General features: G+C 42.4%; 1 protein-coding gene across 1 annotated transcript; it reads right to left on the minus strand.

Moving 5' to 3' along the window:
- Positions 1-8,101: 8,101 nt before the first annotated feature.
- Positions 8,102-46,668, minus strand: LOC126095614 (uncharacterized). The gene is made up of 3 exons (XM_049910382.1): positions 46,531-46,668; positions 34,712-34,926; positions 8,102-8,216 (listed from the first exon to the last, which is right to left on the minus strand). The coding sequence occupies exons 1-3, from the start codon at positions 46,666-46,668 to the stop codon at positions 8,102-8,104; spliced, it is 468 nt and encodes a 155-aa protein (XP_049766339.1).
- Between the last annotated feature and the right edge of the window lie 25,421 nt (positions 46,669-72,089).

Below are 72,089 nucleotides of genomic sequence, written 5' to 3' on the forward strand. Positions count from 1 at the left end.
GCAGTGGGAAGAATACTTCCCACCTTGTTGTGTGACCTCACTTTCACAGCTGGAGCAAATTTCATATTCTGTATGATAAATATACCTACCTGTTAATCACTATCTGCTCTCCATTCATTAAAACAAACTGCTCAATAGTTTTGCCCACGAAAGGGTTAAAAGTTGTGACTGCTTCACATTAGTGTCTCCACAGCTCTAGCAATCCTATGAGGCAAAAATGAACACAACTTTCCATAGTCTGTTGGAGCGGTAAATGTTAACAGGTCACCAGGATTAAATTGATTACATATTTCGTATTCGATGGTATAAAATATAGGTAACTCTTTTACTTCCAAGATGACACTGGTTTGGTGGGTATCAGGATAGGCGTGTGAACATCGCAAACTAATAGGAAAGAAATATCAAGTAATCTAAATATTGATATATTTCAAGAAAAAAATGATATTCAGCAGAGGAAAGCCTTTTCATTTAGTTTTATATCATTTTATTTTTTTTTTTTTTATTTATGATCATCGGTCTTCTGACAGATTTTCTACAGCTCGCCCGGAATTCCTCTCCTGCGCAATCCTTTTCTCCTCGGAGTAGTAATTGCAGCTTACGTCCTCAGTTATTTCCTGGATTTATTCCAGTCTCTGTTTTCCTCTGCAGTTCGTACCCTCTACAGCTCCCTCTAGTACTATGGAAGTCATTTCCTGATGTCTTGACAGATGACCCATCATTCTATCCCTACTTCTTGTCATTGTTTTCCATATACTCCTCTCCTTGCCGATTCTGCGAGAACCTCCTCATTCCTTAACTTATCAGTCCACCTATTTTTCAAAACATCTGTGTAACATCACATCTGAAATGCTACGATTCTCTCCTTTTCCGGTTTACACACAGTCATTGTTTCACTACCATACAATTCTATGCTCCAAACACACATTCATAGGAATTTATTCCTAAGCTTAAGGCCTACGTTTAATGCTAGCAGACTTCTCTGGGCTAGAAATGCTTCCCTTGCCAGTGATAGTAAGCTTTTGATGTCCTCCTTGGTCCGTCCGATTATTTTACTGCCTAGGTAGCAGAATTTCTTAACTTTATCCACTTCGTCAACACCAGTTACGATGTTAAATTCCTCGCTGTTTTCATTACTGCTGCTTCACATTACTTTCAGTCCACATTCGGTACTCATTAGTGATTAGACTGTTCAGTCGGTTTAACAGATACTCTAATTTTTCTTCACTTTAACTGAGTAAGGGAATGTCATCAGTTAAACTTATCACTGATTTCTTTTGACTTTGGATTTTATTCCCACCCTTGAACCTTTCTTTGATTTCCGTCGTTGCTGCTTGGTTGAAATGGCTCTAAGCACTATGGGACTTAACATCTGAGGTCATCAGTCCCCTAGACTAAGAACTACCTAAACCTAACTAACCTAAGGTCACCACACACATCCGCGCCCGAGGCGCGCTACCGTAGCAGCAGAGCGGTTCCGGACTGAAGCGCCTAGAACCGCTCGGCCACAGTGGCCGGCCATTGCTGCTTCATTGTATAGATTGAAGAGAAGGTACGAAAGACTACGGCCCTCTCTTACGTCCATTTTAATCCGAGCACTTCGTTCTTGTTCATCGAATTTAACTGTTCCTTATTAGATCCTCTACATATTGTGTATTACTTGCCTTTCCCCCTAGCTACTCCTATTTTTCTCAGAATTTCGAACATCTTGCCCAATTTCACACCGTCAAATGCTTTTTCTAGGTCGACAAATCGTGTCTTGAATTTTCTTGAGCCTTGCCTCCTTTATCTAGCGCAAGGTCAAATCTGACTCGCTGTTACCTTTTCCTTTCCTGAAGCCAAATTGATCGTCATCTAACAGATCATCAATTTTATTTTCCATTGTACTGTATGTTATTATTGACAGCAGCTTGGATGCATAATCTGTTAGACATATCGTGCGATACTCATCGCACTAATGTGACCTTGCTATCTTCGGAATTCTGTGGATGGTAATTTTCCGAAAGTGTGACGGTGCCTCGCCAGTCTCATATATAATGCACGCCAATTTGAAAAGTCGTCCATATAAACAGAAATTTCTTCTTTGTCACGTCATTTGACAAGTCGCCATCTTCTTAGAGACACCAATGTAATCTTTCCATCTGTTCGCTCTCTCCTCTTTGTTTAACAGTGGATTTCCCGTTGTACCCTTAACGTTACCGCTTTTGCCTTTCATTTCAGCGAGAGTTGTTTCTTGTTTTCTGTATGCTGAATCAGTAGTTCGGCCGATAATTCTTTTCAATTTTTTCATATTTTTCCAGCAGCTTCCGTGTAACTGGCGTTACACATTGATAAACGACACAGGGCACAAGTATTGAAACCGTAGCCAGATATACAGTTCTCCGATGAAGCAGAGAGAGAGAGAGAGAGAGTGAGAGAGAGAGAGTATTAAAACGAGATAGTAGATTTAGGTGATAAATGGGAAGTGCCGGTAATTTTTACCATATGCTTGGTATCGTTGTTTTGCTGTCTCAGCGCGACATACCTGTGTTCGATGCGTTAACATAGTGTGCGGGAGCGATATTGCTACGTACTGTTCAAGGCGATGAGTAGCTAAACTGTTACTACCAGTGAGGGGTGTCTATGACGTTGACGAAAGTGCAGCTACTGATCTGTCGCGAAGCTGAAACTGAATAAGCGTTAACTGATGACGACCAAACCTTCCACAGCTTCACTGGTGGTACACTCCTGTAAGCTTACGACTTCAGAAATTAGAGCCGTTGACGACTATGTCAGAGAGCAGGTGTCAAATTGTACTTTCTGAGACATAGCAGCTGGCCATGTCTTTTTCCCATACAGGTTTCCAGTTCAGCCTGAGACCCAGCAGTCGGAAAGACAGTTCTCACAATATCCATACGCCTTCATCGGGAGAAAAGCGATTATTCAAACCTGGAGTACTTTTTAACATTTGCCGCCAATTTGAGTAAATTATCAACTCCTCTCAAAATGGTGATATGTGAAATCTGTTTCCAAATGTCTGTGTCCTAATTTCTCCGAAATTTAGTTAATGGTTTTCATTACAACTGCTTTTCCAAGGAAAGTAAAATAAGTTAATTTGAAAATTATGGGTACACAAGTGGGTTGTGCATTTCCAAAGTGTCCTTCATTCCTTAATACGTCGCCTGGTTGATTGTTCATTAATTCCTAGTAGACTCCTTCTTTGATTGCGGCGTTGTGAGACAGCTCACTTCTGCATCTTGCCATGTGGCGGCCCAGGGAAGGTTCGTTCAGTTACGCAATGTGCATTTGATATTATGTTTGTTTATTGAATTGAAGTCATTTTATTTGAATTCTCTTGTTCGAGCCTTCCTTTAAAAACTATCGAGACTGGAGAATAACGTCTGTTAGATTGATTTTTATGTCATTAAGAGGAATTTTATAATGAATAACCTCTTGCCAAACTGACGGTATGTGTGCACAGCCCCCCAGCCGGAACCCCATCACCAGAATCCTATGCTACGATCGGTAGCAGAATGTGGTTGTCCGTTGTGTCGGTGTCAGGGAATACCCTGGTGGCGTTAGATTATGGATAAGAGATCATCTCTCGCATTTCAGTGTGCTGTTTCTGCCATGACTGCTACGAACTTGTAGGGCGCGCCCTGTCTTCGTGAGGAGTAGGTCACTTATGAGTTGTCAGTTCACGGCTAGGTTTTTTACGAGTGCAGTGAAGAGCTGTCCCAGGAGTTTCGACCGGCAATGGGTGAACCAGTGCAATTGATGGTGGGAGTGTGCAACGACATTGTTAGACCTATTCTATCAAGTTGGTAATCCTTGATGAGGAGTTAGTGCTGCTATTCCTGGAAGGTAGGGTGCCTTGTTAGGACTTGGTTTGTAAATCAGTGGTTAGAGCTACTCCGTATGCGTTTTGATATAAGTTTTTGTGGGTAGTTGTTGACAGGAGAACGAAGCTGGTATCCTTATTGTGGCTGCTTAGGGTAGGGGTTTTTATTAGTGGGGAGTAAGTGCATCTTCAGTGTTGGCTAGCGAGAAAGATCTTACTAGGTATCGGATTGGTCAGGATTTGTTTCTTACAGTGTGGCACCGTTTCTCAGACCTAGTTTCCTCAGGTATTCCTAATTGTTGCACAGTCACTGGTAAAATCGTTTTAAAGTACTTGTTTGTACACTGGCTGTTGTTGTCATGGCATATTTTGGGTGGGCAGGGTACTGTTGGCGTCTGCATGATGGTTTGGCATTCCTTTGCCATGTGTGTTTGTAATTATTCTTGGTAGGTATGTTATTGTTGTTTTAACTGAAGTCTATATGAGTGTGTTGTCGTGTTGTCCTCCCCTGCTGGAGGGCTGGAGACTGATTTTGCGGCAAGGGAGGGCGGGAGGAGATATAGTCTTGAATTTGTAATATGTAGCAAGTCTTTTTATCCTGCCCCATCCACTTGGCCGCGTTTTGCTGCTATAGTACCAGCGTTTGGTCAGGTGGTACAGCTGGTGGCGTTTGCCGTACTTCTGGCGCCACTCCGGGCCATGGTGGAACAGTGAAAGACGAGAAGAAGCAATCACCTTCTTCCCTTCGAGCGTGATATATCTGCTGGAAGCCAGCATCGTGAGTGTGGTTAAATAGCATCGAGGCAGCCGGTATAGAAATAAAAATTCTAAACGCACCACACACCATCATCTCCGCCTATCACCCCCCGTGCACCACCATACTGCAACAGGACCTTCAGGCTCTGCTGGGTACTGGCGTTCGTGTGATTGTGGGTGGGGACCTAAATTCGAAGCATAGGGCCTTTGGCTGCCGCGCCGAGAACAGAAGTGGTGAGAGATTGCGTAGACTCGTCGAGAGGCGTGACGTCCTCAGCGTCATCGCACCCGACGAGCCTAGCATATCCCTGTGGATCCGACAAAAAATCCGGATATCCTGGATATTTTTGTCGTAAATAACTTTGCTCTCGACGCGACGGTCACTGTGCACTACGAGCTGAACTCTGACCACAACCCGGTCGTTCTGGACATAGCCAGTTTCGAAGACGAAGCCGGGAGGATGGTAAAAACAGAACTAATAAACTGGGACCGATAGAAATACCTGGTGGGTGAGCACGTGGAAGAAATCCCGCAGATGCAAACAAAAGAAGAGATAGGCGAACCAATAGTGAACTTCACAGACGTCCTCCACGCCTGTGCTCGCGCTACAAGCGTCAGGCTCACCACAGAGCCAGGCGCCAGGGACCTGCCCCCTGACATCTGGGACCTCATAGTCGCCAAACGCAGGCTGCGTAAGCAGTGGCAGCGTCATCGCGACCCTGCTGACCGCCGCCAGCTGCGGCGGCTGGAGGACCAGGTGAAACTTCGACTGCAGGAGCACAGGAGCCGCTGCTGGGAGGAGATGTTACAAACCGCCGAAGCAGACAGAAATAAACGCAAGATCTGGCAGATAGCCCGGCAGCGGAAAGCCCCCACCAGAGAGAACAGGCCACTCCACGGCGTGAATGGTCTAGCATATGAATACCAAGAAAAGGCGGGAATAATGACACAGTCACTAGAGTCACAATTCCGAACTAACGTCATCGACGATGACGACATTCAAAGGCAGGAAAGAGTAGTCGTCGGACGAGTGACTCAGATAAGAAATTCGCGCCCATATACAGAATTCCTGCCCGTTAACGAGCCGACAATAAGCACACTTATCAAGTGTCAGGGAAACCACAAGGCTCCTGGCCCTGACCGCATCCGCACCCCACTCTTAAAGCTCCTTCCGCCTCCTGCCACAACATTTCTGGCAAGCGTCTTCAACGCTTGCCTAAAACTCATAGCATGGTTGGATAGCATACAGTCCATCGCCATCAGTTACTGCAGGATGCAGTGTGCTGGGGCCGGTGACCTGGATTTGGGGGCTCAGGCTGCACTTGCTAGTGGGCAGCAGAGTGGGAGTCTCGGGCTTTTATAGCAGCTATAGTCGAAGTGTGATTCACCTGGTGGACGGCTATGCATAAGGATTTAGCTGAAGAACCAAGTATGGGAAGCCTCTATCAGCTGGTGGTACTGTCGATGGGACATCACTACCGTTCACCATGGGGTATAGCTGCTGAGTGGACGCAAAAACCTAGTGGAGCAGTTGGTGTCATTACCTGGGCAGGTGGGCAATGATTCCAGTGGAGGAGGAGAAGGGGGCTTCTGCGTGTCAAGACGAACACTACCTGTGTATTTCAATAACAAATTTTTGCGTCCTGGTTGGCTGAGGTATTCAGTGTACTGTAAAGTGCAGAGAGTGTATTGGTTAGCAAGCAATGTTATGCATGGATGCCAATTGTTAGCATGTTTGAAAGTGTGGTTGTTGTTTAATGGCACACTATGCATCCGGGCGTTTTTTTTTTGTGGAATTAAGAGGCATTTCTATTATGCTAAATTTCACACCGTGACAGCAATTTATACATATTACGCTTTTTAGCATGGCTGTTCCGTTGATGCCTTTCGGACAAAGGAAGTTACCTTGTAATATGTTTTGTGCGACTGATTAATTTGTATCATCTATTTTCCAGGAGTTTATCGTGATATATTTGTGTTCGTAGTCTTGTAGGGGGTTTGATATGTAATTTGTAGCAAGTAGTTGGTGATATCAGTAATTGTTGTCCAGTACTCAGTTATATGCTGCATAGATAATCTTCATAATGTCAGAAATTTATTTCAGTGTGTCATGGATAATTGCAGAAGTTATATGTATTGTATTTCTTGTCTGTGGCCGAGGGCCATAAATAGCAATTGTTACTGTTGTTGCCAGATTCTGTGTCCTGGGGCAAAGGTATAGTGCTAATTCCGTTTATTGCATGGTAGGCTTTTTATTTCTATTCTATCATTTGATTCCTGCTTTTAAAAACTGTGAGAAGCTGCAGATTAAGTTTTGTATCACTGTTGTTCTGTTAGCAGGAATAATTGTATGTTTATTAAATTAATGTTATTAAACTGAGGCTACGCCTGCTCAGCCTCCAGGCTGAGCGCCAGTTAACCCAGATTCTATGCTACAGGGTCGAAGTCGCTATTTCATCTCAGCACTAATCAAACCAACTCCATCTCTATCAACAACATTTTGTATGTTTTTCGGAAATATTTTATGTTTCATCTGCTATTGGGGACCCCTGGCCAGTGGCTTGTTACGTATTATCTGCATTTTATTTTATTGATTTCCCTCATTTATCTTTACGTATGAATTGCACCGAAAGAATCTGCACAACACTGCAAAATTCGACGGTAGGTGATGCCTGCGACACTTTGAAAATAAATTAGTTCCATTCAACTATTACCAAAATAGACGAGGAAGAAAACTCCAGTGCCGTCACAGCCAAGAGCAGGGCAATATAATGGCGAGGCCACGGCGACACGGCAGCCATCTACCGCTAGAAAAATTGGGGGTTTTGACGCGGCGTGGTTGTAAATCCAGGAACATTTTATTAATTTCTTTCACTCACGGTACTTGTAATTGGCAACAGTAAAGCCCACTTCGCTTTTCGCCCACGAGACTGCATTCAGTAATTGTGGTTTATGTCTCCAGTTTCTGTGCGACTTATGTATGGATAGTTTTAATGATGAGCTCTTGTCCGATATGCAGCTCTGGTTTTAGTTAAGTGGATAGAGCTTTGATGCTATGTTGAGCTGTTCTGGTAGTGATGGCAAACAACACTGCAGTACTTTTGGTTCCTTAGCAAAGTGGCGTTACTTTGAGTTTTGTATTGCAAATTTTTATATGTCACAGCCATTACCATTCCTGTGGAGCGGTTTTCAGAGACACAACGGTAACACGAATATAAAACCCGGGAAAACTGTAATTACATTACTACCCCACAAAGAGCCACAAGACACGACAGGTCATTAAAACCACCATATTCTGCAAATATGTACGAGAAAGTTCCTAAATAATGTCGGTTGTGTTGCCCGCTATATAGGGATAGATGGTTGTTAGTCAATGGATGCAGAAGATAAGTAATTGACTACTGAAAATAATATCAATCAGGATCTGAAATTATTACAAACAAAGCAGGTACTTGTCGGACGTTCCAAATGTTTCAAGAGGTACTGACTGGTCTATAAGGCTGAACTGTGTGCAACTGGTTGTGGTACTCACCTAAAAATGGTGCTGACGATCTCCTCGCCAATCGTGTTCTGGCCCGGCACAAACCTCTGAGCGGCCTCACAGACAGCTCGCAGCACGCATGAGTGCCCATCGATACCGGCGCTGAAACCACATGTGTCATGACAGTAGCTCTCAAGGTTGTGTCTATATGAAAGTCTCTCTCACTAACATATAACAACTGGTTACAAACTACGCAATTCATCATTATCATAAACAGTATAGATCTCTTTCGTCGGTTGAATCTTAGTCTACATCTGAGTTTCCGTCTGTTTTCTCTTTGCCTAGGCCCTTTTCTGAAGATATTGTTCTCATCCTTAGTATGGCCGCTTTGTGACCTACATATTTAATAACTTTTTCTCTTTCTCTCTCCTACTACATTAATTATTCCTGTATTATTCCAGTTTTGTCCGGTAGCTGAGTGGTCAGCGTGACAGACTGTCAATCCTAAGGTCCCGGGTTCGACTCCCGGCTGGGTCGGAGATTTTCTCCGCTCAGGGACTGGGTGTTATGTTGTCCTCATCATCATCATTTCATCCCCATCGACACGCAGGTCGCCGAAGTGGCGTCAACTCGAAAGACCTGCACCAGGCGAACGGTCTACCCGACGGGAGGCCCTAGCCACAAGGCATTTCATTCCAGTTTTCATTCAGAGTATTTATCATGGCTGAAGACATGGAAGATCATCGTCTCTCACCTCTCTTGTCAAAAACCTCTTCTGAATGTTCCGTTTGCAATTCACGACCACTCTGTTACCTCGTTAACTATATAATAACAAGTAGAATGTTTTATTGTGAACGATATAAATGAATTTTCTCAGAAACAGGAAATGTTATTATTCACGCAATTGTGATATCTAGGTCACAGCCCAACCACACGCGTCTCTTTTCATGATTGAAGTGCAGGAGGGTTGCCGTACAGTAAATATATTCGTTCAGCATAAGCCTCTCTAAATGATGAAATACGACAAAAACTATGAATAAATTCATTGAAAGGAAAATATATAAACAATGTAAATTATTGGAGAGAGCATATTGATAGAACGCAGAAGAAGAAGGTCCAAAGAATAGTGTTCTACTGTAGCCCTTAGGGAAAAAGTTGTCCGAAAGTTACAAGGATACGAGGATCAGATACGTTTTGAAGCCGGAAGAGGCAAAACTGCATCACCCATGGAGTGCAAAATATGAAGAATGAAGAGAAAAAGCTTGACTCTTACGTCGGCAGTCGGTCCGCGTTGTGTAAATTGCGCAAGATTTCTTCGAGACTACTGCTCGACATCGCCACTGTGGTCACCGCCAGCAAGTAGGTAAGAAGCAGCACCGGGTAGCGGCAGTCAGGAGGTAATCAGCAACCACCACCTGACGAAGTAGAGCAAATGTCCGCGAGAAATATTGTGCAATATGTAAAGCGCGTTCTGGCCGCGCACCCGAGATGTGTTCTACGAACAGGTGTACATCTACATATATACTCCACAAGCTGATGGTAACTTTGCCCCTAACCGTCATTTCCTTTCCTCTTCCACTTACAAATAGAACGAAGGAAAACCGACTGCCTGTATGCCTCTGTAAGAATCTTATTTTCTTTTATCTTCAAGCTCCTTACCCGAAATACACATTGGCGGCGATGGAATCTTTTTACAGGCAGCTTCTAATGCCTCTTCTATAAGGTTTCTCAGTAGTGTTCCTCGGGAAGAAAGTCGCCTTCCCTCCAGGGATTCTCATTGAGCTTCCGAGGCATCCATGTAGTACTTGCTTGTTGTTTGAGGTTACCCCTGTGACAAATCTAGCAGCCCGCCTCAGAACTCCTTCGATGTCTTCCTTCAGTCTTGCCTGATGTGTACCTCAAACACTCGAAAAATAATATCCTATATGCTGTCTACTTTACACATGAATCATATTTTCCTAAAATTTTCCAAATGTACTGAAGTCAGCCATTCATCTTCCCCGCTACAATCCCTACATGCTCGTTCCATTTCACATCTCTTTGCAACGTTTCGCCTAGCTATTTAATCGATGTGACTGTGTCAAGCAGCGCACTAATAATGCTGTATCCGAACATTACGCGATAGTTTTTCTACTCACCCGCATTTAAATAGGGTTTTCTACGTTTAAAGCTAGCTGCCAACATCACATCTACTAGAAATTTTATCTAAGTCGTCTTGTATCCTCCTACAGTCTTCTCAATGATGACATCTTCCAATACATCACAGCATAAGTAGGAAACAGCCACCCCGTCTGCCAGAACGTTCATATATATAAAACATGTAGTTGCTTCGGGAAAGCTATAAGAATCACAACTATACTGATTTCTGAAAACGTCCGACATACAGTAAGTGACAGGATGCAACTCAGGCTTTATCTACGTATTTATCTTTTTTTTTGACCCCTACTAATGGTTACTCGCTTCAACAAGATCTTCTTATCCTTATGCGAGACATCTGTTTTCGCGATCACTTGCCTCCTCCGGATAGATACCAGTGTATTCATATTTTTTCCGATGACGCCCTAAAATTCATATTTATGTCATCCATGTGCCTAGTAGCCATTGATTACCAAGTTATAAGTGGTTTATAGTTAGGGGTGGTGTTCTCAATTCGTGTCCACACTAGCTACGTTCATCGTCCCCTCCCTTCGTGCGCATTAAGCGAAATAGAATAATCTTAATACGCTTGTTTGAAAAGTGATCAAGAAGTAAAATTGCGTAAAGCAGAGGACCTTTCACATTCATGTGGCTTAAGTTAGAGGCCAATACTGAATGTCATCTGTTCCTATGAGAGTCCTGTAAATCTTTGCCTTTACCCTGCCCTTACATTGTTTGTCCTTCTGCAGTATCCATCGTCGCTTGGATTACAGCTCTTCCACCATCAGTCTATACCCGAACTCAATGTATCTGAAAATTTCCATCTCTTCTAGATTTTGTTGGTCGATTTGGAACATTCCAAGCATTGACACTAATTGATAATTGTTTCTACTACATTCACGCCTTGTGTAACTGAACTGTGATATACCCTACCTGAAAAGAGCGTTGCATATTCCGTCTTGTACAAGAAAAATCATAATATTATCAGCGTAGGATAAAGTCGAAGGTAAGGTTTGACAGTTTCGTTTATTTTGCTTAGTGTATGCTGCTGTAAACATTTGTATCATGCTAACGTTTAGCGGTACCCGACACTGCTTACGAAAAACGACATGTCACTATAAACCAAGAGTGTTCTGCTTGCTCGTATTATAACATATGTAGTGTTGGCTGTACACATGTTACATTCAGTACTGAAAAGGAAAGAAAATTACGATCCTTCTACGAAACTAAATCTAGTATTTCTTATTTTTCCCAGTTATAAGCGATAATATGTGTACCCGATAAAAATAAGAACAATAGATGTTGAGGATATGTTGGTGGAGAAAAACGAAAAAAAGTCTAAAAGCAACATTTACTGTGTCTACCGATTGTTCCCATAACCACATATACTCTTTAAAAGAATAACAGTGCACCACTAAGGAATCAAGGAATTGTTCGAGTGGAACCGAAATCAATAGATATGATGTACATGTACAGACAAGCAAATTATTAAAATTTCAGAAAAAATGAATAATTTATTGAAGAGAAAGAGCACAATAAATTAATCAGGCCAATAACAAATTGGTCGACCTCTGGTCCTTATACAAGCAGTTATTCGGCTTGACATTGATTGCTAGAGTTGTTGAATGTACGTCTGATGGATATTGTGCCATATTGTCTTCAATTTGAGCGTTACATTGTGGACATGCCGATATGGTTGGAGGGCGCTGCTCTTAATGCTCCCAAGGTTCTCAGCAGGGAAGAGATCCGGAGACCTTGCTGTCCAAGGTAGGGTGTAGGAAGCTCGAATACAAGCAGCAGAAACTCTAGGCGTGCGTAGAACGTTCATTATCTTGCTGAAATATAAGCCCATAGCATTCCTTGATGAGAAATAGAACGGGGCAAAGGATATCGACGACGTAAAGCTGTACTGTATGGATACCGCTGATGACAACAAAAGGGTTCCTGCGATGTAAAGGAATGGCACCTCAGACCATCACTCATGGTGGTCGCGACTTAAGGTGAGAGACTGTTAGTTTGGTATCCCACGGGATAGCCGAGAGGTCTTGGGCGTCTTGTAACGGTTCACGAGGCTCCACCCGTAGCAGGTTCGAGTCCTCCCTCGAGCATGGCTGTGTGTGTTGTCCGTAGCGTAAGTTAGTTAAAGTTAGATTAGGTAGTGTGTGAGCTTAGGGATCGATAATCTCAACAGTTGGGTCCCCTAAGACCTTACCACAAATTTTCAAATTTGGTATCCCAGTGTTGCGTCGTGCCTGGAATCTCTGAATGGAGTGGTGCTGCCTTCATTGATGAGTCCCACTTAGAACTGGTGACCAGCGAAGACTTGTCTAGAGGCGTCCCAGACAGTGTTTGCATACCAGTCTGTTTTTCACCCACCATAGGACCCGACAACAGGGACCTACGGTCTAGAATGCAATCTCGTTTCGTAGCAGAACCTCTTTGATTGTCATCCACGGAACCCTTACGGCAGAGCGGTACGTCGACGATATTCTACGCCCCGTTTTATTGCCCTTAACAGCAAGCCATCCTGGCCTTACATTTCACTAATATAATGCCCGACCACATATGGCGAGATTTTCTCCTGTTTGTCTTAGTGCTTGCCAAACTGTACCATGTCCAGCAAGGTTGCCGGATCTCTCCCCAATTAGGAACTTTCGGAGCATTATGGGCAGTGCCCTCGAAACGTCTGGGGGTTTTGACGATCGAACGCACAGTTGGACAGTATTCCGCACGATATCCGTCAGGAGTACATACAGCTACTGTGTCAATTAATTCCATCCGAATAACTGCTCGCATAAGAGCCAGAGGTGTACCAACGCGTTACTGACTTGCTCAATTTGTGAAGTTCTCTCTCTCTCTTTCTCCCTTGAATAAATCAACCAATATTTCTGAAACTGTAATCATTTGTTTGCCTTTACATGTAATCACAGGGCGAATTACCGTCTAATTCAGGGGATTTTCTTGAAGTATTTACACTAATATACTCCTAAGGCCACTGCACAAAGCATGATTGATGAAACGTCTTTCCCTTTTTTCACACTGTTCGTTTCATGGAATTACCAAACTGAAATTAATGTAGAGTTATAATTAGGTGACTATGTAGAAACTTGAAAATAATGTAGAAATAGAGCTGCTATTATTTCACAAAATAAGAATTTATGATTCAGTTCCACAGCCATCTGAAATTCCTTTCGCTTTCTGTGTTATACGGAAGTAATGAATAAATATAAGTCACAGACGCAGGGCATAGTTTTAACTGAAGTAATATAACAACCAACAAACTGGGTTTATGTGTGAAAATACGCTTTACATATGGTTTTGATATACAGTGCCATTATTGATCACTGTACCATAAATATAACCCACACACAATTCCATTAAAATCTACACATATTATTGCATAACGTGCTGCATTAATTATAAAATCTAAATGTTATATAGCATAAGAGAGTGATGCATATTGATACGTTTTTCAGACTTCTCACTCTAGCCAGTACTGTTGCAGAAGTTTAATACATTTTCTTATTCCATTGTAAAATTACAGCGTTCGCTTCAGGTGTGCTGCAGTCTTACACAGATTTAGCGAAAATTGCACCGCATTAATAAATTAATAAGTTTTTTACCAAATGTGAAATTTTTTTCCAAAATACATAATGGAAATGTACCAATAAACAAATTATTCTGCTCAAATTTAAAAGTGTAGTGGTCGTAGAAATCTCGCCAATATTGTATTACTTCATTTCTGTGCTACACACCAGTAATCAGGAAGTGAAATAAAATTAAGCAGAAGTATTACCAAAATCAAATTGAATGTTAAAAACATTTTGAAAAAGGACTAACACAGATGTTCATTTTCGATTTAAGGAAAACTGTTACGAGATTAAGGAGTCTCAGTTCATTTGCACAGATCACGGCTTCCAAGGCAGAAAAGTTTTTCCGTTTCAAGGCACAAGATGCTGCACGACTGACGAATTACATACTGTATTTTAATCATCACGAAACTCTGTAACTGAAGAGCAGTATCCTCAAAGCAGCTTTCATAAATTGTAAATCACTTAATAAGCAGAACTCGTAATATTTACAAAGGCTGCACTAAACGTAACCTCACGTCTCACCACCACAATGACAATAGAAAATGTCGTAAACTGCTTATGGTGGTTCTACTGTGCGGTGCTTCATATGATTCTAAAATTAGCCAATGGATTGAAACACCGACCAGGAACACTATCTTTCAGGTACTACACTGTTCCCTAAAATAATACACAATTTAGAACGAACCCTGTCTCAAAGGAAATGTTAGGAAACTTACGGTTTACATTACCCACAAGTGGAAAGTCACTCTGTTAAGGAAAAACAGTTAGTTTGAGTCTGGTCACATTCTTGATGTTTACATCAAATCCGTTTGCAGGACGAACCCAGAGATCAGCACAGTAAGCGATCGTGTTCTTGACAGAGGGGTAATTCAGTTCCAAGCTGATGACAGATCTCAAGGCTTCACTCACAGAGCCATTACAGCAAACTGGGTCTGGGTCCTTGGTCACTTCGTTAAGCAGCTGCTACACACGGTAACCGGTACATCCTTGTTGTTACATGTGGCATACTAAATTGTTTTATCCCTCTGTTTGTTGTTTTCGACCTTGTGAAGTTGATATCAGTCATGTCAGGTGGCTAGTGGAGGTACGAAATATGATATTAGTATTTTGTTGGTTGTCAAGGAAGACTAAAACCTTCAGGACCTAGGTACGGCGTATGAAGCTGCATTTGTGAACGAGCAATTGACTTCTGTGTTCTGCGAGCAGCGATCTCAGAAGTAATCTAACGGCTGTGGTATGGGCAAACATTTCCAATATCCAGTAATGGCACTTGCAGCATAGATCATAATGTCCTAATTTATCTTTGTACTGTATTTACTTGTAACTACTGTTTGGCGTGGAGTACGGTACGTATGAGAAATATTTTAAAGCGGTGAGTAAAATTATACTTCTCTTACCTGACGCCTTTATGATATAGGAATAAGAAAATCCAGAAGAAGAATATAAAATCAATAGTAATCGCAAAATAATAATAGTAATAATGGAGCAAGAAGCTGAAACAGTCGCCAACAACTGCAGGATGTCTTCACTGTTACGTGCGGTACTCAACAGACTGATCTGAGACAGAACAGATAGGTCGACACCCTATTTTGTCGTGTTTCCGGAAATGGTAAGGTTAAGAGAATATTAAGAGAATATTGTGTTCAGGTATTAGAAGAGTTGGAACAAGATGATAAAACAAGAAACACACTTTGGCTGATATTGTGAAGCTAAATTTTTTGGAGAGGTACTCAAAAAGGGCCAAACGGGCGTCTATGTTTTTAATTTACTTTTTGAGAAAGTGACGGGAGACTGGGAAAAAGTGTGGAACTAGATTGCAGCATTGCGTTACAGTTTAACCAAGAGATGAGGAACCGAAGAAATGGGAGAAGAATATCCGGAGAAAAGTTTTTAAAACACTTTAGTGAATCGTAAAGAAGTAATGGTGATCTTATACAGAAACTGAGGGACGAAGCGCAACTGTAAAAGAATTCGGAATGATACATTACAAATACCTGTTTCGGATAAATGAAAATGAGCTGTGCAAGAGATTTTTCGACGATGAGGACAGCCAGAAAAAGATTTCCCACGTGAAAACGGCTACATGAAATCAGAAGCGATGTGAAAGGAATGAAGATCGACCTCATTAAGGAAGTTGAAAGGGGAATAAAAGTCACTTGCAAAGTGATCGGAAGATCGGAATTGCCAGCTGATCTACTGAAAAAGAATTGGGAGAAAATTTAATCAGGAATATTTGTTCAGGTCTTCCACGGGAGCCTCAGATCAAAATCAGGCAATGGTATTGCTGCGAACAGAGTACCTTCAGGTACACAGTATTAAATTTTATGGGAGAGCTTTAACACAAAATGCGGCTTATAATGGACAGGGCGCTAATGTATGAGAGGTATCAGAAACTGGATGAGAGGTACGTATCAGAATCGGATGCATCTGTTAAATTAGCTCCTCGTCTGTAATGTGGAAGGGAGAAGATTCGTATAAAAATTACGAAGATTGCAAATTGATTGATGACCAAGTTATTAAATAATACGTGTCCTAGAAAGCGGACATTTAGATGGTGCTACCTGGGGTTAGACAGATTACGGTAGATGTTCCGTTTGATCGTCCTATGCGTCTGTATATAAATACCACCTGGGTTACAGTGACACACACACTTCGCACCCGTCTCTCATAGGTCTGCGTCAGTGAAATCGTTTCCTGGATCGTTTAGATTTCTAAACACATACACTTCGCACACAGCTATCAGTCGGTCCGCTTCTATCAAACATGGACTTACGCGTTGCCTCTGATGTCACAGTGAGGTTCTTACTAAACGCATGTTTTCGGCAATAACAGGAAGTGAGCTCGCGAGTACTGCACACCGCCCTGGATCGTTTAGATTTTCTGAAATGAAGACACACTTCGCAACGAGCTATCACTTTGTCTGCGTGAGTCAAACGCCAGCTTAAGCGCAAACTCGGGTGACGTCACAGCTTTTCTGCTACTAAACCCATGTTTTCGGAACAAACAGGAAGGGAACTGTACACCGTCCTGGATCGCTCAGACTTGGCGGAAGTGACTGTTTGTGTGCCGCCCGTAATGTTAACGAAGCTGCGCGCCAATGGTGAGATTATTTTCCACTGGGCTAGCAATTAACTTTAATTACTAAAAATCAGGGCAAACTATCATTTCATGGGAACTTACGTTGAGGTCTCTTCTGACTGCTAATAGTGCTGTTTATGATAGAGATATACTTCATCTTCTTCTTATACACTCCTGGAAATGGAAAAAAGAACACATTGACACTGGTGTGTCAGACCCACCATACTTGCTCCGGACACTGCGAGAGGGCTGTACAAGCAATGATCACACGCACGGCACAGCGGACACACCAGGAACCGCGGTGTTGGCCGTCGAATGGCGCTAGCTGCGCAACATTTGTGCACCGCCGCCGTCAGTGTCAGCCAGTTTGCCGTGGCATACGGAGCTCCATCGCAGTCTTTAACACTGGTAGCATGCCGCGACAGCGTGGACGTGAACCGTATGTGCAGCTGACAGACTTTGAGCGAGGGCGTACAGTGGGCATGCGGGAGGTCGGGTGGACGTACCGCCGAATTGCTCAACACGTGGGGCGTAAGGTCTCCACAGTACGTCGATGTTGTCGTCAGTGGTCGGCGGAAGGTGCACGTGCCCGTCGACCTGGGACCGGACCGCAGCGACGCACGGATGCACGCCAAGACCTTAGGATCCTACGCAGTGCCGTAGGGGACCGCACCGCCACTTCTCAGCAAATTAGGGACACTGTTGCTCCTGGGGTATCGGCGAGGACCATTCGCAACCGTCTCCATGAAGCTGGGCTACGGTCCCGCACACCGTTAGGCCGTCTTCCGCTCACGCCCCAACATCGTGCAGCCCGCCTGCAGTGGTGTCGCGACAGGCGTGAATGGGGGGACGAATGGAGACGTGTCGTCTTCAGCGATGAGAGTCGCTTCTGCCTTGGTGCCAATGATGGTCGTATGCGTGTTTGGCGCCGTGCAGGTGAGCGCCACAATTAGGACTGCATACGACCGAGGCACACAGGGCCAACATCCGGTATCATGGTGTGGGGAGCGATCTCCTACACTGGCCGTACACCCCTGGTGATCGTCGAGGGGACACTGAATAGTGCACGGTACATCCAAACCGTCATCGAACCCATCGTTCTACCATTCCTAGACCGGCAAGGGAACTTGTTGTTCCAACAGGACAATGCACGTCCGCATGTATCCCGTGCCACCCAACGTGCTCTAGAAGGTGTAAGTCAACTACCCTGGCCAGCAAGATCTCCGGATCTGTCCCCCATTGAGCATGTTTGGGACTGGATGAAGCGTCGTCTCACGCGGTCTGCACGTCCAGCACGAACGCTGGTCCAACTGAGGCGTCAGGTGGAAATGGCATGGCAAGCCGTTCCACAGGACTACATCCAGCATCTCTACGATCGTCTCCATGGGAGAATAGCAGCCTGCATTGCTGCGAAAGGTGGATATACACTGTACTAGTGCCGACGTTTTGCATGCTCTGTTGCCTGTGTCTATGTGCCTGTGGTTCTGTCAGTATGATCATGTGATGTATCTGACCCCAGGAATGTGTCAATAAAGTTTCCCCTTCCTGGGACAATGAATTCAAGGTGTTCTTATTTCAATTTCCAGGAGTGTAATTATTATCTGGAGTATTACCGTGTAGTGCGTGTGAAATTTTATTAAATATATGAATCAGTTAGAGCTCAAAACTTTAATTTATAATCACAGTTCCTGATTGTGCTGGGTAAATGGAGAGTAGAAACACCTCTTTCAGTGAGAAAAAGAATGATGTTGACTTGCAGACTGGAAACTATGTTTGGCATGTTCTCCATCGCTTCCTGGCTGACCGCAAAAATAGTTTTCAGGCTCTTGTAAAAGACATAGACGAACGAATAAATACAATAATTTATTATTTTCGTTAAAATCAATATTCCACCCCACAAGCTCGGGTGTGTGTTACGCAGAGGAAGCCAGCAGATGCGATTACTCTGTCGGAGAAAGCAAATCTTGACCATTAACGGGGGCGAGACAGATCAGTGATTCCACATTTATCAGGTTTGTGTAGAACGTTTTTCCGCGGTTCACTGCCAACCAACATCTATGATTTGCCATGCCTTGAGGCTGCGGTAAATCTTCACAGCCTGGACGACTCTTATAATTTGTGTAACTTGGTGTTGGGCTTCTTTATCAGACAGGAGTGACGGCGGACAGCATACAGCGTACACAAGACAGCATCTGAGGCTGTGGGGAGACGGCAGCAGCTTGATTTAGAACCAGCACTTGGTGAGTAGCATTAGTTTTAATTATAGCAGTGTGTGACAGTTGTTGAGTCAAGCATTTACATGCATCTTCTTGAAAAGTTTAGTCAAAATAATGTAAATAGTCAAAGATGCTTGTACATCTGATTATCTGTGTCATTGATTTTTAATTTTTTTTTTTTTTTTTTTTTTTGTCATCAGTCTACTGATTGGTTTGATGCGGCCCGCCACGAATTCCTTTCCTGTGCTAACCTCTTCATCTCAGAGTAGTACTTGCAACCTACTCCCTCAATTATTTGCTTGACGTATTCCAGTCTCTGTCTTCCTCTACAGTTTTTGCCTTCTACAGCCCCCTCTAGTACCATGGAAGTCATTCCCTCATGTCTTAGCAGATGTCCTAACATCCTGTCCATTCTCCTTATCAGTGTTTTCCACATATTCCTTTCCTCTCCGATTCTGCGTAGAACCTCCTCATTCCTTACCTTATCAGTCCATCTAATTTTCAACATTCGTCTGTAGCACCACATCTCAAATGCTTCGATTCTCTTCTGTTCCGGTTTTCCCACAGTCCATGTTTCACTACCATACAATGCTGTACTCCAGACGTACATCCTCAGAAATTTCTTCCTCAAATTAAGGCCGGTATTTGATATCAGTAGACTTCTCTTGGCCAGAAATGCCAATATTATGGCGTCATAAATTAATTGTGCGGGGATTACGCAGAGCTGATGCTTAGCAAGTCCGTATTTGTTGTTAATTAAATAATGCACTGCTTGCTGTATTAAGCATTCCAGCTTATTGTGTGGTACCTTGATCGGTATGTTCGACAACAAGACACAGGAACAGTAGATGGACGCTCCCAGGTAAATGCAATGTTCCTAGACTTCCAGAACGGAATCTATGCACTTCTCAGTACCGTCTAATGAACAAATTGTGAGCGTATATTAGACTCGACACTTGGTGAAGGGAGTGGCTGTTGACCCCGGACATAAACGAATATAACGAATTGCGAATATGTAGACGGGAATACCCTTTACTGTACGATTGCAAAATTGCAGAACAGTCACTGGAAACAATTGATTCCTTAAAACATCCGGAAGTATGCAGGTGGAGTGATTTCAAGTGAAAAGGCCACATTTAATTAATCACGAGTAAGGCAGATGAGAGACTGTGATTCAGTGGAAGAGTTCTCAGGAAATGTAGTTCATCGGCAAAGGAAATAACTTACGAAACTGTCGTTCGACCAGTACTTGAATATTGCTCTTCGGTATGGAATCTGTATCAGATAGGAGGAAATAAATAAGTTCCAGTGAATAGTAAAACGTTTCATTACAAGTTCGTTAGGTAGCGTGAATGTGGGAAGGAGATATGCAGCCAATTCAGGTGGCAAACGCTATAAGAAATGCGTTCTACATCGTGATATGCTCTGCTGTTGAAGATCAGCGAGCGCAAGTTCGTACAAGAGTCAAACAATATACTGCTTCCTGCTAAATAAATATGGCGAAAAGACGATCAACGTAAAATTAGAGACATTTAGTATGTAGCAAGAGTTCTTTGTTTAAATATCGTGTTGTGGTAAGTTAATGTGTAGGGGATAGCATGCCTGTCGAAAATTACCGTTGTGAAATGATGAGCCAAGTACCGTGTTGGTCGCGATTCGACTCTAGTCGCCGATCGATGTGTCAGGCAAGCCTCAAATTACGCCACGTTCAGTGGAAGACACACGACAACGCGCCCTATGGTACTGATCTCTCACCATGTGATAATCACGCCTTCGGTCCCTTCAAGACGGCCTTGAATGGTCAATGACTCCTTTCGCAGCAGGTAGTAACGGACCTCATCACAGAGCTGGACACGGTACTTTATCAAACGGTCATCTTTAACGTGGTGAGTCGGTTGGGTCATTTTTTCAATGCTCACGGCAGTTTTGACTGAATGCCTTCCCGATTCTGGACTAAATGGTCTTCGAAAGAAACAGTTTTAATTGCTTCTAATAGTAACATAGCTGAACCTCCACCACACACTGCATTCTCATATGCTCTAACATCATGAATTTTATTAATATTTGCCATAATTTTGCAGATATGTCCTGACAGCAATATATTGCTGTATTTCTGCCTTTAGGACAACTCGCCCTTATTTGACACATGCAGTATGACGTTTCAATACTAATGAAGTTGCGATGACATAGATTTGGTATGTAGCTAGTATGTTTTTATTTTAATATCTAGTTTTGGTACTTGTTTAATATTTAAAGTCTCAACAATAGAGTATTTATTGGTAATTATGCATTGCGGTAAAAACAGTACTTCGACATATTTTGTGGAATATTTAATTCTCACCATGAATGTATTTGTTGTCAAATAATACATTGCGTAAATTGTTTACCCCGGGATATAGCTGTAATTCTTTAAACAGTTAATATTCGCTACAGGTATATTTGCTGTTAAATAATGCACTGTGAAAATTTTGTAACATTCTGTTTACACACATATCTCAGCATGGAGATGCATGTATTTGGAGAACCACTAACGTTGCAAAATATTACGTAAAAGTCATAAACAGCAATTAATAAAGAGAAGAAACGTAAATTGCACTTTTTTGCGTCATCTGTCTTCTGACAGGTTTGATGCGACCCACCAAGAACTTCTATCGTGAGCCAAACTTTTCATCTCAAAGTACACATGCAACCTACATTCTCAATTATTTGTTGGATGTATTCCAATCTCTGTCTTCTGCAATTTTTACGCTGTACAGCTCCCTCTAGCACCATGGATGTTATTCCCCGATATCTTAAATGATGTCCCATCGATCTTTCCCTTCTTCTTGTCGGCGGTTTACATACGTTCCTTTCGTCACCGATTCTGTAGACAATCTGCTCGTTCCTTATCTTCTCTCTCCAACTAATTTTCAACATTCTTCTGTAGCACCTCATCTCAAATTGTTCGATTCTCTTCTGTCCACGTTTTGCCACATACAATTTCTTGCTACTATTCAATACTGTGCTTCAAATACACATCCTCGGAAATTTCTTCCTCAAATTAATACTTATGTTTGATACCTATAAACTTCTCTTGGCTAGTAATGCCCTTTCTGCTATTGCTAGTATACTTTTAATGTCCTTCTTTCACCGTGTTTTATGGGTTACTTTGCTGCCTAGGTAGCAGAATTAGGTAACGTATACTTGTATAACAATTATGATAAATTTCTCGCTGTCGTCATTTCTGATATTCCTCGTTACTATCTTCTTTCTTCGAATTACTTTCAATCCATGATTGGAACTCATTATACTTTTCCTTCCATTCAGTACATTCTGTAACTCTTTTTTATTTTGGCCCAGGCTCACACTGTCATCAGAAAATCCTATCATTGGTTCCCTTTCACCCTGAATTTTAATCCTATTTTTGAATCTTCCTTTTTTCCGTCATTGCTTCTTCGATGTACAGTTTGTGAAGTGTCGGCAAAGGAGTACATCCTTCTTAATCCGAGCACATCGTTCTAGGTCTTCCAGTCTTATGGTTCCCTCCAGAGTCTTGTACATCCGTCTTTCCCCATACCTTACCCCTATTTTTTTCCAAAATTTCGAACATCTTGCAGCATTTCACGTTGTCAGAAGCTTTCTCCAGATCAACAAATCCTAAGAACATGCCTCGATTTTTCTTTCGTCTACTTCCCATTATCAACCGCATGGTCAGAACTGCTTCTCTGGTGCCTTTACGTTTCCTAAACCCAAACTGATTGTCATCTAACAGGTACACAGTTTTCTTTTCCATTCATCTGTATATCATTTTTGTCGTCAACTTGGGTCCAGGAGCTATTAAGCTGATTGTGAGATAATTCTCGCATTTGTCGGCTGTTGCTGTCTTCAGAATCATGAAGATGATGTTGATCTGAATTTATAATGGTAAATCCCCAGTCTCTTGCAATCTATTCATGAACGTGAGTAGTCCACAGCTCTTGGTATAGCGGCTAGCGTTGCTAAATCTGGATAACGGGGTCCTGGTTTTGATTCTCGGCCAGGTTGGGGATTTTCTCTGCCCGGGGACTGGGTGTTTGTGATGACCTCATCATTCATGAAGGTGGCTAGATTGGACTGTTTACAGATTGAGAATGTGTACGGGCGCTGATGACCGCGCAGTTGAGCGCCCCACAAAACAAACATCATCATCATCATCATCATCATCATGAACGAGAGTAGACGTTTTCTTGCCGCTTCCCCAAAATTATTTTCTAAAATCTGATGGACTGATAAGCATCTCTTCTCCCTCGTTTGATTCTAAGTATTCTAAAGTAATTTTAAGTTCTGATTCTGACACTGGAACCTCTATCTCTGCCCTATCCACTGATTTTGATTCTTCCACCAAGTCATAAGAGATATCACCCCTTTCACCGAAGCCATCGGTGTGCTCTTTCTACCTATCTGCTTTCAACTCTGCATTTAATAGCAGACTTACCATTGCCCTCTTAATTTTACCGCCCTTGCTTTTAATTTCACCGAATGTTGTTTTGACTTTCACGTATGATGAGTCAGTCCTTTTGGCAATCATTTCTTTCTCGATTTCTTCACATTTTTCGTGCGGCAATTTCGCCTTTGCTTTCCTGCCCCTGTTATTTATTTGATTCGTGATTGACTTGCATTTCTGTAATTCTGAATATCGCTACACATATTTGTACTTCCCTTTGTCATCGATGAGCTGAAGTGTATCTTCTGTTGTCCATCCTTTCTTCCCAGTTACTTTCTCTGTAGCTTCGCTTCTCTCTCCAATTTTTATGATTGCCCTATACAGAGATTTCTATTCCTTTTTAACTGCACTGCCTACCGAGCTACTCATTATGACACTATCAATAGCCGCAGAGGTCTTTGAGCATTCCTTGCTCAGTGATCCCTCCTGGCTAGCCTCTTGAACTTGAGAATACTCATATATCATTAAGTTGTAGTCTGAGTTTATATCTGTCCTCTGGCAAGCCTTACAATGCAGTATCTGATATAGGAATCTCTGACTGACCGTAGTGTAATAAAAGTTGAGTCTTGCTGTACCTTCCGGGCTACTCCATGTATACCTTCTCTTCTTGTGGTTCTTGAACTGAATAAATACTATTATTAGATGAAATTTATTGCAGAAGTCAATTAGTTTTTCTCCTCTCTCACTCAGATAAACTGACTAAACGAGAGGTTGTACAGAGTTTCAAACAGAGCGTAAGGGAACAAATGGCAGGAATGGGGGAAAGAAATACAGTAGAAGAAGAATGGGTAGCTTTGAGGGATGAAGTAGTGAATGCAGCAGAGGATCAAGTAGGTAAAAAGACGAGGGCTAGTAGAAATCCTTGGGTAACAGAAGAAATATTGAATTTAATTGACGAAAGGAGAAAATATAAAAATGCAGTAAATGAAGCAGGCAAAAAGGAATACAAACGTCTCAAAAATTAGATCGACAGGAAACGCAAAATGGCTAAGCAGGGATGGCTAGAGGATAAATGTAAGGATGTAGAGGTTTATCTCACTAAGGGTAAGATAGACACTGCCTACAAGAAATTTAAAGAGACCTTTGGAGAAAAGAGAGCCACTTGTATGAAGATCAAGAGCTCAGATGGAAACCCAGTTCTAAGCGAAGAAGGGAAAGCAGAAAGATGGGAGGAGTATATGGAGGGTCTATACAAGGGAGATGTACTTGAGGACAATATTATGGAAATGGAAGAGGATGTAGATGAAGATGAAATGGGAGATATGATACTGCGTGAAGAGTTCGACAGAGCACTGAAAGACCTGAGTCGAAAAAAGGCCCCAGGAGTAGACAACATTCCATTAGAACTGCTGACGGCCTTGGGAGAGGCAGTCCTGACAAAACTTTACCATCTGAGCAAGATGTGCAGGTGAGCAATATGTATGAGACAGGCGAAATACCCTCAGACTTCAAGAAGAATATAATAATCCCAATCCCAAAGAAAGCAGGTGTTGACAGATGTGAAAATTACCGAACTATCAGTTTAATAAGTCACGGCTGTAAAATACTAACGCGAATACTTTACAGACGAATGGAAAAACTAGTAGAAGCCGACCTTGGGGAAGATCAGTTTGGATTCCGTAGAAATATTGGAACACTGGAGGCAATACTGACCCTACGACTTATCTTAGAAGCTAGACTAAGGAAAGGCAAACCTACGTTTCTACCATTTGTAGACTTAGAGAAAGCTTTAGACAATGTGGACTGGAATACTCTCTTTCAAATTCTGAAGGTGGCAGGGGTAAAATATAGGGAGCGAAAGGCTATTTACAATTTGTATAGAAACCATATGGCAGTTATAAGAGTCGAGGGGCATGAAAGGGAAGCACTGGTTGAGAAGGGAGTGAGACAGGTTTGTAGCCTCTCCCTGATGTTATTCAATCTGTATATTGAGCAAGCAGTGAAGGAAACAAAAGAAAAATTCGGAGTAGGTATTAAAATCCAGGGAGAAGAAAAAAAAAAAAACTTTGAGGTTCGCCGATAACATTGTAGTTCTGTCAGAGACAGCTAAGGACTTGGAAGAACAGTTGAACGGAATGGATGGTTTCTTGAAAGGAGGATATAAGATGAACATGAACAAAAGGAAAACGAGGATAATGGAATGTAGTATAATTAAGTCGGGTGATGTTGAGGGAATTAGATTAGGAAATGAGACACTTAAAGTAGTAAAGGGAGTTTTGCTATTTGGGGAGCAAAATAACTTAAGATGGTCGATGTTGAGAGGATATAAAATGTAGACTGGTAATGGGAAGGAAAGTGTTGCTGAAGAAGAGAAATTAGTTAACATCGTGTATTGATTTAAGTGTTAGGAAGTCGTTTCTGAAAGTATTTGTATGGAGTGTAGCCATGTATGGAAGTGAAACGTGGACGATAAATAGCTTAGACAAGAAGAGACTAGAAGCTTTCAAAATGTGGTGCTACAGAAGAATGCTGAAGATTAGATGGGTAGATCACATAACTAATGAGGAGGTGTTGAATAGGACTGGGGAGAAGAGAAATTTGTGGCACAACTGAAAAATGAAATGTCGTGTGGCTAGGGCCTCCTGTCGGGTAGACCGTTCGCTTGGCCCAGGTCTTTCGAGTTGACGCCACTTCGGCGACATGCGCGTCGATGGGGATGAAATGATGATGATTAGGACAACACAACACCCAGTCCCTGAGAGAAAATCTCCGACCCAGCCGGGAATCGAACCCGGGACCTTATGATTGACATTCTGTCACGCTGACCACTCAGCTACCGGGGCCGGACTGTGGCACAACTTGACTAGAAGAAGGAATCGGTTGGTAGTACATGTTTTGAGGCATCAAGGGATCACCAATTTAGTATTGGAGTGCAAAAATCGTAGAGAGAGACCAAGAGATGAATAGACCATGCGGATTCAGAAGGATGTAGGATGCAGTAGGTACTGGGAGATGAAGAAGCTTGAACAAGATAGAGTAGCATGGAGAGCTGCATCAAACCAGTCTCAGGACTGAAGACCACAACAATAACAACTCTCTCACTCCTACTGCCAAGCACATATCCTCCCGTAAGTCTTTCTTTTGTTCCATACCCTACAACCTCACTCCATTTCCCATGAATTTTGGTCTAAATGGTTCAAATGGCTCTGAGCACTATGGGACTCAATTGCTGTGGTCATAAGTCCCCTAGAACTTAGAACTACTGAAACCTAACTAACCTAAGGACAGCACACAACACCCAGCCATCACGAGGCAGAGAAAATCCCTGACCCCGCCGGGAATCGAACCCGGGAACCCGGGCGTGGGAAGCGAGAACGCTACCGCACGACCACGAGATGCGGGCAAAAGAATTTTAGTCTCTTGAAGTGCAGAACCACCCGTTCGGTACCTTCATATCTCATCGCCTCATCCTCTGTTCGCGGCGTCGGCTTGTATAACTGAACTATTTTTAGCGGTGTCGGTTTGCTGCCTCTTCTGATGACAACAACTATAACACTGCTCACAGTAACTCACTCTCTGCCCAACCATTGTACTCATAACGAACTCTACTCTGGATATATGATTTTTTTTGCTGCTGTTGATATTACCGTATACCCATGTGTCAAGAAATCTTTGTCTTCATTCCGCATCACTTCATTTATCCCGAACTATGTCGAGACTGAGACGTAGCAGTTTCCTTTTAAGATTTCCTAGCTTCCCTAAAGCGTTGAAACTCCTGATGCTCCACGCTACACTATCTAGACCGTTACGCTTTCGTTAGTTATTCAGTCTTCTTTTTTTGTTCACCTTCCCTTTGGCAGTCCCTTCCTGGAAATTCGAAAGAAGAACTACTGCGGTATCTTTTGCAAGTACAGATATCATCGTGACACTTTATCAGTTACAGGCTACATGTGCTTTTGATATGCATCATGTGTCTTTGGCCATAATTTCTGATAGCATTTATGGCCAAAATTTAAGTAGTAGTGAGATTCAAACCCGTGTCCAAGGTCGTTTGATTATTAGTCAAATACATTACCGCAAGACCATGGGTGTAATTGCACGTACATACTACCTGTGTGTGGTGGCTGGTTGCTGATGCCTCATGATGATCCTTTCACTATATGATGAACAGAACTATTGTAGAATGACACATTTTCTCTAATTATAAAAGATGAGGATGGGGTTGCTAGAAGCTTATCTGTCCGTGGGGACGGGGCTGGGATTAATGTGAGTGGAGAGAATAAGTAACCTGATACTCTAGGTTGAAGCCATCCAGAACTGACAGCGCCTCAAGTGCATGGGCTGGCATTTGGGGAGGCGAGCGCTGGTACCTTCAATGCACTCCATATAAGTCCATAGGTAGACCTCTCAGCCAAACTGTCCACTACGTAACTACTGTTACTCATGTGTCGTTTCCTTCCAGAGTCAAAGTGTTCGGCTCAAACTTTTCCCACACTGTTCTCTTCTTCAAAGCATTCTGAGGAATGTCTTGAATCATTGATTTGGAGGTGTTCCTGGATTGCGATTTGTGACCCAAGAACGGTGACCTACCATGGTTACACTCCCGCTACTTACCTCTGCCTAGTCAGATTGGACTTCCCGTACGCTAGTCTCTAATTCACAGTTATGACACTAATGGCCATTAAAATTGCTACACCATCAAGATGACGTGCTACAGACGCGAAAGTTAACCGACCTGAAGAAGATGCTATGATATGCAAATGATTGGCTTTTCAGAGCATTCACACAAGGTTGGCGCCGAAGGCGACACGTGCAACGTGCTGACATGAGGAAAGTATCTAACCGCTTTCTCATACACAACAGCAGCTGACTGGCGTTGCCTAGTGAAACGTTGTTGTGATGCCTCGTGTAAGGAGGATAACTGCGTACCATCACATTTCCGACTACGATAAAGGTCGGATTGCAGCCTATCGCGATTGCGGTTTATCGTATCGCGACACTGCTGCTCGCGTTGGTCGAGATCCAATGACTGTTAGCAGAATATGGAATCGGTGGGTTGAGGAGGATAATACGGAACTTTGTGTTGGATCCCAACGGCCTCTTGTCACTAGCAGTCGAGATGACAGGCATCTTATCCTCATGGCTGTAACGGATCGTGCAGCCACGTCTCGAACCCTGAGTCAACAGATGGGGACGTTTGCAAGACAACAACCATCTGCACGAACATTTCGACGACGTTTGCAGCAGCATGGACTATCAGCTCGGAGACCATGGCTGCGGTTACCCTTGACGCTGCATCACCGACAGGAGCGCCTCCGATGGTGTACTCAACGACGAACCTGGGCGCACGAATAGCAAAACGTCATTTTTTCGGATGAATTTAGGTTCTGTTTACAACATCATGATGGTCGTATATGTGTTTGGCGACATCGCGGTGAACGCACCTATGAAGCGTCTATTTTTCATCACCATACTGGCGTATCACCCGGATTGATGGTATGGGGTGCCATTGGTTACACGTCTCGGTCACCTCTTGTTCGCATTGACGACACTTTGAACAGTGGACGTTACATTTCAGATGTGTTGCTGCCTATGGCTCTACCCTTCATTCGATTACTGCAAAACCCTACATTTCAGCAGGATAATGCACGATCGCAGGTTGCAGGTCCTGTACGGGCCTTTCTGGATACAGAAAATGTTCAACTGCTGCCCTGGCCAGCTCCTTCTCCAGATCTCTCACGAACTGAAAACGTCTGATCAATGGTGGCCGAGCAAGTGACTCGTCGCAATACGCCAGTCACTAATCTTTATGAACTGTGCTATAGTGTTGAAGCTGCGTGGACAGCTGTACCTGTGCTCGCCATCCAAGCTGTGTTTGACTCAATGCCCAGACGTATCAAGGCCGTTATTACGGCCAGAGGTGGTTGTTCTGGGTACTGATTTCTCAGGATCTATGCACCCAAATTGCGTGAAAATGTAATCACACGTCAGTTCTAGTATAATCTATTTGTCCAATGAATACCCGTTTATCATCTGCATTTCTTCTTGGTGTAGCAATTTTAATGGCCAGTAGTGTACTTCAAGTTGCCATTGCAATTTCTGGGCTGAGGTTGCTTGCACTACAGTCTCGCAAATTTTGGGCAGACAAAGTATGTAATAATTTATTTTTTATTTAACATTATCTAGTACAAATTTCTTATAGTGATTGTTAATTATTTTGAGTAAGTAGATCAAGAGCCCACTCGAGGCGTAAATGGTTCCGAAAGCATACTTGACCTCTTAGCAACAAATAATCCTGGACTAATAGTGAGTATAGTGACGAATACAGGGATTGGCGACCACAAGGCAGTTGCTGCTACGCTGAATACCGTAACACCTATAACCATCTAAAAGCGCAAAGTACGAGGGCTGTCCAGAAAGTAAGTTACGATTGATCGCGAAATGAAAATCACAGTGGAAATCAAAAATGTTTCATTTGTAACAGTTAGCTACACCTTTGAGCTACTTCTCTAAGTAGTCGCCGTTCTGACTCAGACATTCGTCGTAGCGTTGTACCAACTTTCCAATACTCTCATCATAGAATGTAGCCGCCAGTGCGTTCCGCCAATTCTCTACGCTGGCCTAAAGCTCGTTGTCTGTGCCAAAATGTTGTCTTCATAGCCAGCGGTTTCTTTGAGCAGAGATGAAACTCAGTGGGAGACAATTTCGGGCTGTATTGTGGGTAACCAAACATTTCCAATTGAAACAATGCAGGAACATCTTCAATTTCCCTGCAGAATGTGACTGAGAATTGTCTTCATGAAGAAACCGCACGACAGTTATGTAATGTTGGTTGCATAGCTTCAGGTGAAAATTCTCACCAGGCCCTCGTACTTGGCGGGCGACACTATTTTCTATAACATCTTTACGCGCTCACTAAGAGCTCAGGAATGAAAAGGGCGACATAATTCTACCTAGAGTCATACTAGAGACACTGCCCAACACATCCTTGCAAAGCTTTATCGGATATTCATAGTCGTTTCCATTTTCGACCGATCGTAACTTACTTTATGGACAGCCCTCGTATATCTATTTCAAAAAGGTAATAAAAATGCTCTTAACTTCTATTTAAGAGACAGACTCCATTCCCTACGATCTGATCACGGAAGCGTATAAAAGACGTGGAATAATTGAGAGATACATATAGCACATAAATTAATAAATGATGGTACTGATCCCCCATGGTAAACAGAACGGGTCAGATCGCTGTTGCAGAAGCAACGAAAAAAGAATGGCAAATTTTAAAGAATGCAATATCCCTAAGATTGGCAAAGTATTGCAGAAGTTCGAAATATAGGGCGTACATCAATGGGAGATACTTTTGATAATTTACAACACGAAACTCTGCTTCGGAATCTGGCAGGAAACCCAAAGGTTTTCTGGTCATACATAAAGCACACCAGTGGCAAGACGCAATCAATACCTTCACTGCACGATAACAATGGTGAATTCACTGATGACATTGCCACTAAGGCCGACTTAGTAAACACGGTTTTCTGAAACTCCTTCACCAAAGAAGATGAAGTTAACACCCCTGAATTCCAATCAAGAACTACTGCCAAGATGAGAAACATAGAAGTAAATATCCTCGGTGTAGCAAAACAGCTTAATTCACTTAATAAAGGCAAGGCCTCTGGTCCAGATTGTATACCAGTCAGGTTCTTCTCTGAATATACTGATACAATAGCTCCATATATAGCAGTTATATACAATCGCTCGCTCATATGAAGTTCCATACATAAAGACTGGAAAATTGCTCAAGTCATCACGAATACTCGAAAAGGTTCCAATGGTTCAAATGGCTCTGAGCACTATGCGACTATACTACTGAGGTCATTAGTCGCCTATAACTTAGAACTACTTAAACCTAACTAGCCTAAGGACATCACACACATCCGTGCCCGAGGCAGGATTCGAACCTGCGACCGTAGCGGTCGCTCGTCTCCAGAATGTAGCGCCTATAACTGCACGGCCACTCCGGCTGGCACACGAAAATGGAAATAGGAGTAATCTGCTGAATTACAGGCCCATATCACTAACGTCGATTTGCTGTAGAGTTTTGGAACATATAGTGTGTTCCAACATTATGAATCACCTCGAAGAAAACGATTTATTGACATATTGCCAATACTGATTCAGGAAACATCCTTCCTGTGAAACACAACTACCTCTTTATACTCATGAAATAATAAGTGCTATCGACTGAGAAGGTGAATTGTTTCCATATTTTTAGATTTCCATAAGGCTTTCAACACCGTTCCGCACAAGCGTCTTCTAACCAAACTGCGTGCCTATGGAATATCGCCTCCGATGTGTGACTGGATTCGTGATTTCCTGTCACAAAGGTCACAGTTCGTAGTGATAGTCGGAGAGTCATCGAGTAAAACAGAAATCATATCCGGCGTTCCCCAAGGAAGTGTTATAAGCCCTATATTGTCGCTGATCTATATTAACGGTATAAGAGATAATCTTAGTAGCCGTCTTAGATTGTTTGCAGATGATTCTGTCTTTTATCGTTTTATAAAGTCATCCGAAGACCAAAACAAATTGCTAAATGTTTCAGATAAGATATCTGCTTGTTGCGAAAAGTGGCAGTTTACCCTGAATAAAGAAAAGTGTGAAGTATTGACATGCGTACTAAAAGAAATCTGCTAAATTTCGATTACGCGATAAGTTACAGAAATCTGAAAGCTGTAAATTCAACTAAATACATAGGGATTACAATTCCAAGTACCCTAAATTGGAACGATCACATGGATAACGTTGTGCGCAGAGCAAACCAAAAAAGGTCTACGAAAGAGACTGCTTACACCACGCTTGTCCGTCCTATTCTGGAGTATTGCTGTACGGTGTGGGATCCGCATCAGGTGGGACTGAGGGATGAAATCGAAAAAGTACAAAGAACGGCGGATCGTTTTTATTATCGCCACAGACATGATACGTAAAATGGAGTGGCAATCATTAAAACAATGTTTTTTTTTTATGCGATGGGATCTTCTCATGAAATATCCATCACCAGTTTTCTCCTCCGATTGTGAATACTATTGGGACCCACCTACGTTGCGAGAAATGATCATCACGAAAAAATAAGAAAAATCAGGACGAACAGCAAAAAGTTTAAGTGCTCGTTTTTCCTGCGCGCCGTTCGAGAGTGGAAAGGTAAAGAGACAGCTTGAAGGTGGTTCATTGAACCCTCTGCCAGGCACTTTATTGTGAATATCAGAGTAATCACGTAGCCGTAAATGTAGATGTAATTTAATAGAAATTGTGTTATAGAGCTTTAGGTAGTTGTATCACATGTATATCTTTTCTTCAATCAAGGGTACTTGTAGGCTCATGTTTTCTTCATCCTCTTCCACCTCATCTTTGCATGCACTTACTTCCACAAAAACTCACTCATATCTACCCGTCCAAAGACCCATACAAATATGCATACATAAACACAGCGCTTTCTCGATCTTTAGTCTCAAAATTTGCATTTTTTCTTTCCTTTATATTTTTTTCTGATTAACGCTAAGGACTACGTTACTATTGCACTGTCTAGGATAACATTTACCCCATCTTTGCATCTCAGTATTTCTGTGTAATATATTTTAAGGTACCTTTTTCAGAACTGTTAGACCTTACTGAATCTTCTTTGACGACTACAATCAGTTAATGTCTGATGACAGCATTGTAAGCTGAAAAAGAGTTAAAGAAATAAAATAGAGCTGTAGAACATTCTTAATTCATGCTTTAGATTTAAAACTTCCTCCTCACTATCCGCCAAGAATTAAGGTACCAGTATTTCTCATGTTAACGTCCGGTCACTCCAGGGATAAGGAAACAATTTGGAAGAATGATGGCGGTATTATTTGTATTACGTGTAATTTTGCATTCTTCAGTCCCAGTAGATTACATGGGTAGTAATGTTACCCCTCCCAGCACATGATTGGATCAGCAGTTCCTCTTCTGTCGGTGGATTCTTCGTTCCTCTGATTGTCGGGTTCAACCACTGCCTAGCTGTTATGGACCTGGAATTCGGTATTTGTTTCTCTGTCTTAATATTTATTCAGGGTTCTTGTTTGGGCTCATGTTACCTGAAGTCCTAATATTCGATCTCTACATTCTGAGCAATTGGAGTCGAGTTCGGTTTTTGTATACTGACTAGTTCGTGGCTTGGACATGTCCAGTTTAATGTCAGCTCCGATACCAAACTCACTATCAGGATCCCCTTAGAAGCAAAGCAAAAGAGCCAAGACCACCATCATCATAAGATGTGTATCATTTGTGTTAATAATATTTTCATAATTTTAAATGAGAAACAGCAGCAGTCTGTATGTGCTCTACAGCGGAACGGATAAGGAATAAATTTAAAAAGTAAATAAATTAATAGATAGCAGTGCAATCAAGAGCAGTACTACATTTTGGATGGTCTTCCATCGTGTTAGACTAGGTTAAAATAGCAGCGATTTGAAGAAAAACTAGACTGACACTGAAACCGTAAGCGAATACTTCGCAGTACTGGGAAAGACGCTAAAATTTGAAAAATACATTCCAAAGCTGGAGTAGCCACTTGATTGAATAAACAGAGGAGGAACTTCATGGATGTAACTCTCTTTTCTCTTCGGGAAGATTAAGAGTATCTACCATTCTTCATTCAACACAAGTTCCAATAAAAGATAAAAGTGTAACTCTTAGCCTACAGGTGTGATGTTCTACCGTTACTAACGAAGTTCTGTCTCTACCATCGTGTACGTAGAAGATCTTATGTTTCACTCATGTCATTCCAGTTTCGCAACTAAATAGTGGTTTCGCACTGGTCAGGGTGTACCCATAGAGGAAACTAGGTGTTTGATCATAAGGGTATGTAATACTTCCGTAATGAGAGTCCGAGAGTCGTGAGCACATCCCTAGGATATTTCCGTCAAGCAACTGAAAGTAACTTAACGTGACTTAATTATATTATTGATATATATTACATTTTTGACTGGATTTCAGAAAAAACTGATTATTCGCAAATGTGACTTAATGGATCCAAGGAGCCATAAAGCTCTACGACAAGCGGAGTAGTGCTAATCTAAAGAAGTAATTACACACACCTAGATCAAAGTCGACTCCTCATATTCACATTGTGTTGTCCTTCAATGAGCTATCAACCAAAAACCAGAAATTTATGCATCCGATACCGATATTATTGCTGTGGCCACCTACCTATCTATGACTTTTTCCATTGTCTTGTATAGATCCCTACGGTGACGCCGAAAGATACCTGGTGCTGGCAACAGATACTTGTTTTTCTTCTTTTTCAGATACGTCTGCTCCACGAAGGTGCTGTTTGGGAGTTCGTAGGCTGCCGCCCACGCGAAGCCCTCTGTGTAGATGCTGTACTCCCCCGTGAGTGCTTGCACGGACAGACACCACGCTATCTGAAAAGAGAGAGAGCTCTGCAAATCTAGCTTATAGCATCAAAATGTCTTGAGCTATTAGACGGCGTGAGAAACGAACATAATTTTGAATCAGGTTGAGACATCACAACCACATTCAAAAATTGTATGTATCCAGATGAATATCTATGTAATGACAAATTACACGTAATTACTGGCAGTCCTTTATCTGTGAGAACTTTGTGGCAGTTAACATTATCGTTTGTAAAAGAGGTGTCAACTGATTTATTATATGTACGACACATCAATACGAAAAAGAGACATTCCTTCCGTATCGCCTTATCGACGCCTGTTGCCGCTGAGCTTTGTCGTTCAACGTGAGTCTTATTTTCATGTGTAGATCAAATACACATTACGATGTCTAAAAATATTTCTCGCATTACGATTTCATATTTTTTATGAAAACTTTTCATTTCCAAATCACAATAAAATTTGAGTATTTACAGTGAAAGTGAAATATTTAAATAATTAAGCTTTTCATTTAGTTCAAGATCATTTCAAACGCCATTTTGTGGATAATTATCATTTACTTATTACGTTCATTAGAACCGGCACTCATTAATTTTCACGAAGTCAGATAAATTTCTGTGTACAATTCTTCTGAAAGAAAACTGCTTTTCTTTTCACGGTCACTCAAAATACCAAACGAATCATTTCCAAGCTTACTGTAGACAGTTGTTATTTTTCAGTATTAAAGCAAATAAAAGTTAGCATCACTCTCAGTCATTCGTGCATTTGTTTAAGAAAGCGATTAAAAATAAATTGAATGTACATTTGACTCCTGATTTCTTACAACATTACCGCCAAATACACGGTTTCAGTCAATAATTTTACGAACTTTCAGCAGGCTGCAGATGAAAAATAGGTCCGAAACTTGTCTTTTTATTTAAGTAAATTGTTGTAGTTCCATTGTAAGTTGCATTGAGAAGTATCTCTTATTATTTCTTTGTGGTCTCTGGTTTCGGAGACCTGTGCCACAGTGATGATCAATGCGGCACCATGTCAAACGCAACAACAGAATATACACCACTGTTATTTATATAGTGTTTACTGTTTTTGAGTCTGACATAGTGCCGTATTCGTCATGACTGCAGGGGGAGTTCTGGTACAAGGGCTATCGCCTCTATTCGTCACACTTACGATACGACACAGGTGTCCAACACTACTAATCATCAAGAAATAAAAAAAAGGTGCTTCTCAAAAGCAACTTACTACCGAGCTACAACCATTTATTTCAAATAATTTTACGTGATAATCAATGCTTTTGATTACCAGATTCTTAATTAAAGTGAGTCTCACAACAGTTATATGCGTTATGTTATAAGGCATGCTTCAGGTAAATTTCGATAGCTGTTTGGGAGTTGCTCATTGATCTTTTACATACAAAGAAATCTGGACACAATGGCAACAAGGAGCATACGACAGATGTAATGTCCCACATAGCGAAGAGTCCAGGGAGCACAATAACTGAAAGGCAGAAAAATAGCGTGTATTAATAACTAAATTACATGTCTATGCTATACGACTATTTTAACATACGTAGCCTGCAGATAAATGCATCACAGAACTAATAGTTCTCTTGCAATTATAAGTAAATTAGCCTCTGGTCGCAAAGGTGGTTTTTCAGTTCTTTAGTGCACAACCGATGTCAGAACTACCAACACTTTCTTCAGATCCACCAGTTCAATTAGCCAAATATTCCAAAACTACATTGCAACACTACGTATTCAGCAAAACAGCATTCCTTGTATACTGTATGTCACAAGCTGCCGAACCCCTAGCTGTCGTGGGATCTAATTAAAATTTCTGTACTATTATATGAAGTTACAATTATTCATAATCACAGATAAAGTATGAATATAATAATTTTTTCTGTCTTACGTTCCTTGACGTGTCATTGTATAAGGTTGGCTACTAATTACATTTGAATGTAATGTGCAGAACGAGAGTGCATGTCATGCTTTACAAACATCATCCATTTACTTCGTCAAGAACAAATGTGTATGGTAACAAAGCAATAAGGGACTTTAAGAACCATTATTGCAGCCAGAGACCAATCTATTAATAATTATAAATCATCACATGGCTGTGTTCCCATTATCTACTGCTATGGTAAGTCAATTTGTTGTCTGTTTATCAGATAGAACTTACTTATCACTTTGTTAATTAATTTTTCATATCATGCAATATTCTGTAAAATACTTCAAGAATTCTCACACTATCACAAACCTATTTCAATATCAGAATTGCGCTATTTCCTCCTAAGATTAGCGAATTTTTTTCTCGTAGTCATTCAAAATGTAGAAAACGTCTCAGTCCTCTGATTAATTACAATTCTCAATTCTGATCACTCCACAGCTATTGTGCTTCAAATATTACTTGCGTTAAATAAACTACAAATCATATCATTTAATTCTTCTAAAACCTGTGGGTCACGTTAATATTTCTCAAACAGGTGGGATTTCCAAAAACTGGGGGTCTCCCGTTTTATTCCATAATCATGATTGTTCGTTTAAGACATCATCACTTAGGCTGACCCGAAGAAAACAGTTTTTGACCAAATTATACTACCTGTAATAATTTACGTCTGTGAGGCATGGACATTAAGTGAGTTCAGGGCAGGTGAGTTCATTGCTATATTACTAATTGTAGCTCAGACAGAAATGGAGCGATCATTGTTGGGCTACACATAGAAAGACAGAAATAAAACAGGGGATATGAGATGTAAAACAAAGTTGAGTGACATAATCAAAAGTATAAATACCTTGAAATGGCAACGGATTAGCGTGTCTCTCGAGGAGAGGATGGCAAACGGTCAAGACAAGTACTAGACTTTATCCCAGTTTACCAAAAACACTGAGGGGAAGACAACCGGATATATGGGACAGAAACTTAAGAAAAACAGCTGGATCCAGTTGGCAACAGGAAGCTCAAAGTCACTAGAAATAGAATAAGAGTATCGCGGCAGCCCCCGGGCCTAGAGGACGCGCAGCACAACAGCAGCAGCACTTGCGTCATAAACTGTAAATTAATTTAGTCTTTGTTTTCTGTTCACATGCTTCTGCAAAGAAGTTAACTGTGCATGTATATTTTACTGTGTAAACTAGTTTTTTGTTTTTGCTTAAGTCCTGAGAATGTTCTTGCGTAGGGCGTCTTCCTAGTGTAAAGATTTACTTCTGTTTAATAACTCGCGGTCTCAGAGTTAAGTGAGAAATCTGCACACCAACTTTTAGTGTTACTTTCTTCTCCTTTGGTATATTTTCAAACTCAGTAGCGCAATTTGAGACCTTATATCTATTTTATACACAGTATGATATGGCTAGAGACTGTGCTTGTTGTGGGCGGACACAAGGAGAGTTGGCTGATGTCCGAAAACAGCTGGAAGCTTCGTTGGCTACCGTCGACAAGCTTGTAACTAGTGCTCGAAGTTGCGGTGACTTCGGGACGCCAGTGACGACACCTGTGACACATTTGGTGTTGGGTTCTGAGGCCATCCTCGGCTCCTTTCTTCGGCTGGCTGATTTTGTGGAGACAACTAGCAACGCACTCGGGGTGCAGGCTAAGCTGTCAATTTGCAGCATCGTACCCAGTTTTGATAGCGATCTTCTGGTTTGGAGAAGAGTGGAAAGTCTAAACCAGAGGCTCAAACGGCTCTACGACGGCATCGGATGCAAATTTCTCGACCTCCGCTATCGGGTACAGAACTGTAGTGTTTCCCGTAATAGGTTAGGCGTGCACTACACGCGGGAAGTGGCTACAAGGGTAGCGGATGGTTCAAATGCCTCCAAGCTCTTAGGGACTCAACATCTGAGAACATCAGGCCCCTAGACTTTGAACTATTTAAACCTAAGTAACCTAAGGACATCACACACATCCATGCCAGAGAAAGGATTCGAACCTGCGACCGTAGCAGCAGTGCGGTTCCGGACTGAAGCGCCTAGAACCGCTCGGCCACAACGGCCGGCAGGGTAGCGGTATACGTGTGGCATGCACATGGGGCTTTTTTAGGTTCGAGGATCCCTCTCTTGGCAGCAAACACGATTTGCCTGTTAAATCAGCCACAGCGACCTAATAGAATCTTCGTCCTCGCAGATCAGAGGTAGAAAACATTAATATGATTTTAAAAACTGCAGGACCATCCAATGAAAGGTCCCAGAATTAGTATCTATTATTGAAGGTTATAATGCACGGATAGTATTGGGAACGGAAAGCTGGTTGGAGCCAGATGTCAATGACAACGAAATCCAAAGTTCGGTCTCGAATGTTTGTCGTAAGGACCATGGTGGCGGCGTGTTGTTGCAGTAAAAAAATTCGATAAAATCTTGCGAGGTTATCACGCTCTCCGAATGTGAATTAATCTGGTTGAAACTGAGTATCAAAGAACGGTCCAAAATGGTGATCGATTTCTTTTATAGACCACCTGGGTAAGGTTCTGTAGTCGAAGAGCGCTTCAGACAGAGCTTGCAGAACATAATTAGTAATTTTCCTGATCATGCCGGTGTAATATGGGGTGACTTCAACTTGCCAGGTATAGATTGTGAGTGTTAGGCCATCATAACTGGTGCCAGAGAAAGGGAATCATGTTCTGGATGTCTTGTCCGAAAATTACCTTCAGAGGATAGTTAGAGAACCAACTCATGAGGGTAAGGTCTTAGACCTCCCGGCAAGAAACAGACCTGAACTTATCGAATCAATTAACGTAGAGGAAGGTATCAGTGATCATAAGGGTGTGACAGCATCTATGATGACGGGCCCTACAAGGATTGTTAAGAAAGATAGGAAGATACAGTTACTCAGTAGGGCTGACACGATATAGATTTCAGAATATATCAGCAGTCAGCATCAAATATTCGGTGATGAGGACGTAGATGTGGAGAACAAATGGAAAAAATTCAAAGGCATCGTTCAATATGCCCTAGACAAGTATGGTCTGAGTAACGTTTTATGGAATGGGAAAGATCCAGCAAGGTTTAATAGCCGTGTTAGAAAAGCGCTACGTACACGAAGAGCACTTCATGTCAGATTCAAGAGAAGTAAAAACGTAGCTGACAAACAAAGGCTGAAGGAAGCTAAAATGAGCGTAAGGAGCGCAACGAGAGAAGCATACAACGATTTTGAAAGTAAGACGTTGTTAACCGACCTGAGTAAGTGGGTCAAAATCATCCAATCGTTTTCTCAGGACCACACCGACAGCGAAGCGTAAGATGACAGAGATAAGGCCGAAATACTGGATTCGGTCTTCCGAAGCTGTTTCACCGTGGAAGTTCGTAACAATGTTCCTCCTTTCAACTGTCGTCGAACGTCGAAATGTTAGATTCTGAGATAACCGGTCGCGGAATTGAAAAGCAGCTACAATCGCTTAGTAGTAGAAAGGCTTTAGGTCCAGAAGAGATACCTACAAAATTATGTGGAAGAACCTGCTCCCTTTCTAGCAGTAACATACCGCAGATCGCTTTAGGAACTAAAGGTACCTAACGACTGGAAAAAAGCGCAGGTCATTCCCGTTTTTAAGAAAGGCCGGAAGACAGATCCACACAATTATAGACCTGTATCGTTGACGTCAATTTGTTGCAGAATTATGGAACATGTGTTATGTTAAAGGATTATGACGTTCTTGGATAATGAACAGTTCGGTGTGGGGCAGCAGTTGGGTAAGTGGACTGCGGTAGCCAGTGGCGGGGTTGTTTAGCACTGAGGGCTACGGCGGAGATGAACACAATACACAATACAATCAAGCAGACACTTTGGTCTTATCAAGTTTACTATCATGTGAAGCACAGGCTAGCAGTCGATTTAGTGAACTGTGGAAACACTGCAGAGAAGTATGATGACATCCTAAATTTGTCGACAGTGGATCCATGTTGTCAAGTTGTATACATTAAATCCAAAGAGGAAGAAGCAGATGGTCCCTTATTTATGACGTTGTGGCATTCGTCTCATTCTCGTGACTCACTATCTGTCTGTAAACTAAAGAGCGACTACCACTTGCTGCGGGGAAGTAGCCTCTGCTGGACTGTCGAATGCGAACGCTGAGAACCAGTTTCCCGTCCAGTGCAGTACTCGCTCAGTTATTTACGTAGATTTCGTTCGTGTGCGTCACAGTTACAGTTGGCTCTGAGCTCTATGGGACTCAACTTCTGAGGTCATCAGTCCCCTAGAACTTAGAACTACTTAAAACTAACTAACCTAAGGACATCACACACATCCATGCCCGAGGCAGGATCCAAACCTGCGACCGTAGCGCTGTCATGGTTCCAGACTGCAGCGCCTAGAACCGCACAGCCACTCCGGCCGACTCAGTCATAGTAGCTACAGATTTCTGTATTACGTATAATGTTAGAGACTTCTTTGGGAGATATACACTGCCCGGGCGTCTCGGCCCACTGTATGTCCACTGCTTTAAAGGCACATTGCGTAATGGTGGTATACCCTTATGAAACAATCTGTAGGTGAACCGCCCCCCCCCCCCCCCCACGCCCCGTGATTTATTTGGTTAGGGACATCCTCTGTCATTGGCATCATCCGGAGTGGAGAGGCATGAGATAAACACAATGATCGCCCAGCGAATGTCAGAGTTCCAGATGTTGGATGCATGACATTCTATTGAAGTAATCTCTCAATTGCCATCGTTGTGCTCCTTTTCAGCCTCTAACTAAGAATCAGTCTCTTTCGCTATCAAGAGCTGAGCCCGGGTCCTCGACTTTGCAGACACGACAATTGTTCAGCAATGGAACTGGAAAACACATTTCTGCAAACTTTCCTTCAAAACCTGTCGAGTTATACACAGAATTGTCGCAGCCGCAATTCTGCAGCAGAAATATGGCTGACACATGCATAAAAATGACTGATACATTTGCAAACACATTAAATAATAACTTAGTCTCTGCCGCCGACGAAGTTAACGAGGTAGTTCGTTTAGGACACTTAGAGAATGTCTACAACTGAAGTACATCTTTAGCCACCAGTATGAAGTACTTTGTCACTTTATTACAACAAATGGTATAAATTCCAACGCGTTTTCGACAAACCCTCGATGTGCTGTTTTTTTGAAGCAGCATTTATCAACCGAATACAAGTTAAATGAAAAGCTTCTTTAATTTGTCTGTTATAATGGCTGTTCACCATATTTGATTACAGTAGAACGCCTGAGACTAGAATTCCTAGTTTCTAAAAATAAACTGGTGTTGTTAATAAATCTTAATGAACGGCTTTGAATATATACGTTAAATGTTCTTAATGCTGACTGGGGTTTTTCTTGTGAAGCAGCAAGCCTTCTCACACTCGGTATTGATGAAGGCGTATTAGGAAAATTAGTTAATAGAGCTTTTCATTAAGTCTCTAAATTAATTCTTCATACACACGCCAATACCAGGTATAGAAGTATGAAACCGGAGTTTCCCTATAGATGGTGCCAGTCGTCAGGGTATTGCCGGTGAGACCGCGTTTGCAGCGCTATGTGCTACCTGTCACGGCTGACGACGAATGTCAGCACACAGTGATGGAAGTTCCATACATCGGCATCTGTTTCAAACGCATAAAAATGCCAACGTTTGTGCCTACGAACTACGATTTACAAACAGCATTGGTTTTCAATTGTCATTTGAATGAAACTGCTAAAGAATCGCATCGAATGCTTGTCGAATTTTTCGGCGAACATGCTCTTGTGCAAACACAGTCTTTGGAGTGGTTAAAAAAATTCAGAAGTGGTGATTGTGACGGGAGAAACGACGAGTGCAGGAAACCATCGAAAAAGTTCGAAGACAAAGGATAGCAGGGTTTATTGCATGAAGATGTTATTCAAACTCAACGGGAACTCGCATAACAATTGAATGTTACGCAGAAAGCCGTTTCTCTTTTGTTGAAAGCTATGGAAAAGGTGCATAAAGTGGGAAAATTGGTTCCCCATGAACCGAGTGAAAGACAGAAAGCAAATCGAAAGACCTCTTGTGAAATTCTGCTCGCCAGATACAAAAGAAGGTCCTTTCTGCATTGCATAATCACAGGTGATTAAAAATGGATCCTAAGCGTTGTAAATCATGGGTGAATCCGGGCAAACCATCGGCATCTACTGCAAGACTAAATCGCTTAGGAAAGAAGATAATGTTCTGTGTTGGTGGGATCAGAATGATGGCAACTATTATGAGTTGCTAAAAGCTGGCGAAACCGTAAACATTGATCACTACCAACTGCAAATGATCGATTTAAATCGATCATTACTCTAAAAAACGAGCGGAATATAGAAAAAGGCAACGCAAAGTCTTATTGCTCCATGATAACGCCCCATCACACACTGAAAAACGGGTCAGGGGAACGATCGAGGCGTTCACTTGGAAAATACTAGGATATGCAGCTTGTTCTCCTGACTTGACTCCATCCGATTATCATCTACTTGCGTCACTGGGATACACTCTCGCTGAACAACGTTTCAATTAGTATGAAAATGTACGAAAATTGCTCGCTGACTGGTTAGCCTCAAAAGAAGACCTTTTTGGAGTGACGTTCATAGCCTGCCGGAGAGGTGGGAGAAAGGTATAAAAACAATGGGACGGCCGCGGTGGCCGAGCGGTTCTAGGCGCTTCTGTCCGGAACTGCGCGACTGATACGGTCGCAGGTTCGAAGCCTACCTCGGGCATGGATGTGAGTGATGTCCTTAGGTTAGGTAGGTTTAAATAGTTCTAAGTTCTTGGGGACTAGTGACCTCCGCTGTTAAGTCCCATAGTACGCAGAGCCATTTGAACCAAACAGCAATGGAGATTATTTTGAATAAAATATTGTCGATCAGTTTCAAACAACAGACGTGTTATTATTGCAACCTAATTCCGTTTTCATACTTCTACACCTGGTACACACCAGTGCTGATTTTGACACATTCATAAACACTTAAATTCCAGGTTAACGCATCCTGCGATAAAAAGGTTAACCTCCAGTTCTCGCTAACTGAATATGGTATGGTTTTGAAACGTCACGTTCGTCGTCCGTATTGTGAACTGTACTATCAGGACAGTTTACAGACACCTCTTTCCGTCTTCGATACAGGTCGTAAGTCGAAATGTCACGTTTGTGCAATGTTTTGTGAGATGAGTATTAGCTGCTTTTGTCTGGCCATCAGAAAACCAGCAGATCTGCATTCTGCCATCACTGACGCGCCGCACAACTACACTGTGCAGCATAGTGTGGCAGTTCCACATCCAAGTATGTGACGGGAGCCTGACTCCTGCAGCAGCGACTTGCACACTTTACTCCCATTGAGGAATAGAGTGTTTCAAATCTCAGTAAGGCCATATAGATTTATGTGTCCTGAAATCAGTCCAGACAAATGACAGGATGATTACTTTGTGAAGGACACTGCCGATATTCTTCCCCACCCTTCCCTACATCGAGCTTCATGCTCTGTCTCTAAATAGCCTCGTAATCGATTGTACGTCAAATTCCTCTATTCGAGAACACTGATGGAAAAACACAAAAGTTCTTACGCAGTCTCCGGGACGGTTATCGATCAAACGTACCGCTAGTCCACACCGGCCCTCACTGAGCACCGATGTCTACGGGTCTAGCGGGAGTCATCAGAGCAAAGCCAATCAGTGGCTGCCAACACCTGACACATCGGACGGTCTCTGAGGGTCCTTAGTTCAACTGTGGCCGCCTGAATGTTTCCGCAAGCCGGCGCGGGTTGCAGACCGCGTGCAGCAGACCATTTGGACGTAATGTAGTCATGAATGACGCTGGCTCCACCATGGCAGCAACCACTGTATTGATATATGGAATCATCAGACATTAAATAAAGTACAAATTTCTCTAGAATTAGTAACTCAGCTCTCGTAGAGAGACTGGATAACCCAACCCACATGCATCACAACAGACAACATTGCCCACTACGTCTCAGCATAAAGACTGTACTGAGTAAATACGAATAATTATTTAAACTAAAAACTTTTCTCATAACTCGAGTTTAAACAGGACGAAAAGAGTAAAACAATTAATCAGAGCCCCATGCCGATTTTTAACACCACACACATAGTGATGATAATTTCAGCTTATGAGTTTTTACTAGTTACGAAATCATTTTTATAATTTAAAACGAAAAACTTCCGCTGCATGCAGCAGATAATAGTAAGAAGGTTAACTATTCATGCATCCATTGGGTATTGGAAGCACCAAAGGTTTTTCGTTTCAAATTCTACAGGTATTTTCACAGCTATTCAAAATTCACAATCAGAAAGTTTCATGACTGTCAGCATTAGGTTAGGAACCTATACAAGTGTAGGAGAAATTATTTTATGCTATTTAGTAGATTTTTAGTAGGTGTTATTATAAAAAGCTTTTGTTTCAAAACCATTTTTTGATTTTTTGTCTTGTATGTGTAAAATATTTCGTCGATTTCCAGTACTTCCATGAGATTACAAAAGAGATGTGGTAAATTTCAGGATTATTTCAGTTTATTTTCGTCTGAGGCAACCAATATACTGCATGCTCACACAGTGATCGCACGAGAAGACCTCGAACGAGAAACTCGTACTCAAAATGTCTTAACAGCAACTGTTCTTACCACAAAACATTCACAATTGGAACAGAAAAAAGAGTAAACAGCGGTGGTACAAAAAGTATCTTACGTCACACAATCGAGACGAGAGCGATTTAATACTGCACTGACATCGAGTTCAGAACTATGTCGAAAGTGTCAAGGCTCTAAGTCATTTACAAAATGATTGTGGAAACAAAGCACCTTTCGCCAGACACCACACAAGAAAGCGAGTTAATGCTGAAATGTTATCCACTTCTACGTTGAGAGTTTCAGGTCTATGACTCGTCGGAATATGATAATGGCAAACAAAGTGCCCTCCACCATACACCAAAAAAGAAAGCAAGGTGATATTGTATTGGCATCCTTTTCTTAGCTATTTTCAGAGTTTCAGGTTTCCTGCTTATCGAAAAACTTATTTTAAAATCAACTGCAAAATTTGCGCCAAGCGGACAAGAAAGCGACCCAATAAAGCGTTTTAAAGAGGCACTTACCCTCGGATGAAGTGGTATTCGCCTGTTTGTGATAAATCCTCACAAGGGTTGTATACTTTTCACTTTGATAAGGAATTCCGTTTTTATCGATTATTCCGTGCATTCATATCTAGTACAATTGATTGCACCTAACTATACAAATTTCTTCCGTGTGAATTTTTGACCAAATATCGCCAATCGCAACCTTTCACATACATGGAGCTTGCACATGTTCACGTTCTGATTGTTCTAAGGTCTCAAGGTATGCATTTTGAGCATTGTTAAGATGATTTATTTTTCTTGGTTTGCCCCATATAAAAATCACACAGAATATGGAACACATTTTGTAAAATTATGCATATCGGCAGTTTACATCTCTTAACATACAGAAGAAGGTCTCTCTTGTTACACAGAAATAGGTAGTTGAAACAGATTAAAGTAGTTCCAAATGTTTTAGTCCAATAAGTGTTTAGCATCGTTATTTCGTCGTGGCTATCGCACACCTGCACTGTCATGCTATTACTCACCACCAAAGCTACTAGTATAGTACAGAGAGTACTTAGCTGCAGGTCAGTAACAATGGCAGTGTCTTACCGACCAGGTGCTGCCTTCAGGGAAGACTGCGTATCGTCTGTGACGAGACAACCTCCTCTCGTTAGAAGCAGCAGGACCTACAGTCAGCGACAGCAGCGCTGCCGCGGTGGTGAAGGTAATCCATCGCAACACACACATCATCGGCCTGAAGGAAAGAAAAAGTGCCTTTATGAGGATTAACAACATATTTCCATGGATATATATCTTACATACAAAAATTACTTCCTGAATGACATCTTCGCTAACGATACATAGTTGCAAAAGAGTTTTATTTATCAGCTATTGGTTATAGCTTGTAACAAACCCTTTATCAAAAAGAAAACCTGAAATTTTTATATTTAATAGTATTTACATACAGATGATACGCACGTAGTACTTGAAGGGAGAACACTGAACACTAGGAAAGTTCCGACATATTTAATTCTGTACAGTCACTAACATAAGCTGTAGAAGGAGCTGAGTGAACTCAAATACCTGAACGTTTCTGTTGGAATATAGTTCTTGCACACGTTTTTAACCTCCTAGAAAACTTGGGATGTACCGCACATTAGAGTTTATATCAATCTACAGACAATTTAAAGAAGTAATAATGAGTATATATTACTTTAGTATAGTAGTTTCCATGTAATGCCTATCTACTACTAACTTTATTCAGTATTCAATGTACTATTTATCTCGCATAACAATTTTCAGATGTAATTTTCCCATTAGCACGTGTTTTATTGATTTTCGTTTTGTTCTTGGGGCCTACCTACGGGAGGAATAGAGTAATATACCATTAAGACTGCCTAATTCGAACAAAATAAAACTTAGATCGACAAACCAATGAAATATGTCAATTACAAAATCGGAAGTACCTATGAATCCAAGTGAACTTCATCTATTAATGACTTATAACACAGTCAGTTATTATTAACATGGCGTATTTATTTTGTTTACCAATATTAATTATTGTTAATGGTGTGTGAATATTGTATACATTATGTATCGGTATTAATCACGCCAGTATCTTGAATAGTTTGGGGATAGTATTTTATACTAATCAATTCATAGCACAACAAGATAGTGCTGTAATACTCCTGTAGACAATAGAAGTAATTTGTCATGAAAAATACTTTAACTGGAGTATGAAAACCAGCTCTTTATCACTAGCTCTTGTAGTACCCTATTGAAAATGCGTGAGGCAGTGCTCCAAAACCTTTTAAAACAGTAATCAAAGACGTCTTCTCAACATAAGAATCATTAATTTCTGTTGGATTCAATGAATGACTATAGCTGTTTCTCTTCAAACAAGGTCGTATCGTCGAGAACAAATCTCTTAAGGAAGAACATTTACTATGAGGTTTGTGTTGCATTGCCACGCTTATTGAATGGATATCATAGAAATGTCAATGGAAACTTTTGTTGGACGAATCTATTTCTCAAATTTCATTCACATAGTCTAAAATAAATGTAATACGAGGGCTGTCCAGAAAGTAAGTTACGATTGATCGCGAAATTAAATCACAGTGGAAATTAGAAATGTTTCATTTGTAACAGTTAGCTACACCTTTCAGCTACTTCTCTACGTAGTCGCCGTTCTGACTCAGACATTCGTCGTAGTGTTGTACCAACTTTCCAATACTCTCATCATAGAAGGCAGTCGCCAGTGCTTTCCGCCAATTCTCTGCGCTGGCCTAAAGATCGTTGTCTGTGCCAAAATGCTGTATTCATAGCCAGCGGTTCGTTTTATCAGAGATGAAACTCAGTGGGAGACAATTACGGGCTGTATTGTGGGTAACCAAACATTTCCAATTGAAAGGATGCAGGAACATCTTCATTGCCCCTGCAGAATGAGGCTGAGAATTGTCTTCAAGAAGAAACCGCACGACAGTTATGTAATGTTGGTTGCATAGCTTCAGGGGAAAATTCTCACCAGGCCCTCGTACTTGGTGGGAGACACTATTTTCTATAACATCTTTACGCGCTCACTAAGAGCTCAGGAATGAAAAGGGCGACATAATTCTACCTAGAGTCATACACTGCCCAAGACATCTTTTCAAAGCTTTATCGGATTTTCATAGTCGTTTCCATTTCGCGACCGATCGTAGCTTACTTTCTGGACAGCCCTCGTATGTTATATACGCAAAGCAGCATGTATGTTTGTGTGCACATCTGGGATCATCTCTCGAACCCCTGGATCAATTGCACTCTACTTCGGCACAGAAAGGGTATCTTGAGTATCGGAACTGTGAGGTTTATAATCCCCTAGCTCCAATAGGAGTGGTTACAGATGCAAAAACATGTTCCCTTAAGCACCTGGCACACTGGCTGTCCTGAGACACAGGCATATTGTGTGAGAACTCTGTCACTCCGCCAAAGCAACCAGTTTCACAAGGCAAACAACATGTCAGGTGGGAGAAATAGTATTCTGCTCCCTGAAGTGTAGGACGCCCTACACCAGATGCTTATTTTGTTGGAGTAATATCAGTCTGCTTTATTGACATGCTTCAGGTAGCGACCTCTATGTCAGTGGCAAAAAAATTGTTTTCAAGCTCCTGACATAAGGCCTGCTGTGAATGATAGAAGTGATATCGGAGTAAAATAAGCCTGCTTTACAGAACTGTATTGCAGGGGATACATATACCGATGAGCATTGCTAATTACAGATTGAAAGGGTAGAGGAGTTTATGGACAGAGCGAGGGTGTGAAGGAAATGGACAGAGAGAGGGGAGGTGGAGGAGATGCGTGAGGCAGGTGTATGTTGTAGAGGGGTAGTGGGCAAGTAGTAAGGGAAGAGGGGGAGGCAGAGATAAGAACGGAGGGTGGGGGAGGATATGGTCACTGGGAGGTGGAAGAAGAAGTAGTCAGAGAGAGAGGGGGTGGAGGAAATGATCCAATAGATGAAGAAACAGAGAGAGTGGAGGAAGGAGATACACTAATGTGGCAGGATGAGGTGGACTGACATTGGCTAAAATTTACAGACGCGCGAAATTTGGCACGGAATTCAATGCGAGATGCCTTTAATGGGTTCCACAACGAAACACTGTCTCGAAATTTGATAGAAAAGCCGCAGAAATTCTGGTGGTATGTAAAGTAAACAAGCGGCAAGACGCAGTCAATACCTTCGCTGCGCAGTGCCGATCGTACTGTTACCGACGACTGTGCCGCTAAAGCGGAGTTATTGAACGCAGTTTTCCGAAATTCCTTCACCAGGGAAGACGAATAGAATACTCCGGAATTTGAAACACGAAAACCTGCTAGCTTGAGTTCCTTAGAAGTAGATACCTTAGGGGTTGCGAAGCAACTCAAATCGCGTGATACGGACATGTCTTCAGGTCCAGAGTGTATACCGATTACGTTCCTTTCAGATTACGCTGATACAAGAGCTCCCTACTTAGCAATCACATACAACCGCTCGCTCACCGATAGATCTGTACCTACAGATTGGAAAATTGCGCAGGTCGCACCAGTGTTTAAGAAGGGTAGTAGGAGTAATCCATCGAACTAGAGACCTATATCATTTACGTCGGTTTGCAGTAGGGTTTCGGAGCATATACTGTATTCAAACATTATGAATCACCACGAAGGAAACGATCTATTGATATGTAATCAACATGGTTTCAGAAAACATCGTTCTTGTGCAACGCAGCTAGCTATTTATTCGCACGAAGTAATGGCCGCTGTCGACAGGGGATCTCAAGTTGATCCGTATTTCTGGATTTCCGGAAAGCTTTTGACACCGTTCCTCACAAGCGACTTGTAATCAAGCTGCGGGCCTATGGGGTATCGTCTCAGTTATGCGACTGGATTCGTGATTTCCTGTCAGGAAGGTCGCAGTTCGTAGTAATAGACGGCAGATCATCGAGTAAAACTGAAGTGATATCAAGGTGTTCCCCAGGGAAGCGTCCTGGGACCTCTGCTGTTCCTGATCTATATAAACGACCTGGGTGACAATCTGAGCTGCTCTCTTAGGTTGTTCGCAGATGATGCTGTAATTTACCGTCTAGTAAGGTCATCCGAAGACCAGAATCAGTTGCAAAGCGATTTAGAAAAGATTGCTGTATGGTGTGGCAGGTGGCAGTTGACGCTAAATAACGAAAAGTGTGAAGTGATCCACACGAGTTCCAAAAGAAATCCGTTGGAATTCGATTATTCGATAAATAGTACAATTCTCAAGGCTGTCAATTCAACTAAGTACCTGGGTATTAAAATTACGAACAACGTGAATTGCAGAGAAATCATGTCGATGTAGATCTAGATGTAGATGTAATGGGGGAGGGGGAGAGGAGATGTGGACACAGAGTGGGGGAGGAGGGAGTGGTGAGTGAAGCCATAGGGAAAGGCTAGTTTCCAGAAAACTTCTTGTTGTATCTTCAGTCATGTACAACATCATAACTGCCCCTCTGATTCTTTTACTTTCCCTAAAGCCAAAGTGATCATCGTCTAAGAGATTCTTAATTTTCCTTACCATTCTTCTAAGTATTATTCTTGTCAGCAGCTTAAACGCATGAGCTATTAAGCTTATTGTACGACAGATATATCACGCAGTTTTCTTTTGTATTGTGTGAATGTTATTTTTTTCCGAAAGTCACTTAGCTTCGATCAGCCCAATCACTTCGGAAGTTCGGTAGCGCTCGCTAGGTCGCTAGGGTCCTTCGCTTCCTGTGTGCCTTGTATACAAGCGGATGTGTTCCACAGGAAACGGGATCCCCTAATGACGTCTCTGTGAGCGCTCCTGTCGGTCTGACGAGAAGGAGGGCCGCCGCTGGCAACGGGACGGCAGTCAACCGACCACTTAGCTGGCACCGACTAAGCGGCACTAATCGCCGCAGCCGTTCTGTGTACAGTAGACGTCCCGGCTCACAGTGACAAGCGGCCGTCTTCCAGTTCGTGGCTACTGAGATATCTCACGGTGTCTTTATGCATTGTGCACCCGAAATCCACCGACAAAATTTCGGAAGCAATTCTATAGCTTTATCTGTATTTAAATTCACATCCAGCAAAACACACTAAAGTGCATGGCAGAGGGTACTTCCTATTACACCAGTTACCAGGACTTCTCACGATCAGCTCAAGTATTTCTTTTCGGAAGCAGTTCTGCGACTTAATTCCATACCCAGCAAACCACTTTGAACTGCATGGCAGATGGTATTTCCTATTATACCAGTTATCAGGGCTTTTTCCTCTTGAGTTCAGGTGTGGCGCTTGGGAATAATGACTGCTTGAGTGCCTGTGAGCGCGCTATCTTCTCTTCTTTCCTTTCTTCCTTCCTTCATTGGATGAAGGCTGTTTCCTTCAGTCCGTCTGAGCCCGTTTTCATATTGTCACGTAACCCTTTCTTTAGACAAAGAATATTTTTTGTTACTTGTTTTCTAACTGCCTTTTCGACATTTCTACTGCCGAAAAGTTACGTGACATGGTATTTCAATATTATTACCTGTCCAATATTCGTTCCATCTATTTCCAACTCGCAAACTACTGATTTTGGCCATATTTAGGTTTTTGGCTGACACATTAAATATATGTTAACATTTTTGCATGCTCTGTTATTAGCCATATCTTGCCGTTGCACTCTCTGCGGTGACAATAGGCATAGGATGCAGTACATTCCTAGACAGTTTATTCCTAGATGCATGACTTAAAGCTGATTCTTGAAGCACTGTAATTAGGCCTTTTCAGTATCACAGAATCATGAAGGACCTGGCAGTTCTCCATCTTCAGTACCTCCGTCACCGTTTCCCAAGAATCAAAAAAATTCTCTGAATATTCGTACTGCTCTTCAGTATCCACTGTTAGTCCTACTAGGTACTGCTCTTCCACATCTGAGTAATATTCTTGGATGGATCGCGCTATTCGTTTGTAAGCAATATCTAATTGATGGGATTTTCCCATTATTTTACCAACGAACTGAAGGCTTCAACCTATTTTATCTGCGACTGAATGTGTGTGATCATTGCATTTCCTGTTCCTGAAAATTATTACACATAGGTGTACGTGTGAATTGACCGATTCCAGTCGTTGCTCACTGATGTTGTTGTCCTTGTATACCAAGTCTTTTCTTTTCACGAAAAGAAGAATTTTATGTTTCTTACAATTTAAAAAAGGTGGCATGTTTTGGACCGCAGTGAAATCTCAACACGATCCGAATGAAAATCTGTGCAGCTTTCTTCAGACAGTACTTCATTACAGATAATCGCATCAACAACGAGTGTGGTTTCTATTTTTATTTTCTACGATGTCATTAACATACTGTACGAACAGCAAGAGTCCCAATACATTTCCTTGTGGCAAACTCTGGGTTACTTCTACATCTTGGATGACTCTGGATCCAGGATAACATTTTGCGTCAACCTAGAAAGAAATCCTCAATAAAGTCTCCGTTATCGGTTGACAACATCATAAGATCTTTGTTTCGATAATATCTGTGTTGCCGAGACAAATGCTTTTTGGAAGTCAGATACATCATCTACCTGATGGCCTATATGCGTGGCTTTCAGTATCTACACTGGCTGGCACGTGAGAGATTATTCTGTTCGAGAAACATCGTCAAGTTAGAGTTAACAATGCATTTTAAGACTCTACAACAAAGAGATGTCTAGGATATTGAACAGTAGTTGCCTACATCATTTCTGCTACACTTCTAATGGACAGAAGTGACCACAGCTTTCTTTCAGCTAATGGACAATTTCTTTTTCTAGGGATACACGGTGCATTATGGTTCAAAGATTGAAATTTACTATTTTATTCTATGCAAAATGTCGTTTCCAGCTAGTGGTTACAGAGTAATAATGAAATTCTGATGTATTGTTTCTGTGATAATATTTATACCTCAGCGGATAAATCTGCAATATGCGCTCGTTCTGACACAGAAGGAATTGTGATTTTTTGCGTGTGTCTGGGTTCCGATGAAGTACTACTACGATGCGGTTGTCGTCAATGTGGGAGCAGAGCACTGTGACACCAGTGTTCAGCTCTTACCTTCATTCAGTGAACCTGAACATGAGATGCCTAAAGACCAACTCCCCTCATCAGTAAACATCTCTACAGTGCTGTATATCACTCTTAACGTACTATTAACAACGCCAAAACATTAAACCCGCGATAGTACCGAACTGTGCTTCACGCAAACGTGAGGATGAGGACTAAAATGGGTATTTCTGTTGTCAACAGCAAGTACTGTGAATGACAGGAATCTGTTTGGTTCCAGGTAATACACACAACGTATGTCGTCTACATTTCCACTTTTTTGTAATGTAATACAGTGTAATACAGGTACAAAGTTACACAGTGGTAAGAAATCAAAGGAAATGCAATTACTCTACGATACGCCACCGAAGAGAACAGAGTTCCTTACACGAAAATACTCAGAAAGTATGGCTGAGCAGCCTCCGAATATTATCGAATGTTACCGCTTTCACCTTGTAGATAGTGTTCGTAACAAGCATTTCAAGCGATGAAAGTAACATCAGCCGCATCTACTGAAACGATTTCTTCTATGATTATGACTTAAGAAATCGATTCTTACCAGTTGCAAATAATGAAAGACACTAAATCAGGAGTGATATACCACACAGATAATGTAAATGTTTATCTTTGTTGAAAAATTAGCAGCCAGCTGCACAAAATACACTCATGGAAATTGAAATAAAAACACCGTGAATTCATTGTCCCAGGAAGGAAAAACTATTGACACATTCCTGGGGTCAGATACATCACATGATCACACTGACAGAACCACAGGCACATAGACACAGGCAACAGAGCATGCACAATGTCGGCACTAGTACAGTGTATATCCACCTTTCGCAGCAATGCAGGCTGCTATTCTCCCATGGAGACGATCGTAGAGATGCTGGATGTAGTCCTGTGGAACGGCTTGCCATGCCATTTCCACCTGGCGCCTCAGTTGGACCAGCGTTCGTGCTGGACGTGCAGACCGCGTGAGACGACGCTTCATCCAGTCCCAAACATGCTCAATGGGGGACAGATCCGGAGATCTTGCTGGCCAGGGTAGTTGACTTACACCTTCTAGAGCACGTTGGGTGCCACGGGATACATGCGGACGTGCATTGTCCTGTTGGAACAGCAAGTTCCCTTGCCGGTATAAGAATGGTAGAACGATGGGTTCGATGACGGTTTGGATGTACCGTGCACTATTCAGTGTCCCCTTGACGATCACATGTGGTGTACGGCCAGTGTAGGAGATCGCTCCCCACACCATGATGCCGGGTGTTGGCCCTGTGTGCCTCGGTCGTATGCAGTCCTGATTGTGGCGCTCACCTGCACGGCGCCAAACACGCATACGACCATCATTGGCACCAAGGCAGAAGCGACTCTCATCGCTGAAGACGACACGTCTCCATTCGTCCCTCCATTCACGCCTGTCGCGACACCACTGGAGGCGGGCTGCACGATGTTGGGGCGTGAGCGGAAGACGGCCTAACGGTGTGCGGGACCGTAGCCCAGCTTCATGGAGACGGTTGCGAATGGTCCTCGCCGATACCCCAGGAGCAACAGTGTCCCTAATTTGCTGGGAAGTGGCGGTGCGGTCCCCTACGGCACTGCGTAGGATCCTACGGTCTTGGCGTGCATCCGTGCGTCGCTGCGGTCCGGTCCCAGGTCGACGGGCACGTGCACCTTCCGCCGACCACTGGCGACAACATCGATGTACTGTGGAGACCTCACGCCCCACGTGTTGAGCAATTCGGCGGTACGTCCACCCGGCCTCCCGCATGCCCACTATACGCCCTCGCTCAAAGTCCGTCAACTGCACATACGGTTCACGTCCACGCTGTCGCGGCATGCAACCAGTGTTAAAGACTGCGATGGAGCTCCGTATGCCACGGCGAACTGGCTGACACTGACGGCGGCGGTGCACAAATGCTGCGCAGCTAGCGCCATTCGACGGCCAACACCGCGGTTCCTGGTGTGTCCGCTGTGTCGTGCGTGTGATCATAGCTTGTACAGCCCTCTCGCAGTGTCCGGAGCAAGTATGGTGGGTCTGACACACCGGTGTCAATGTGTTCTTTTTTCCATTTCCAGGAATGTATATTATATGATGTAGTACTGTATTAGAGCTAAGTACGCCGCTTCGAAAACTACATATAGCCGATGAAAAATGACTGTGTTAGTCAAACCGGTTTGTTAATATCCCCCCATCACCACCCTTGGCTCCTTCCTCCACCCCCCCCCCCCACCTCCACCACACGCACTCTCTTCAATCTTATGTGACCCTGAAATTTCTCTACAAGTCTTGACCCTCTATTACCTTCTCCTGTCACCAGAAATTTTTTGTTAAAACGTCCCATTTCAGTGGATTATAATTTATCTTTGTTACTCTACACTAGGCGTGTTGATCGTGTGAACACAATTTTATGGAACAGCCATTGGACTGTTAAAATATTAAGCTGCACATAATTTAATTACTGTTACTAAAAGCACGTGACCTGTTAGTGCAGCACCTTCACCTGTCAGTGTATAAAGTCAGTCCTTGTTTTCATTTTGAAATCAGTTACCTAGCAATGGTTATAGATATCAGTTAGTAATAAATCACAGCCGTCTTTGCAATATTTGAGACACCATTTTTCAGTTTTGTCTGTAGACTGCCTGCATTCTTTCCACGTGGAATCTAGCATTTGTTTGTGATCGTTATGTATGATTATGTACGCCTTGTATGTCCAGAAATTATCAGTTGGTATTTGTACATTTCACGCATACTGTTACTATAAGGTCTGTAGCATTTGTAAATATGGTTTGAGACTTTTGTATACGTAATGGTAGGTACTACACTCATGGTGCCACCATGTAACCCCTGCCCTCTGATGTCCTACTTTGTCTTCTTTCTCCCTCCGTCTTTCTTCGATAGCTGGTAGTCTTTTAGCTTATGTTACATATACATCAGGTGACGCTCGTAACCTATGACCCTCAGTGGACTTGGGTTGGTTTTCATGTATTGAATTTTGTACTTCGTTAGTGGTTGTTACATTTTCTCATATTCTGTGTACAAATGTATTCTCATTTTTATTCATCTGCTGGATCTGAAAATCTGGAAACAAATCCGATCGCGTACAGTGGGCAGTTTGATTAATAAAGTCATTTTCACCTGTTGAAGCGACTTATTCACCTCCAACACAGCACTGCGTTATAATATAAGCCTGGTCGCTTACCTCATACGAGATTTCCTGTCTCGATGATAAAATAAATTTAACTTCTTTCCTGGTTTGAGGCACCTAGTGCTCTTCTTCAGAAAATTAGAATTATCGTATATTAGCTAGCGTCGAAAATAAGCAGCATGGCACTGTAGTGATTTCCGTCTGTGTCTTCGCCAAATCTTCTGAAGAATTCACTAGGTGCCTGAAGTTATACAGATACAAAAATTCTTTTTTGCAGCAGGTTGTTGATATTTTAAAAAAAATATTACAGTTTCTGAACGTGACTTACATAACAAAATCGTTATCTCCTTCGTTATAATACAAAATGCAACTGCGCCTTACTGAGAGGAAGATAAGGATGATAGAAGCAGATGGGATATTTTTGACGTAGAAGACATACATCGTGGTCATCTGCGCAACTGCAATACAATGGGTACGCTGTAGCTACGCTGAAAGATACATATTTGTCTGTCACTCATTGCTGGTAACGACGAACATACTCATCACGCCCCAAGTAAAATGGAGTCACAGTATTTTATTTCGACACTGCTTTACAGCTTGGAAGGAGAAATGACCATTTCTTCGCAATATCCTTTCTTGCTGGAGTGCTAATCCCACAAGATATGTAAGTGAAATTCGGTGGCATTTGGATGTTAGAGAAGATGGAATCGCGCCGATAGCCTACCTCGATAGCTCACTCCGGAGAGTACTTGCTCCGCAAAGGAAAATCGCCAACGTTCGAGTCCCAGCACGACCCACACTTTTAATACGCCAAGAAGTTTCAGATCAGCTCACACTTCGATGCAGAGTGAAAATTCGTCCTGACTCGTCAAAATCTCTGGTTTCTTCATTTCAAGTGTTGTCAAATGCCGCTAAGAAAAGTATACCGTCAAATTAATAACCAACTACATTTGCTCTTACATATCTTATATAGGAATTAAGAGTAGTGCCATATAATGCACTTTTGTGTCACCCTGCAGAACGTCTTTTACCGAAAACTAAGTTTCTTAGGCGACTCACGTTGTATGATGCGTCGGAATTATCCAAAAGTAGAAAGTGACAGAGCAGAAAAACGATTCTCTGAAAAGCTAAAAAGTGTTTGCCAGTTTGCTTTGAGACGTTGTCCAGCGATTCACAGCGACATGTTATCCAGTGACGCAAACAGCACTTGCCGACTCACCGTTCAGAATGAGACGATTTCAACGTACGGCGTGTAGCTCACTCGGCGCACGACTGGCGGGCACTGGTCGTACTGAACGCCTGCGTGCGACTCTCACGTAGCTCTGCCCGCCACGTGCCCCAGAAAACTCAGCAACGGTCTCGGTCTTCGCCAGGTAATGAGGCCGGTACGGGCTTTAACGGGGCTTGCTTCCCTCTTCGCAATAGAAACTCATTCCCATTCAGAGTGGTAAAAATCAACAGACACGTATTGTCCTTTTAAATTTACAAGTAAACTCTACGTAATTTTCATTACATTCATTATTACCTCTTTCACTCTAGTCTGTTTTCTGATTTATTTCATTCTTTTTCTAATTCCCACCACGCATCTCTTCTTTGATGGCGTCCAGCTTGCAGTTCCTGAAAGAATTTCGCCTCATGGTCCGTGACTCACTGCTGTAAGTACAAAGGGCGATAGAAAACTTATTCGAAGGCCGTACAGTCGGGAATTGTCATGCCAGTCTGACAAAATCGCCGTCAGCATCGAGGCAGCCACCTTAGCGGTCGACGATATCAGTGTAGCAAAATAACGAGTCCTTCCGTGCTCAGAAGTTCGTATCTGCCTGCTGCAGACCCTCCTCCGACAGGAATAGTCAACCCTTCAAGGACATTTGTAAGGGACCAAATGTGAGATAATCACGTAGTGAGAGATCACGACTACTATAGCTGGCGTAAATTCTGCGTAACGACATTTGCGATATGGGACGTGCGTTACTGTGACGCGGCAAATCGGAAGCCCGTGCACCTTTCTACAACAGTGGTTTTCGAAAGACTATACACAATCTTCATTCTCCGACCGATGTCTTGGGGTGTTTCTCCTTAGACACCCAAGAGAAGACACCAACTACAAGTTGGTGCTTTATGAACGCATTGGTAATAACGTCGCCATTGCACGGACACGAAAAAGAATTTCACACTATTCTCTTGTCAACATGTTGGTGCTTATATGCCCGCACTGTAGTCGCGCTACGTTGCACACAATATAGCGGCGCTACGTTACATAAATCCTGCAGCAACAACCTCAGAACGAAACTTTTTGAAACACTGTGCAGATCTGAAAGTGTCAGTAATGATATACGGAAAGCGAAAGTTCAGTTTGAAAATGTACAGAATTTAGACTGTTGTTCTAAGACTCGAAGGATATGACGCAAGACATGAATGGAGAGTAGGAACAGACAAAGAAGTGAGACAGAGTTATTGTCTATCCACCATCTTTTTCACTCTGTACATGAAGCAAGCAGCATAGTAAACAAAAGAAAACGTTGGATCTCCGGAATACTTCCTTGTCAATTAAACCTACCACGCCGGCCAGATTGGCCCAGCGGTTCTAGGCGCTACAGTCTGGAACCGCGCGATCGCTACGGCCGCAGGTTCGAATCCTGGTTCGGGCATGGATGTGTATGATGTGCTTAGGTTACTTAGGTTTAAGTAGTTCTAAGTGCTATAGACGAATGTTGAAAATTAGATGGACTGATAAGGTAAGGAATGAGGAGGCTCTACGCAGAATCGGAGAGGAAAGTAATATGTGGAAAACACTGATAAGGAGAAGGGACAGGTTGATAGGACATCTGCTAAGACATGAGGGAATGACTTCCATGGTAGTAGAGGGAGCTGTAGAGGGCAAAAAATGTAGAGGAAGACAGAGATTGGAATACGCCAAGCAAATGATTGAGGACGTAGGTTGCAAGTGCTACTCTGAGATGAAGAGGTTAGCACAGGAAAGGAATTCGTGGAGGGCCGCTTCAAACCAGTCAGTAGGCTGATGACCAAAAAAAAAAAAAAGTTCTAGGGGATCGATCACCTCAGAAGTTAAGTCCAATAGTGCTCAGAGCCAAACCCACCGCTAACAAATGTAGCGTCTGCGAATTAACTCCTTGACTTCCTTTAGTCTGACACATGGGGAACCCAAAACCCGATCAGTACTCACGAATGGGTCGCGCTAGTGTTCTACGGAGTCTCTCAAACCTTTTGAGTCAAAGTGAAACAGGTGTTAGTGGGTCCACAATCGATAATTCTGAGATACGAAACCACTGGTGGGAAAGGATTATTTATTTTGTTATGGACATACATATCGTACACCGCATGACAACAACGTAGCTCACAGTAATTGTTCGAAGTGACGACCACCAGTCTCAACGCATGCATGGCAAAGGCGTATGACGTTCTGCTGTATTCTTTCAATGATCTCTGGTGACCTGGTGTCCGTTGTACCGGGAGACAGATAGCGTGGATCCTTGCTACCAGATGTTCATCCGTTTTTACAGTAGTTTCGTATAGCAACTGTTGTGTCTATACAAGACAGTCTAGACACAGGGTGAGGTTACCGATAGGCACGCGTACACACACGCCGACTGGCATGATTTCTGGAACGGGATAATTAGTGAATGCGATAAAGAAAAGAACGTAGCTACTAGAACACTTAACTTTTATGCATCCTTTGGTATACAGCAATCTTGATGATACAAGTGAGACTCATTAAGATACATGCAATGTTACAAATGGCGCCTTGCTAGGTCGTAGCCATTAACTTAGCAGAAGGCTATTCTAACTGTCTCTCGGCAAATGAGAGGAAGGCTTCGTACGTCTAGTCGCTAGCAATGTCGTCCGTACCACTGGGGCGAGTGCTAGTCCGCCTTTCTAGACCTGCCATGTGGTGGCGCTAGGTCTGCAAGTACTGACAGTGGCGACACGCGGGTCCGACATGTACTAATGGACCGCGGCCGATTTAAGCTACCACCTAGCAAGTGTGGTGTCTGGCAGTGACACCACAGCAACATCTTGATTAACCTCAGAGGAGAAAGTCCACATGTGTAAGATCTGGCGATCGCGCAGGGCGTGGAACAGGACGTGCCCTTCCAGGCCAACGTCGAGGGTCAGTATTGCTCAGGTGTTCGCGCATATTAACATCGAAATGGGGTGGTGCACCGCCGTGTTGAAACCAGGTCCTTTCGCAGACAGCAAGGGGTACACACAGTCTTAAAAACCTGTGGCAGCACATCTCGCAAGAACGAGGTAACGTGGGCTAATCAAACAGGGAGGCAGCAAATAAGATCTAGGCGACACTGAACAATGCTCGTCCATATAGTATCAGAGATTCGTTGCTGGTGGCCACTAGTGCAGGAGGCGTGGTGATTATCGTCACTCCAGACATCATCACAGGTGAATGAGGGCTCATACGCAAACAGTGCTAACTGTACGAAGTTCCGCACTACAGCACTGCGGCGGACAATCCGTTGACAGAAGCGAACGAGGGGCTCAAAATCCGTGCTTGCACAAGTTATTTACGATAGGAGTTAAACAGCGGTTCCAGTAGTACTGTCCACAATGTATCCCACGAAGTGTGCGTTTCACGGGCAAGTTGACGTGTTCGTATTGCTAGGTGGCCGGCCACGTGTTTCAATACCATCTCCTCAAAGTCTGGTGTTCGGACATGTGTCTGGCTGGAACCTCGTGCAGAACTTTGTGGCGTGAACGATCCCATCTCTAAATTGGTATCCATGGAGATAAACTTCTTTCAGGTGGGATGACGCCTGTTGGGAAAGCTTTCCTTGTGCATTTTTACTGCCGCATCCTACATTAAATGCCTTTCTGTCAATTCTAGTGCAGTAAACCAACTCACCATGGACACATCTACATCTACATCTACATCCATACTCCACAAGCCACCTGACGGTGTATGGCGGAGGGTACCATGAGTACCTCTATCGGTTCTCCCTTCTATTCCAGTCTCGTATTGTTCGTGGAAAGAAGGATTGTCTGTATATCTCTGTGTGGGCTCTAATCTCTCTGATTTTATCCTCATGGTCTCTTCACGAGATATACGTAGGAGGGAGCAATATACTGCTTGACTCTTCGGTGAAGGTATGTTCTCGAAACTTTGACAAAAGCCCGTACCGAGCTACTGAGCGTCTCTCCTGCAGAGTCTTCCACTGGAGTTTATCTATCATCTCCGTAACGCTTTCGCGATTACTAAATGATCCTGTAACGAAGCGCGCTGCTCTCCGTTGGATCTTCTCTATATCTTCTATCAACACTATTTGGTACGGATCCCACACTGCTGAGCAGTATTCAAGCAGTTGGCGAACAAGCGTACTGTAAACTACTTCCTTTGTTTTCGGATTGCAGTTCCTTAGGAATCTTCCAATGAATCTCAGTCTGGCATCTGCTTTACCGACGATCAACATTATATGCTTATTCCATTTTAAATCACTGCTAATGCGTACTCCCAGATAATTTATGGTATTAACTGCTTCCAGTTGCTGACCTATTTTGTAGCTAAATGATAAAGGATCTATTTTTCTGTGTATTCGCAGCACATTACACTTGTCTACATTAAGATTCAATTGCCATTCCCTGCACCATGCGTCAATTCGCTGCAGATCCTCCTGCATTTCTGTACAATTTTCCATTGTTACAACCTCTCGATACACCACAGCATCATCTGCAAAAAGCCTCAGTGAACTTCTGATGTCATCCACCAGGTCATTTATGTATATTGTGAATAGCAACGGTCCTATGACACTCCCCTGTGGCACACCTGAAATCACTCTTACTTCGGAAGACTTCTCTCCATTGAGAATGACATGCTGCGTCCTGTTATCTAGGAAATCCTCAATCCAATCACACAATTGGTCTGATAGTCCATATGCTCTTACTTTGTTCATTAAACGACTGTGGGGAACTGTACCGAACGCCTTGCGGAAGTCAAGAAACACGGCATCTACCTGTGAACCCGTGTCTATGGCCCTCTGAGTCTCGTGGACGAATAGCGCGAGCTGGGTTTCACATGACCGTCTTTTTCGAAACACATGCTGATTTCTACAGAGTAGATTTATAGTCTCCAGAAAAGTCATTACACTCGAACACAATACGTGTTCCAAAATTCTACAACTGATCGACGTTAGAGATATAGGTCTATAGTTCTGCACATCTGTTCGACGTCCCTTCTTGAAAACGGGGATGACCTATGCCCTTTTCCAATCCTTTGGAACGCTACGCTCTTCTAGAGACCTACGGTACACCGCTGCAAGAAGGGGGGCAAGTTCCTACGCGTACTCTGTGTAAAATCGAACTGGTATCCCATCAGGTTGAGAGGCCTTTCCTCTTTTGAGCGATTTTAATTGTTTCTCTATCCCTCTGTCGTCTATTTCGATATCTACCATTTTGTCATCTGTGCGACAATCTAGAGAAGGAACTACAGTGCAGTCTTCCTCCGTGAAACAACTTTGGAAAAAGACATTTAGTATTTCGGCCTTTAGTCTGTCATCCTCTGTTTCAGTACCATTTTGGTCACAGAGTGTCTGGACATTTTGTTTTGATCCACCTACCGCTTTGACGTAAGACCAAAATTTCTTAGGATTTTCTGCCAAGTCAGTACATAGAACTTTACTTTCGAATTCATTGAACGCCTCTCGCATAGCCCTCCTCACACTACACATCACAAGTCTCCTGGTGTAATGGACAACTGGCGCCAGGGAAGGTAGTCTGCGTGTGGCACATGAGAATACGCCTGTTCGATGCGTGCGGTCGCCACATGACACATGTGCTACGAGGTAAGCTACGTGTAGTATGTTTGTTTGGTGGTCAGGGGTGTATGCTGTCTGCCGTCTGCTGCCTGTTCCACAGTACAACAGACCCCCGGCATCTTTGAGAGAGCGCAGCGGAACTGAATACACCGTTGCGATACATGGATTAAGACAGCGGTCATCTCTTTGAACAATTACTATGAGCTGCCGTCTTGTTATCGGCGTACGCTGTGTACTGTTGTAACGCAATAAATATGCATTTTAGAACGATCCCTTTCTCAATCTAATCGGTTGCCGAGCTACTATCACCCGATTCAGTTTCACCCAAAACGTTCGAGACAACTTGTACACGCTGTGTCGTTTACGGATGACCCAGAGATCTCTCAGAATTTTCACAGTGAAGTCGACCATTCTCCTTCCGTACAACAGTTCTTAAATACTCAATCCATTTCGTATCTTTTGCAGTTTTTTGCGTACATATTTATTCGATGTGACTGTGTCACGCAGCACAATAGTAATATTGCATTCGCACGGTACGGGACTGTTTTCCCCGTTCAACTGCATTAACCAGCCAGAGCTTGGTGCCACTCGTCACACCAGCGAGAATTTATGTCTAAGTCATGTTCTGTCATAGATGATAGAATGATCAGCAAAGAGTCACAAATTCCTGATTATCCTTTGTGTCAGATCATTTGTTTATGACCACATAGGATTATCTGGGGCACTCCTGACGGTACACTTGTTGTTTGTGATCAATCTTTGTTGAGGACTACGCACTGAATTCTATTACTATTACTAACGTATACCGGAACCTTCTACGTATTTTTGGGGGTACCGTGACAAATTCTTTTAGGGAATATAGGATTATGGTACCTGCCTGTTACCCTTCATCCACGGACCGCAGCATATCATGCGAGAAAATGGTAAATTGATTTTCACGTCTGTGCTTTCTAAATCCAACAAAGAGCTGCGGTTTTCGTCACCTGATCGTTCAGTTAGTACATGAGCGTTACAGAGATGTTCAAAAATTCCAGTGGCAGACGCTACAAGATAGGCGTTGTACATCACGTAATGGCTTTCTGTTGAAATTTCAGAAGACCACTTTCCGGAGCAGATGAACAACATATTACTTCCTCCAACGCACCTCTCGCGGAATGACCACAACAAGAAATTAGAGAAACTGGAGTTAATATAGAGGCTTACTGACAATTACTCTTATTCTTCCCACGCGTCATTCGCGGGTAGAACAGAGAATGGGGGATCGCTTAGAGGTACCACAAGTACGCTGCTCCACACACAATATGATGGCTTGCGGAATACCATGTAGATAGATAAAAAATTCAGATCTCCAACTAGGTACTTGATTACAGCAGGCGTTTTCTTCCACGGAAAACAACGGACATTTCATATTTTCGTCAAAACGGCGTGAGATACATGAAGCTTTGTAAAGTGTATCTCATGCTGTACTCCGGTATGTGGATTCCCTATACACTTTTCAGTGAGGTACATTATTGATCATATAAAGTGAGGTAATTAAACCCTATTTTTCCTAGTGTTGAGTGATTTACATTCTTCCGTCTGAAGCATGCAATTTTTCAGGGCCACAATCATACACTGTGAGTCACTAACTATTGCCACTTAGAATAACTCCGGAAGTATGGTAGTAGCTGAAAAGTTTGTGGGACAAATGTTGCATGAGACAACGGGGGCCATAATATGACGTTAGTTTTTTGTTGCTACGTGGGGTCGCGTCAGAGATATGAACATCAATTTTTTTTCTTTTTTAAATGAGGTGCTATAGTTTGATACTTATTTTCTGATAGCTGCTATCGAAGCGAACCCAATGATATATAACAGCAAGGTCTTTGAAGGTCAACGAAGGTCAAAAAGGTGGCATGAACGTCCATTTAGAGAAGGTGATCGGAGTGATGACCATTGGTATCAATGCACTGCTGCAATTATCTTATCATGGATTGAGAGGTATTCGTTATCACTTCGGCACTTATGGAAGCACATGCTCTGAAATTTCTCTCTCGTATATCGTGGAAATAATGAATATTTGCTGAATACGGCGTATCCATCTAACGTGCCATTGATAAGTGAACACCATTAGCCGGTTTCGCAATACAACAATAACAGGAACGGAAAGACTAGTATCGTCAAATGAAGCGAATGTGAATGATGTATTCCCTCGAGGAACAAGTCGATATGTTTGTCAATTACGGAGAAGGCCAACGAAATTCAGTGACAGCTAGAGAAAGATATCCTCAACGTGCTCACCCTGCACGTCGTACATATGTAATCATCGTTGATGCATTATGGGTCGTGGGACGACGGCTGGCATGAACTTCTTGATGTAATAGTTTACCAACAGTAGTATGATTTGCAAACATGCCTCTGTCTGTGTCGCCTGGTCACCAAGAGCTGTGGCAGGACGATTGATTCACGGATGCTGTTATATGGCTCCTTCCGTGTATAGCGATTTTACGACTATGACGAGTGGGGCCTGATGATGGCATTAATGTAATGCCGAAACTAGTAGCACATAGAAGTTCATTAAATAAAATAAACTTCTACAAATCATACGGCTGTTGGTAAATTATTACATCAAGAAATTTACATATGTGTATGATAAATTGAGAGCAACTGGATGTTTAACGCACTGCAAACATATCCGGCAAAGGAAAGTTACAAACGAGAAATGGAATTTGGTAGACCTACTTTTGCCACCGTGGTTCGAGATCCTTGTGATAGTAAGAGTCAAATCACAAGGGAATTTGGCATGAGCCAGAGTAGTGTTGTTCGTGTACTGCCTCACCATTAACATCATCCTTACCATATCAGCCTCTATCAAGAATTAACTGTTACGGATTGTATGCGTCGTATGGAATTCTGTCGACGCGTTCCACTTCAGATTCAGAGGGATGACACTTTTATTAGTTTGATTACATTTACTGACGAGGCTACATCCACGAACCATGGAAATGTTAATTAGCATTATATGCAGTATTGGGCAACTGAAAATCCATGTTGGCCGCAGCAAGTTGCACACCAAAACCGTGGTCGGTGCACAGAATTATAGGTCCTTATTTCATCAAAGGAAATCTTTATGGTAGGAAGTACACCACATTCCTGCAACAAATATTAGGTTTGTTATTGGAAGAAATACCTTTAGGAACAAGGAACAGAATGTGGTGTCAACAGGATGGGTGTCCGGCACATTTTTCGCTGATGGCTAGAAATAAGTTGCAGAGACAAGTCCCAAATCATTGGATTGGACGCGGAAATGTGTCTTGGCTGGCTCGTTCGGGAGACATCACGCCTCTGGATTTTTTCTTGTTGGGATTTGTGAAAGACATTGTTTACAAAGACGTTCCAACTACCCATTAAGATATGCGAGAGAGAATTGTCAGATCATGTGCTTCGATAAGTGCCAATGTGATAAGTAATACAACTCAATCCTTGCTAAGAAGATTGCAGCACTGCACTGATACCAATGGTCATCAGTTTCTACACCTTCTGCTAAAGGACGTTCATGTCACCTTTGTGACCTTCGTTGACCTACAAAGACCTTACTGTTACACATAATTGGATTTGTCTCGATAGCCGCTATCAGAAAATAAGTACCAAACTATAGAAACCCGTTAAAAAAAAAAAAGGTGACCTTCATATCTCTGAAGCGATACCACGTAGCAACAAAAAGCCTACGTTGTCCCACGCTACTTTTGTCCCACAAACTTTTCATCTTCTGTCATACTTTCAGAGTTATTCTCTGTCGCAATAGTGACTCACCCTGTATATGGGAAGTACAATGCATAGTTTAAGTTCGACGTAAACTTGAAACAATTTTTAATGTCAAATGTAAAATTAATTGCATATCTTGTTCAGATAAAATACTGTGATCTGCTGATCTGACTAAGATATCGAGAAATTTTGACATTTTATATTGAAAGCTGATTTAATCTTAACTAAGTGTCTCTTTGGAGCTTTTACATGTATCTGACCCACCGAGTGTAGTCACTCTTCAAATAGATCGTCTGAAAATACTGGTAAAGAATGAGCTTCCCATTTCTTGATATTATCATCGTCAGAACAATTTCGTTTACTAACAACTCGTTGCCATTTAGATTTTCAGTTGCACAAGAACTATCACTCAGAAACTACTTCATCCTCCTTATTTGTAACATACGTTGTGCGTCTCTACTAAATGGTACAGTATCGTGGACGTTATCAATGTACGTCATAAGATGTTACATTTGCCGATACGGTAGACCACTCTGTAAACTTTACAACAAGTGATCAACATTCGTGGAATACATTGAGGTAGAGGCATACACCATGTCAATATTTGAGACAGATGCACCATAGATTATTGTATTATTAACCTTTAAATAGAAAGAATAATACGGTTTCAGATAACTGAATTCATTATTCTAATGATCCATAGCTGAGACTTTTTTATAACATCTCTACAATTTCCGAAAGCCATGTAGTCATTATTAGAAATTTTACCAGATTCACACGTAGTATTGTTGAACTACAGTTTCTAAAATCTAGTTAGTTATCGTAATTACAAGAGTGTAGTAATATTAGTAGCGTGCGTTGCCAGTCCTCTTAACGTACTGGTTCCTTCTGGAATACATGTCGAACTCTTCGACACTCTACTTTTCCTGTTCTCCTAGAGTCCTCAATTCACACCCATACAGCCGACGTTGATTGTAAGAGACGTCTCTCGAGTTAAGACCTATGTTAAACTTCAACAGACTTCTTATGGCACGATTTTCCCTCTTAGCCCGTGTTGATGTACTTCCAAGGAACTCATTCGTCAATCGTTATTTTGTAGCCTATATAGAAGAGTTTGTTCATTTTTTCTCCAGGCTGCTCCCCAGTTTTAATATTAAATTTCTCATTAATCTAATTTTAGATTCTGCCTAATACTTTCGTCTCTCAGTAAACTGTTCATTCAATACATTACACTCTCGCGTTGACAACAAATCATATAAGTGATAGAATAACACAAAGTATCTGTAATACTTCCGATAATAGAGCGAAGGGGTGTCAATATGTTCACTTCATAGGTGAAACCCTCAGTAATCATAGATGAAAACACACAATGTGCAAAGACAACAACCAGTCGGAGAAATCGTTGCGACAGGTCTCCTGAAAAGCTCTGACGGACTTGTTAGTTACAGCATGTTACGTGAGCATATATTTCTTTCTTGGCCTAACATTAAGACAAAATATGGAGTTGACCGCTCTGCTTATTTATCTGCTGATAATAGATCAAAAAACCCACTCGGCAACACAATTTTCAAAAAAGCTGTCTTTGTAACTTACCTCTTAAATAACAGTGTTTTGTAGGCTTTCTTTGTCATGACTTTCCATTGCATTTCCGTTCATTTATTTAAATACTGGTACGACGTACACCGTGCCACTCACTGTACGTGATTTTGATTGGTGTCACTTAATACAATTTATTTCGGAACTAAATTCAACCATTTTAATTGAACTCAAGGCTTCTGTGCGATTTCATGTGATTGTTTTTATACTTTTTCAGCTGTTAATAGAAATTTCCTGCGTACAACCGCAAATTCTCGGGGCGGTCAAACAGTTTTCGTTCGAAGTCTATAACTGGTATGCATATCAGGAGAAACCGCCGTGCGCTTTGAAACAAATATCCCACCGATGCAACTGGTTAATGATCTCTGTTTGCTGGAACACCGTATACTGCAGCGTGAAAAACTCCGTAACTACCTGCTATACATCCTCAAACGGTTCACATGGCTTTGACCACTATGGGACTTAACATCTGAGGTTATCAGTCCCCTAGAACTTAGAACTACTTACACCTGACTATCCTAAGGACATCACACACATCCATGCCCGAGGCAGGATTCGAACCTGCGACCGCAGCAGTACCGTGGTTCCGGACTGAAGCGCCTAGAACCGCGGGGCCTCCGCGGCCGGCTACACATCCTCGTCCGACAGGAAACGTCGACCCCTTAAGGCAATTTTAAGCACCCGAAGGGATATTAGTCTTATGGGGAGAAATAAGGACTCTTAGGAATGTGCTCGAATGTCTCCCATTGAAGTTGACGTAACTTCTGCGTTACGACATTAGCGCTGTGGGCTCGTGTGTTATCATATATTCTTTATTGTCCTATGGACGTCTGTAGATGTCGCCCATAGATCTACATTCATCACACGTACGTCGGAAAGACACGAATGCCACACTGATCCCTTGCGCATGAGTCCGTGCTTATACCTAACGCTATCTTGCATATATGTTTCAGCAACGTCCTTAAACCGCAACTTCTTGATCACACCTTGTAACATCTTGTGAGTCCATACACTCTACAAGTGAAGGACGTACATTGCATTAGGCTGCATCAGTTTGGAACCAAAGACAGCAATTAAAACTATATTTCGCCAGTCACTGCAGCTCTCTCTTTCATCATCGCTAAACTGTTGGTGTCTGGGGATGATCTTCACTGTATACTGTTCTCTTTCGATTCTCACGTTACAACCGATATCATTATACTGCAGAATGTCGGTAAAGTTCAAAATACAGACGTCTCTGCAGGGATGGCCGTACAGCAGGATATTTACCTCTCCTATTCTTGCAGATGACTGGCCGGTAAGAGACACATGTCTGCGTTTCTCTGTAGCGAAATGACAGAACCGCAGGGCAGTTCCCTTGTGGCTTCTTGCTTTTCCTGAGAATCTTCGCCTTGAGGAGGTGATGACTAACGGACACACGCAACCCACTGGACTGGAATTCCTGCCAGCCAAGCAGTAGACAGCTTTCAACCATTCAGTCTGTTGTGATTCTTGAAGTTTTCCTGGCGTAGTGAATAATCTATGAAATTTTGGGATTGTAGCCGGATCATGTTGACTTGTTGCAACAATACTTCGCCTGATAGCTTTCCAGTCATCTTCAGGTAAGTGTCAGCAGACACTGGACGGTTGCCAACCCGAATATTGTGGCAAGAAGTAATGAAGATCCGGATAAAATCCCGAAACTTCGCAGAATACTCACTCTGTTCATGCTGTGGGGGCGTTTAATTATTTCAGCCGCGCGGGATTAGCCGAGCGGTCTGGGGCGCTGCAGTAATGGACTGTGCGGCTGATCCCGGCGGTGGTTCGAGTCCTCCCTCGGGCATGGGTAAGTGTGTTTGTCCTTAGGATAATTTAGGTTACGTAGTGTGCAAGCTAAGGGACTGATGACCTTAGCAGTTAAGTCCCATAAGATTTCACACACATTTGAATAAATATTTCAGTAACGTCTCTAACTTTCGGCTGCTGCGTCTTTGAATGTCGAAAAGAACTCACAGACATCGGAAGTACTGAGAGGTCGTCTACAGCCTACGTTCTGTTCAGTTGCAAGTTGCCTCAGTAGAACTTAGTATTCATGCTCCGGCACGTGAGAGCACACCACTTTCCCGGATGCGTCAACTTAAACGTTGTCGCATTGACGCCGAGATTTGCAAACGGCTGCAGAGTGGAAAGTGGAATCCTTCATGGGTCTTCGATATTGAATTTCGTGACCACTCTGAAATATAAGCTTTTTTCCTAATGCCGCAAAGAATTTTCTCTAATTGCCTCTAGCTGTAAAAGCCTAGGCACTGGCATCGGATCACCAACATTTTTAACGCACCAAACCATATTTCAAAAACAAGAGTTATATAGTCACCAAGTTAACTACGAAACTGTCGAAATTTAGATTCATATCCACCTGTAGAAATTTAGATTCATATCCACGAAGGTCTGCATAGATCGCCAGATTAGGTCTGCATAGAGACCCAGATTTACGAACATTCGGTTTGTTGACACGTTGATTTCACTGTCTCGATAATCAAATCCTTATTCGCTCAGGCGTGTGTCCGCAGTATAATCACTTCTTCGTATCTGCGTGGTATGTGCGTGTGTTTGTGTTTCAGCTTATGTGAGACGACGTGGCCATCGACCGGTAATAAAACGCATCGGCCCAGACACGAGGCGGGCGTGACCACGTTTTACGAGCAGTGCGGCTATTGCCGTCACTACACTGACAGGCGAGATCTGCCGAACCAGAGGAATACTGCAGCGGGTTGAATGCTTGCAGCCGGGCATCATTCCCTTCTTTCGGTTATCGGGACATTACAACAGGTTCCATAAGGCGATAAAAGATATAATAGCCAGCTTAATAAAAAACATAAACGAATAAAAATCAGCTCCTAAAACAGAATGAAGGCTTTCACGACGGAATGGCATTGCTGCTTGTAAACCTTCCGGGATGTGAGGTCATGGTCCAAGAAACTCTTCTTTTCCTGACGTTTCGTCCAGGACTGCGCTGGACATTCTCAGCTGAGTCTAGCCGACTGACCCGTCGGACGTGTCCGAGAGCGACATATATACTGTAGAAAAGGAGGGCGTGATCGAAGTAACACGTGAAGAGCAGAGATAATCTTTGTCAAAGTTAAAAACTTAACTGTCGATTGTCGTATTCTCAAAGATAAAATTGTCTAGTGATTCTGCAGAGCTACTGTCTATATGTCGCTAAATTTCATTGCCTCCTCTTTCATATTAAAATTATCCTGATGCGTATAAGTTTCAATGGCTTCTCTACATAGTTGTGGATAGTAATCTGATGTTGTACATAAAATTTATGTTTCACAAGTCTTCTCTTCTTGCTTTCCTGGCT

The sequence above is a fragment of the Schistocerca cancellata genome, chromosome 8 (genome assembly GCF_023864275.1).
Source record: "Schistocerca cancellata isolate TAMUIC-IGC-003103 chromosome 8, iqSchCanc2.1, whole genome shotgun sequence".
Taxonomy (NCBI): Eukaryota; Metazoa; Arthropoda; class Insecta; order Orthoptera; family Acrididae; genus Schistocerca; species Schistocerca cancellata.

What these genes read in the sequence shown, in the direction of transcription:
- LOC126095614 (XM_049910382.1), bottom strand. Translation starts at nt 46,668, where the DNA reads ATGTGTGTGTTGCGATGGATTACCTTCACCACCGCGGCAGCGCTGCTG. An exon ending in CTGAAGGCAGCACCTGGTCG is followed by an intron (nt 34,927 to 46,530) that starts GTAAGACACTGC and finishes CTCTCTTTTCAG; the next exon opens with ATAGCGTGGTGTCTGTCCGT. An exon ending in ATGGAAAAAGTCATAGATAG is followed by an intron (nt 8,217 to 34,711) that starts GTAGGTGGCCAC and finishes ATGTGGTTTCAG; the next exon opens with CGCCGGTATCGATGGGCACT.